General features: G+C 34.2%; 2 pseudogenes; both read left to right on the forward strand.

The window, feature by feature from the left end:
* The first annotated feature begins 21,962 nt into the window (after window positions 1–21,962).
* On the forward strand, window positions 21,963–37,358 carry LOC118017308 (annotated as a pseudogene).
* A 34,601-nt stretch (window positions 37,359–71,959) lies between these two features.
* LOC118017422 overlaps window positions 71,960–72,089 on the forward strand; it is a 656-nt pseudogene continuing 526 nt past the window's right edge.

Here is a 72,089-nt window from a genome sequence, read left to right on the forward strand (position 1 = left end):
AGAGAATAATAAGGAATATGAATTGATGTACAAGAAAGTATACTAGAAGATAAATATGATAGAAAACCATGTTTTCAGCATTCTACTATAATTATAAATTATTGCAAACATACACAATTAAAGAGGAGAGAATTGTTTCAATGTTAACCAAAGACTTTGTCATCCTCTTCCAACTTTATTGTTGGCAAGATTCATTTTCCATCAGTTAGATGAAGTTTGCCTCAAAAAAAAAAAAGAGCCTCTGACTTCTGTCTCTTACCCCAAAGGCTTCTTTTAGCAGCTCACCTGATTTGATCAGGCTCACACAAGATAGACTTCTTTGGTTAACCTCAACTCAACTATTATAGGTTTAATTTCATCTGCGAAGTTCCTTCATTTTTGCCATGGAACTGAATAGAAGCCCAGAGTAATATTCCTAAAATGTGCTATATTTTACTGGGTAGAAGCAAGTTTCAGGTCTGTCACAATCGAGTATTAAACGTGGGTATGGAGCATGGGGGGTTGTGTTGGTATTCTGCCTATCATAACACATAACAATATTCAATACCACTGCAAATATTTTTGCAGTCATTTCACTATTGTTTGTTGGAAGTTTATCTTCTAATAGTTTCTTCAAGGATCATGAGTAAGGCTTTCTTTTAGCCAGTGAATACTTGACAATATTGATTTGTTATTTTTGTCTTTAATAATTTGTATGCTCATAGAACTTTTGGTTTATATTTTCTTTTTTTGAAGGATTTGCAGGCATTGCTACAGTACTTTCAGAATTTACTGTTGATGTATCAGTTAAATTTATTAAAATATTTCTAATCTGATCACTGTTTTTTTTCTAAGATCTAGTATATCCTTTAATTTGGTATTTTTACTACATTTTCATTAATTTTCTTGAATTTCATTGTTTCACCTCCCTTAAAATGTTATTTTTTGTTTTGTAGATTTTTTTGACTTCTCTCATTCTTGTCCTGTCTTCCATCCTTTGTTCTACCTCAAAGTAATTTTTTTCCTCTAAGATAGTTCATTTTTCTCTTAAAATTCTTTTCAGAAAACCAGTACCTACTTTATTTCTATAGTTTGATATGTTATTCCTGAGATTTTTGTATACTCTAATAACACAAAAGTAAAATGACATACTGATTTATCATATATTTTTTAAAAATGCAATGACAACATTTTTAGCCAGTGTTTACATTTCTCTGTACAGTAATCCTCATGCACTCACCATAGTCCGGAAGTAGGTAATACTCCTGATGTATTGTCAGGTCAGTAGTAAGCTAATGCTACATCACAATGCCTACATCACTCACTCACTTTATCTCATCATGTAGGCATTTTATAATCTCACATCATTACAAGTAGACAGGTGAGTTAGTACAATGAGATATTTTGAAAAAGATGACATTTACATAACTTCTATTACAGGATAATTGTTCTATATTAGTTATTATTAACTTCTTACTGTGCCTAATTTATAAATTAAACTTTATCTTAGGTATGTATGTAAAGGGGAAAAATGTGTACATAGAGTTTGGTGCTATCTGTGGTTTCAGGCATCCACTGGGGGTCTTGGAACATATCTTCTGCAAATAAAGCACAGGGATGGAGGTTACTCTGGTAAAAAAAAAAAAAAAACAAACCAACAAAAAAAAACTGAGAAGTGTAACCATCTGGTTTCTCTTTTTTTTTTCTTTTCTCTTTACATTTTGTAGGTTCTATGCTTGATATTTTATACTTTACTTAGATTTGAATGTTGTAATTACTTCCTGAACTTGATTTTTATCAGGAACACCAGCACCATGTTATAGTATAGCAAAGCATTTCTTGTGTAACAAGAATATCTATCTGAGTACAGTCTCTTAGTCTATATTTCTGCCAAACAACAATGATCAGCTACTTATGGTCTACTCACAGTACAGCATGGTTCTCCTTTACCAGCCCATCTCCCTGAAAAACCTACTTTCTGCAAATAGCTTCTCGGCATAATTGCTCTTACATAGCTACCTTCCAGATTCTTCTTTGTGCCAAATGAGGCTGGAAAGAGGAAACTTCTGCCACTAGCCATAATATGCATCCCCTGTTCCAATTTTGTCTTTCAATCTTAAGCTGCATCACTTAATTTGGAGAATTTGCCTCAATTAGTAGTATACCATTTTCAACCATGGGCATATTCTCTTGACATCATTCCAAGCCATTACCTCCATTTGCCTCCATTAAACAGACTTACCTCACATAATGTAGTACAAGGATACATATAAATTTTCCATTATTATCGCAAATAGAGATTGCAATTCATCTTATTTATCCTTCTTGATTTTGAAAGATTTCTGAAAAGACAATGAGAAAAGCACATGCCCCTTGAAATTTTTAAGTTATAGTTCTACTCTTGAATTCCATATAAAATTTTTTAAATTGTTCAGTATTTCTGTCCTTCTTTATTCCAGCTAAAGAAGATCCTATATATTAGTTTTGTATTATGTTTAGTGATGGTTGTTAGGTAGCTACGTTGGTCATTGCGTAGCTCAAAATAAAGTCTTAATATTACCCTCTTTTGAATTACAGTGTAGATAATATTCTAGGTTGTTAATTATTTTCCTTAACATTTTTTCAGATATTCTTTATAGCTGGTTAAAAACAATCTGCTATTTTAATTTAGCTAAAAATTACTTTTGTCTCTTCTGCAAATGATGATATTTTACTCTTTTATAACTTAAAAAAAAATAACTTGATTCTTTTCTCTTCCAAAAGTTTTTCATATGCTGGACATAGGTACAGATATATTTTATTTACCCTTCTAGGCGTAAGTGTAATATAAAAACAACTTATTTTTTCTTTGATCAAAAAATCACATTGATTATATCTTCAAATATTACCATTCTGATGTTTCTTCCATTTTCTTCTTATGAAACTTAAATGTCTATTTCAGAGTCTCTACATAGCATACTACTGATCATTCTTAACATTATACCAATGCAAACATCTTAACATTTTGGTGCATTAGTGGCGAATTCCTCAGTAGTGTCTGATAAGTTGCTAAGCTTTTCTTCATTAATGTCTTATCTATTCTGTACTACCTATTGTTTCTTTTTTTTTTTTTTTAAGATTTTATTTATTTATTTGACAGAGAGAGACACAGTGAGAGAGGGAACACAAGCAGGGGGAGTGGGAGAGGGAGAAGCAGGCTTCCTACTGAGCAGGGAGCCCGAAGCAGGGCTCGATCCCAGGGTCCTGGGATCATGATCTGAGCCGAAGGCAGATGCTTAAGGACTGAGCAACCCAGGTGCCCCCTACCTATTGTGTTTCTATCTCAAGGACAATATAGATGTTTTTTAGTATTTCCAAAATTTTTAATTTTTTTCCATAGTCATATAAATTCTTATTTTATTCTTCTTTTATTTACTAATACTAATTTTCATTTTATTTTTTCATATAACTATTTGAGCATAACAAGCATGCTGAATTTGATCTCTTCATTAAACCACTTTATAAAATTATATTTAATCTAATTTATTTACTAATCTAATTTGTTTTTACTCATTACCATTATTTTTCTTTTATTGGAATTTGATATGTTGTATCATTTGGAAAAGGATTTTTCTTTTTAACATATTCATATTTTTTCTTTGTTTTGATTTTCTTTTGCTATCTCCTAAACAACAGTTTGCTAGTGTCTATTCCCTGACCCACTAGTCCTTTGGACTTAAGGTTTATGGTGAAATTTTGCAGCCTTATAAAATTAATAAAATATAGGGCTTTTGAGTGTATGGTCATATTGGGGAGACAATTTAAACATGAAGTTTCCAACATCTTTTTTCTGTTCTGAAGTTGTTCATGTTTCTTTAATCTGTAGCTTAGGAGTGCAGTTGCCAGATAAAATACATGCTACCCAGTTAAATTTGAATTTAAAGCAAACTGGGTAAGATTTTTATAGAAGTGTGCCCATTTTATTTGGTATTTCTATTTGTTAAATGTGGTGATCCTATTAGAAAGGTGGTCCTTTGGTGGTATGGCTAGCCTCATTTGCTGAAGATAGGCATCTTGACAAATAATGCTTACATTCAAGTAGGGAGCCTGACCCTTGTTCCCATATCACATGGTGCATGTATCCCTTTATCATGCCAGAGCCAAATCCTTGGGCATCACTGTATATTTACAGGTCAAAGACCCATGGCTTCAACACTATGCATTATGTCCATTTCTATTTTTTCTCCCTGGCTATCCCTTTTCAATCACCTATATTTATAATGGTTTATTTGTATTTAAAGTTAAGAAAGGACATTGTAATCTGAACATACTGTGTCATCTTGCCCAGAAATTCATCATTATTTTAAGAACAAAATTTTAAGAATTTTGGACTGAAAATTCTATTACAGTGTACAGTATGAAGAAGCAATTACTTTTCCTTAAAATAAATATCCTAATTTCTAATTTGTTCTGGTAAGAACAAAAAAAAGTAAAGCATTACAATATTTTTCAGAGTATTCAGTTATCTACATAAATATATCCTATCCCAGAATATAGATTCTGCACATATATTTAAAGAGAGATAGCCATAATTCCACAATTAAATCTAAAGTCAGTGCAATATATTATTGAAATTCAAGTGTGAATATTTTCTATGGAATCACAAACCCAGTAAATATTTGGGAGAACTTGACTTTCGTATTCTGCATTGTGTATAACACCGAACTTTTATGAAGTATTTTATTATTAGGGATTAACTATAACATTAACTTTTAATGGAATCATAAATCTTTAATTACAGTTCAATATGTTGCTGACTTAAATTGCTTTTGGACTGAAAATTCTATTACAGTGTACAGTATGAAGAAGCAATTACTTTTCCTTAAAATAAATATCCTAATTTCTAAACATAGAAGAGATGCATTTTGTAGTACATATCTTTTGGTGGTGGGGGGGGGCGGCGACAGTAAGACATCTTTCCTAAGTGAAGAGATGTGACATTATTTACATGTCTTTACTAAACAAGAGAAGAACAGAATGGGAGGAAGTACTTTAAAGATCAACTGAGGGTTCTAGAGGGGAGGGGGTGGGGGGATGGGTTAGCCTGGTGATGGGTATTAAGGAGGACACGTTCTGCATGGAGCACTGGGTGATATACGCAAAAAATGAATCATGGAACACTACATCAAAAACTAATGATGTAATGTATGGTGATTAACATAACATAATAAAAAAAAAAGATCATTAGTTTAAACCACAAATGGAATCAGGATTTAATTTTATTGCACTCATAGTAATAGTAACATAGCAACAACAATAACAAAGACCCTAGTAACACAGGAGCAAATGTTTGCTTGAACATGGTCTACTAAAATAGTATCTAAAAATTTTGTTTAAAATTATTCTTTGTGTGTATGTATTTAATTCAGTTTATATGAAATCTCATATATATGCACATGTATTTATGTGATTTAACATGTAAAATAAAAAAAAGACATACCAGTTAAGTGCAAATATGATACCAGACTAATTTAATCAATATTTTTAATTTAACACAGACTTGAAAATATTGTGTGATAAGATAAAACTGGGCTTTAAATATCATCCTCACATTAAATTTCTTGATTTAAAATTTTTCAAATAAACTTTCAGTTTTATTTTTATTCTATATAAATTTGAGAATACTAATATCAGGCTAATAATAATAATTTATTAAAATATGGATGTATCATGTTTAATAGCATAATGCCTGGGTCATAGTAAATGTACAAATAATAGCTCTTTTTCTTGTTCCATTTATATTCCAAATAATATGAAAATTTATAGTAAATACTCATTTAAAAGTATACTATGCTGGGGTTTATTCTCGGCATACAAGACTGGTTCAATATTCAAAAGTCAATTAACAGGTTAAAAAAATCATATGATCATATCAATACAGCAAAAGCAGTTGACAAAACCAACACCTATTCAAGATAAAACATTTCAGCAAAGAAGGGATAGAGGAGAACTTCTTTAATTTGATAAGGAATATTGACAGAAACAAACTATAACTAACATCATGCTTAATGGTGAAACACTCAAAGCATTCCCAAGGTCAGGAACCAGGCAATGATGTCTTCTCCCACCAGTCCTATTCAACATTGTACTGGAAATTCTAACTAACACCAAAAGATAAAGAGATAAATGGTGTACAGACTGGGAAAATAAAACTTTGTTCACAGATAACCTAATCATTTTGTAGAAAATATGAAAAATTCCTCAAAAACCTCCTGGAACCGATAATTAATTATGATAAGATTGCAGGATATAAGATTAATATGCTTAATTGCTTTTCTAGTCAGCAATGAGTAAGTGGAATTTAAAATTAAAAACACAATGCTATTTACATTAAAAACTCCCCAAAAGAAATACCGTAAGTATAAATCTAACAAAATATGTACAAAGATCTATATGAGGAAAACCACAAAATTCTGATGAACAAACTATAGAACTAAATTAATGGAGAGATATTCAATGTTCGTAGATAAGAAGGATCAATATTGTCAAATGCCAGTTCTTCCTAACTTTATAAATTCAGTGCAATCCCAATTAAAATTTCAGCAAGTTATGTTATGATAATCAATAAACCGATTCTAAAGTATATATGAAGAGGCAAAAGACTTAGACTAGCCAACAAAATGTTGAAGGAAAAAGAACAAAGTTGTAAGACTGACCGTACTTGACTTTCTCAAGACTTACCATAAAGATACAGTTACCAAACAGTGTGGTGTTGGTGAAAGAGTAGATGATTAGACCAGTGGAACAGAATAGAGAACCTGGAAATAGATTCCCAAATACATATTCAATTGATGTTTGACAAAGGAGCAAAGGCAATACAATGGAGCAAAAGTAGTCTTTTCAACAAATGGTGCTCAAACAACTGGACATCCATATGAAAAAAATACCTAGACACAGGCCTTACATCATTGATAAGAATGAACTCAAAATGGATCATAGACTTAAATCTGAAACACAAGACTAAGAAACTCATAGAAGATAACATAAGAGAAATTTAGATGACTTTGGGTATGGTGGTAACTATTTAGATTCAACACCAAAAGTATGATCCATGAAAGAAATCATTGATGAACTAGACTTCATTAAAATTAAAAATGTCCACTTTGCAAAAGATTGTATCATGAGAATTAGAAGATAAACCATAAACTTGGGGAAAAAATATTTGTAAAAGACATATCCAATAAAGAACTGTTATCCAAAACACACAAAGAACTCTTAAAAATCAGAAATAAGAAATAAGAAAACAGCCCTTAAAAGGGCCCCAAACCTTAACACTTTACCAATAAATACACTACTGGCAAATATGCTCATAAAAAGATGCTCCACATTATGTGTTATCAAGAAAATGCAAATTGAAACAGAAATGAGATATCACTATATAGCTATTAGAAAGGCCAAACTCTGGAACATTGACAACACCAAATGCTGAAAAAATGTGGAACAACAGGAACTTTCATTCACTGCTGGTGGCAACGCAAAATAGTACAGCTACTTTGGAAGACAGGTTGGCAGTTTCTTACAAAGCTAAACATTTTCTTATCATATATGATCACTGCACTCCTTGGTATTTACTCAAAGGAGTTGAAATTATATTCACACAAAAACCTGCGCATGAATGTTTATACCAACTTCATTTATAATTGCCAAAACTTGGAAACAATCAAGATGTCCTTCAGTAGGTGAATAGATAAATAAACTGGTATATCCAGAAAATGGGATCTTATTTATCAAACATGAGCTATGAAGCCACAAAAAAAAAAAAAAAGGAAGAACCTTAAATGTATATTACTAAATGAAAGAAAATCTGAAAAGGCTACATACTGGATGATTCCAATTATTTGTCATTCTAAGAAAGGCAAAACTATGGAGACAGTAAAAGATTAGTAGTTGCCAGGGGTCGGTAGGACTGGGCTGGAGGGAGTAGGATGAATAGGAAGAGTACAGGGGATTTTTAGGGCAATGAAAATACTCTGATACTGTAATGATGGATACAGGTCATTATACATTTGCCCAAACCCATAAGACATACAACACTAAGGATGAACCCTAATATAAATTACGGACTTTTTTTTTTTTTTTAAGATTTTATTTATTTGCAAGAGAGAATGAGAGACAGAGAGCACGAGAGGGAGGAGGGTCAGAGGGAGAAGCAGACTCCCCACTGAGCAGGGAGTCCAATGCGGGACTCGATCCCGGGACTCCAGGATCATGACCTGAGCCAAAGACAGTCGCTTAACCGACTGAGCCACCCAGGCGCCCTAAATTACAGACTTTTTGTGAGGATGATGTGTCAGTGTAGGTTTGTCAGTTGTAACAAAGGTTCAATCCTGGTAGATGGTTTGATAATGGGGGCAGGAGGCTATGCATGTGTGTAGGAATAGAGTATATAAAAAAATCTCTATACATTCCTCTTAATTTTGCTGTGACCCAAAACTGCTATAACAAATAAAAAGTATATTATGTTCTATGTTGCTATTACCTGCTGGTGTTTTGGTGTCAGGTGAATAGGTTAAACATATCCTGTTCCCTTTGAACTGTGTTCTTTCACATGAAAAATATGTTTGGTCCCCCCTTTTGTTTAATTTATTGATTACATCTTATTTTTTCATTTCCCACTATAATTTAACTACATCATATTTTTATTTGTAAAAAACAAACACAAACCCAACTTCATTTGATTCTAAGGAATATGGTATAAAGACTACATTTTATAAAATATCAAAAGAAAAATGTCATAAAATTAATTATTAAGATGACTCATTATTATATGTGGTTAAATCACATTGATGAAGTTATTTCACAAGAAATATATATATATATATTACATATATATATGAAAATTTTGATCATTTTAAATAATGATCAAACAAAACAGGGAGACTATTAAGCATTACATAAAACATGCAATATTTATAAAAAGTAGATGCCATTTTTTTAATTGAAGTATAGTTGACATACAATATTATATTAGTTTCAGGTGTATAACAGTTATGTACATTATGAAATGCTCATCATGAAAGTATAGTTACCATCCATCTGTCATGATATAAAGTTATTATACTATTGACTATATCCCCTATACCGTACTTTATATACCTCTTTCTTACTTTATAATTTGAAATTTATCTCTTAATCCCCTTCACCTATTTCATGTAGCTCTCCAATAGGAAACCCCCAATTTTTCTCTGTATTTACCGTCTATTTCTGTTTTGTTTGCTTGGGCTTTTTGTTTTATTGTTTTTCTTTTTGTTTTTGTTTAATATTCCACATATACATGAAATTATATGGTATTTGTCTTTCTCTGTCTCATTTATTTCACTTAACATAATATCCTCTGGCTCCATCCATGTTGTCACAAATGGCAAGATCTCATTCTTTTTTATGGCTATTAATCCATTTGTGTGTGTGTGTGTGTGTGTGTGTATATATCTGTATATATACATATATATCACATCTTTTTTATCCATTCATCTATGGATGGACACAGGTTGTTTCCATATCTTGGCTATTGTAAATAATGCTGCAGTAAACATAGGGATATAAATATCTTTTCAGATTAGTGGGTTTTCTTTTTGTTTTTGTTTTTGTTTGGATAGTGTTTTTGTTTTCTTTGGGTAAATATAAATACCCAGCAGAGGAATTACTGGATTGCATGGTATTCCTAATTTTATTTTTTTGAAGAAACTTCATATTATTTTCCATAGTGATTGCACCAAATTACTGTCCCACCAAAGGTGCACAAGAGTTCCCCTTTCTTCACATACTGACCAACACTTTTTTTCTTGACTTTTTATTTTGAGGGGATACCTCATTATGGTTTTGACTTGCATTTCTCTGAGGATTAGTAATGTTGAGCATCTTTTCATGTACCTGTTAGCCAGCTATACATCTTCTTGGAGGAAAAATGTCTATCAGGCCCTCTGCCCAATTTTTAATTGAATTATTATTATTATTATTTAGATATTGAGTTGTATGAGTTCTTTATATATTCTAGATATTAACCCCTTGTTGGATATATCATTTGCAAATATCTCCTCCCATTCAATAGGTTGCCTTTTCATTTTGTTAATGATTTCTTTCACTGTGCAGAGACATTTTAGTTTGATATATTCCCATTTGTTATTTATTTATTTTTCACTAGCCTGAGTAGACATATCCAAAAAAATATTGCTAAGACCAATTCCCAAAACATTACTGCCTAAGTTTTATTCTAGGTGTTTTATGGTGTCACATGTTATGTTAGGTTTTTAATCCATTTTTAGTTTATATAAAGGAGAAGAAATGGTCCAATATCATTCTTTTGAAAGTAGCTATCCAGTTTTCTCAACACTATTTATTGAAGAAATTGATTTTCCCCCATTTTATTTTATTTTTTGCTTCCTTTGTTAATTAACCATATAAGTGTGGTTATTTCTGGTCTCTCTATTCTGTTCCATTGGTCTGTGAGTCTGTTTTTGTGCTGGTACCATACTTTACTTTGGCTTTGTAGAATGGCTGGGTGATGGACATTGGGGAGGGTATGTGCTATGGTGAGCGCTGTGAATTGTTTAAGACTGATGAATCACAGACCTGTACCTTTGAAACAAATAATACATTATATGTTAAAAAAAAAAAAAAAAGAAGAAGAAGATAGTAGGAAGGGAAAAATGAAATGGGGCAGGAATCAGAGGGGGAGATGAACCATGAGAGACTATGGACTCTGAGAAACAAACTGAGGGTTTTAGAGGGGAGGGGTGGGGGGATGGGTTAGCCTAGTGATGAGTATTAAAGAGGGCACATATTGAATGGAGCACTGGGTGTTATATGCAAACAATGAGTCATGGAACACTACATCAAAAACTAATGATATAATGTATGGTGACTAATATAACATAAAATAAAACTAAAAAAAGAATAGTTTGAAATCTGGGATTGTGATATCTCCTTTTTTTGTTCTTTCTCAAGATTGCTTTGGGTATTTGAAGTCCTCTGTGGGTCTTTTGTGGTTCATACAAGTTTTAGAATTATTTTTTTCTAGTTCTGTGAAAAATGCCACCAATATTTTGATAGGAATTGTGTTGAATCTGCAAGTTGTTTTCGGTAGTATAGGTATTTTAATAAGGTTAATTCTTCCAATACATGCACATGGTGTGTCTTTCCATTTATTTGTGAGGTCTTTGATTTTTTTCATCAATGTCATAGAGTTTTAAGAGTATGTTTTCATCTTCTTGGTCAAATTTTTTCCTAGATATTTTATTCTTTTTGGTACAGTTGTAAATGAGATTGCTTTTCTTTATTTCATTTTGTGCTAGTTATTAGCATAGAGAAATGCAACAGATTTGTGTTTTAATTTTGCATTCCTCAACTTTACTGAATTCTTTTATTAATTCTAATAGAATTTTTGTGGAGTCTTTAAGGTCTTTTACATATGTAACATGTTGTCTGCAAATAGCAAGAGTTCACTTCTTCCTTACCAATTTAGATGCCTTTATTTCTTTTCCTTGTCTGGCTGCTGTGATTAGGATACCCAGTACTGTGTTGAATAAAAGTGGACATTGTGGATATTCTTATCTTCTTATTGACCTTAAAGGGAAAGCTTTCAGTTTTTCACCATTTAGTATGATGTTAACTGTAGGTTAACAAAGACAGAGGTATTACAATCCCAGATTTCAATAAATATATGGTCTTTATTATGTTGAGGTATATTTTCCCTAAACCCACTTTGTTGAGTCTTTATCATGAACGTAGGTTGAGTTTTGTCAGATGTTTTTCTTCATCTATTGAAATGATCATTTGATTTTTATTATTCATTTTGTTAATGTGATATATTGCATTGATTGATTTGTGGATATTGAACTATCTTTGCATCCATGAAATAAATCCCACTAGATCATGGTGAATGATCCTTCTGATGTATTGTTATATTTGCTAATATGCTAATAGTTTGCCAATATTTTGTTGGGCTTTCACATCTATGTTCATTAGGGAGAATATTGGTCTATATTTTTTTTCTTTTTTTTTTTGTAGTGTCTTTGTTTTGCTTTGATATCAGGGTAATACTGGTCTCATAGAATGATTTTGGAAGCATTCATTTCTATTTTTGGGGAATAGTTTGAGAAGGATAGATATTCTTCTTTAAATGTTTGGTAGAATTCATCTGTGAAGCCATCTGGTAATGGACATTTGCTTTTTGGGAGTTATTTGATTACTGACTCAGTATTGTTACTAGTGATTGGTCTGTTCAAATTTTCTATTTCTTTCCAATTCAGTCTTGGAAGATTGTGTTTCTAGAAATTTGTCCACTTTTCTAGGTTGTCTAATTTGTTGGCATATAATTTTTCGTAGTAGTCTCTTACAATTCTTTGTGTTTTTGTAGTATCAGTTGTTACTCTTTTTTTTTTTTTTAAGATTTTTTTTATTTATAAAACAGAGAGAGACACAGCGAGAGAGGGAACACAAGCAGGGGGAGTGGGAGAGGGAGAAGCAGGCTTCCCGCCGAGCAGGGAGCCCGATGTGGGACTCGATCCCAGGACCCTGGGATCATGACCTGAGCCGAAGGCAGACGCTTAACGACTGAGCCACCCAGGTGCCCTCAGTTGTTACTCTTAATTTGATTTTGAGTCCTTCTTTTTTCCTTTGTGAGTCTGCCTAAAGTTTTAAAATTTTGTTAATCTTTTCAAAGAACCAGCTCTTGGTCTGATTAATCTTTTCTATTTTTTTATGTCTATTTCATTTTTCACTCTGATCTTTATTTTCCTACTTCTATTAACTTTGGGATTTGCTTGTTTTGTTTTTTTTTTCCTAGTTCTTTTAGGTATAAGTTTATTGGGTTTATTTGATGTTCTTCCTGTTTATTGAAGTAGACCTGTATCACTATATACTTTCATCTTAGAACTATTTATGCTGCATCCCATAGGTTTTGGAGCATTATGTTTCCATTTTTGTTTATCTCAACGTACCTTTTTTTTTTAATTTCCTCTTTAATTTCTTCATTGAGCCATTGCTTGTTACTAGCATTTTGTTTAGCTTCCATGTGATTGTATTTTTCCAGTTTTCTTTTTGTAATTAATTTCTAGTTTCATAACATTGTGGTTGAAAAAGATGCTTGATATGATTTCAGTCTTCTTAAATTTATTGACTCATTTTGTGGCCTAAAATATGATCTGTCCTGGAGAATGTATTATATATACTTGAAAAGAATGTGTATCCTCTTGTTTTTGAATGGAGTGTTCTATATATAACTGCTAAGTCCGTTTGTGTCATTCAAAGCCACAGTTTCCATATTGATTTTCTTTAGGTTCACCTATCCATTGATGTTAAGTGGGGTGTTAAAGTCCCCTACTATGGGGTGCCTGGGTGGCTCAGTCGGTTAAGTGTCTGCCTTCAGCACAGGTCATGATCCTGGGGTCCTGGGATCAAGCTCTGCATTGGGCTTCCTGCTCTGCAGGGAGTCTGCTTCTTCCTCTCCCTCTGCCCCTGCTCATGTGCATGTTCTCTCTCTCTCAAATAAATAAATAAAATCTTAAAAAATTCCCCTACTATTATTATATCACTATTTCTCCCATTGTCTGTTAATATTTGCTTTATATATTTAGATGCTCTATTTTGGAAGCATAGTTATTTATAATAGTTACATCTTCTTACTGGATTGATCCCTTTATCATTATCTAATACCCTCTTTTGTCATATATATATACTTATATACTTTTACTTATATACATATACTTATATACATATATATATACCATCAACTAAATATAGACTTCCATATATATGTATATATATATATGTATATAAGTTGATGGTTGCTTAAGTTTGAATACATTCTAAAAGCACTACATTTTTAATTCCCCCTCCACATTTTGTGTATATGTTACATTTTTCATTTTTATTTTTGTATCCTTTAGCTAATTATTATAGGCATAATTGATTTTACTACTTTTTTAAAGCTTCATACTAGTTTTATAAGTGATTGATCTACTCCCTTTATTATATATTTGCTTTTATCAGTGAAATGTTTTCCTTTCATAATCTTCTTCTAGTTATGGCTTTTTTTTTTCTACTTGAAGAAGTCCCTTGTATGGCTGGTTTAGCAGTGATAAATATCTTTAACTTTTGTCTGGGAAACCCTTTATCTCTCATTCACTTCTGAATGATAACCTTGCCAGGTAGAGTATTTTTGGTTTAGTTTTGTTTTTGTTTTTTGTTTTTTTTCCTTTCAGTACTTAGAATGTATCATGTCACCCTCTACTGGCCTGCAAAATTTCTGATGAAAAATCAGCTGATAGCCTTTTGGAGTTTCCCTTATGTATAACACATTGCTTTTTCTCTTACTGCTTTTAAAATTCTTCTTTTTTTTTTTTTTTATCTTAAACTTTGACATTTTAACTATTGTGTATCTTGGTGTGGACTTCCTTGCATATATCTCATTTTGAGTTCACTGTGCTACTATTAAATACCTGTTTCCTTCCCCAAGTTAGGGAAGTTTTCAGCTATTCTTTTCTTCAAATAAGTTTTTTACCTTCTGGGATGCCTTAAATGTAGTATGCTGATGTTGTCCTAGAAGTCCCTTAATCTACCTTCATTTTTTAAATTCTGTTTTATTTTTGCTCTTCAATTTGATTGCTTTCCATTATCAAGTCTTCTAGAATTGCTAATCCATTTTTCTGAATCCTCTAATCTAGTGTTGAATCCCTCTAGTGTATTATTTTAGTTATTGTATTTTCCAACTCTGATTAGTCCTTTTTTTATATTTTTGTTCTCTTTGTTGAAGTTCACACTGAGTTTATCCACTCTTCTTTCAAGTTCAGTGAGCATTTTTATGACACTTACTTTGAATTCTTTATCAGGTAATTTGATTATCTCTATTTAGTTCTTTTCCTGAGATTTTTTTTCTGTTCCTTTGGTTGAAACATATTTCTCTGTCTCTGTATTTTGTCCCCCTGTGTTTGTTTCTATGTATTAGATAGGTCAGCTATTTTCTCCTGGTCTTGAAGATAGTGCCCTTATGTATAGGGCATCCTATGGGGTCCAGTGGTACAATCCTCCCTAGTTACCAGAATCAGGTGCTCCAGGAATGCCTTTTGTTAGGCTTGCATGCTTTCCTGTTGTGACTGGACTGTGACTGCTACATGTGTATGCTGGTGTGTGGGGCTGGGCCCAGCCTAGTTGGATGAGATGACTAGTTGTGACTACTGTATGCACACTGGTTGGCAGGGATGGCCTTTGGCACAGCTGGCTAAGAGGCCCAGCTGTAACTGCAGCAGGCATGCTGATGGGTGGGGTTGGCCCCCAGCATGGCCGGCTAGAGGCCCACCTGTAGCTGGTGCAGGCATGCTGGTAGGTAGGATTATCTCTTGGTATAGCTCACTGAGAGTTCTGGCTATAACTGTTGGTAGGTGTGCAGGTTGGCAGAATGTGCTTTGTAGTGGCACTGGTTCTGGCCATGGCTGTCCACTGGGTGTGGTGGGGTGGTAGTCACTGTGGGGGATGCTGGTCCTGACTACTGCTGTCCACTGGGTGTGGCAGGAGGGTATGCACTTTGCAAAGGTAGGTTTGTATGTGGGCTGGGTTTGCATGGCAACACTAGGGTGGGTGCAGCATCAGCAAATTAAATGGGAAGTGCCAGAATGGGCTTCCACCATCATCAGGCCAATTACGCTGAAAGGAAGGCAACATATGTGTTGCCGCTAGCTTATATTCCCTGATTTTCTTTTATGTTATCATATTTTTGGTAGGGATTTTACATACATGTATGTTGTATATAATATATAATACATATATAATATATGGCATATATATATAAAGTATATACTATATATTATATATAAAGTATATATTATGTATAATATATGGCATATATATAAAATACATATATATGAATATATATGCCATATATAAAATGTATTATATATATTATACATGTAATATATTATATGACGTGCCCAAGAGCACTTCCATTCCTGGAGAAAGTTCCTACAGTTCCCTGCCCATCCAGCACATCTTAAAATTAGTCAACAAATGGCCTACACTTATAACCCATGCTCTTTTGAAATTGCTGCCTCTGTGCTGGTTCTCAGATTAAGTGATATAGTGTGCTGGCCCATTAAGAGCAGAGTCTGAATTTCTTATAAATCTTTGGTTTCATGGAGTTAAGCCCCATTGATTTTCAAAGCCAGACATTATGGGACTCCCCATAATGAATCCCATACAGATTCCCCATAATATCACCCATACAGATTCCCCAGGGTGGGGTGTGCCTGATGTAGGGCTTGATTTTCTTGCTCCTCAGGGAGAATCTCCATGCTTGTGATCTCTCTCCTGCTTGTGGGTCACTGAACAGGGGGTTTGGTTCCCAATCATGTCTCTGACCCTCCTACCCTTCTCACTGTGGCTTTCTCTTTATATCTTTAGCTGTGGAAGTGCTGTTCTATTAGTGTTCAGGTCATTTTCATAGTGAGTTACATTATATGGAGTTGTAACCTCAGTATGTCTGTGGGAGGAAGTGAGCTCAGGGTCCTCTGACTCTGACATTTTCCTTGACTTCTAATGCTATCTTAGTTTCAGTATATTAGTGTCCTTTGATTTTTATCAATAATAACTAAACAGTAAATATCCTGTTTAAAAACAGTAATTGTTAAAAATAGCAACTATTAACTGTTTAAAAACAGACACAGTAGGATTAGCAAAATAGTATAAACAGAGATAATTCTGTTAGTTCCACAATAAAAACAAACAGGTGCGGTGACAAAAACAGGTACTCATGGATTATACTTGGAATAATAAAAGAAATAGAATGTATCTGATCCTCATCTGTACACATAAATCCAACGACTAGATCAGAGTGGTACTTCCTAATTCAATAAAAACTTCATCAACTAATATACACTTCACAAAGGAATGCAAAGATGAATGAGATATAACACATTTCTCATGTGAAGGAATATATAGTTTATTGGAGGAGAATGGAACATACTTAAAATAGATAATTAGTAGGAGTGGAAAAGTGTTTTCTAAATTGAAACGTGTATTATGCGGAAACCTTTTTACTTTGACATCATAAGTTCTGCCTCCATTAACCCTGTAAAAGAATATGCAAAGTACTCAAAAATATTCTTAAATGTTCTATGGCTACCTATAAATAGTAAGTTGTGTATTTCCTTTTAAGGGTGGAAAAAACATATTTCCATAGGAATTATTACTCCAAAATCTTAAAATTTTAAGTAAAAAAGTACATTCTGCTGAAACAAATATTAACACTATAAGTTAACTAACTGGAATTTAAATAAAAACCTGGAAAAATACATTCTGAAACTCTATATTTTATTAGCCTAATTTGGTTCAAAATTGAAATACCTACATGTTTATGTGTGCACATGTGCATACATGTGCAAACAAAACCTTGTTTGAGTGTATATTTCCAGAAAGTTAATTGTGGTTACTTTCCATATGTGTTACTGCTAGCTTATATTCCCTGATTTTCTTTTATAATATCATATTTTTTGGTAGGGGTTTTACATACATGTATGTTGTATATAATATATAATGCATATATAATATGTGGCATATATAAAATATATATGATATATGATATATGGCATATGTAAATATATATTATATATAAAATATATGTACCATATATGAAAATATATCATATATCATACATGCAACATTATATGAAATGTGTTATATATGACATGTATTATATATGTATTATATACATATAACACATTACATATATAAAAATGTATATATAATATATATTATTTTATAATTAGACATATTAAATAGTAGAAATAAAAGATCTTTTCCAGAATATAGAAGGATGAATATTTTAAGATATGTTAAGTTTAAATTCTCTTTTTAGTGGGATAGTCAGTCATTGAAACCGTGTAACACTTTTAACATCAAGGTGGCCACCAATGCATATAGGTCAAGTCCAAAGGAGAAAGTGAAGAGGGATTAAATATACATAGAATACAATTACAGAAAGCTAACTGTCAAATTTTCTGAGAAATCATATGTGCAAAATAACAAGAGAAAAATCTCAATGAAACCTGGTAAATATTTATTAACTATTTTAAAAAGCTTTTTTAGAGCCTTGTACTATACTTTGTGCATCACTGTATTTTAAAACATGACAGCAAAGCTGTTTTTTTTTTTTTTTTTTTAATGTTGAGAATCTTTGACACATTTATATGCTATGGAGACCTATGAAAAGTTTGAAATTTTAGTCAATCAACCAGATAGCTTATCTGCATGATGCCAATTGCTGTCACATGATTAATAACAGTCACATGATTAACTGTACTTTTAAAATTTTTATCCACGTGTTTGGCAAAATGTAGGAACAATCATTATTTTATATGGTATTTTAAAGCATTTAATGATACCACATATTTGACAGCATAGAAAATCTTATATTTCATGAAGATAACTCTATTAAGGACACAGCACAAAAGCACAAAATGTACTGTATGGTGTAAGTGTTCAAATCATTGTGAGTCTTGCACTTTTTATTATTTCTAGAAAATACTTTGTAGACTCATTCTTCCACCTATCTGCTATTCTGTTTCTTTGATTACAAAAGGCATGAGGAGAGCATTTATATTCAATTTTCTAAGTACCGAAGCTGCTTTGCAATGCTACCTCAGAAATTTGATTGGTAAAATAACTTAGAGATACGGTATTTTTTGTCTTTGTATAACTCATATAATAGACTTAATTTACACAAACATTAGAAAATTTAATAAATATTTTCTTTGTGTATCAACACATTTTAATAGCACTACAGCTATCATACAACAGCTATTTAACATTAGCTGTGTTAATACAGATCATAAGCACAACTTGCATACTTTATGCAAATAATAAATGAACAAATTACATTCTGATAATAAACTCATAAAATTTTGAGAGCAAATTGTATATAGGCCATTTAAATAGATGATACATAAAAACGGAATTCAGTAAGTGACAAAGTTAGTTTAAAAGGATCTCAATATTTTCATTATGAATTATATTTAAAAAATATAGGTTTTCTACATTTCTCTTTTACTGAACATCATAGTATTCAAAATGCTATGCATGATAATTACTGAAGTTGTTTTACTGCTTGGCATCTATTATGCATGCAGTTGTGAGTGCTGCATAAATGTTGCTGCCTGTCAACTTTTTCTTCCAAATTAAATATTTCAATTATCCAGAATGTGTTATCATTAAAACAAGGCACACCCAAGGTTTTCTTTTTCTCCCCCCATTAGTCTCATGAGCAAATTTGGCTTTAGTAAAGTTATAGAAATGGGACTTCCAAAAACCTTCCATGCAAAATTTAAAATATTGCAAAGAATCTCAAATATTAAGATGATTGGGGTCAGATAAAATAAGTGAACTAAAACTGCTTTAAAATTATGTTATTTAGGTACATTTTTTATATATTTGATCACAGTTCTTAAAAACTATAAATCTAAAATATTGGCTTTATTTACTCAATGTTTTGGAACTTTCTGAAGCTATATTCTGAAACCCAAATCTTTCCCTGACTCTTCTAATCTTGTTTATTCATCCGTTCCTTAATTTCCTCTTTAAAACAATTTTCTTCCCACATTATTTGTAATTCTCCCCCACACTGTCTAGCTAGTAGCTCAATAATGACTTTTACTGTATTGTGACAACTATGGACACTAAGTAACTCTACTCAGTTAATCAAAGTCTAACAATACTCTCTCCCTCTGTTCTAAGCCTCCCTACCACATGAAATTTTAAATCAAGGATGTTTGATAACTATGACATATGATGTTTTAGATTTAAAAAACAAATATTTCTGTTTATCAAAATAGACAATGTTTTTAGATATTTAGTGAGAGACACTATAGGTGCATACTGATTATTAATATTATTTTGCAAACATTTTTTCTTCAAAAGAATTTTTTCAAACATACCTCAAATATTCAGTCTGTTCAGGTGCTTAGAAGTAGTTCTACCGAAAGGAAAAATGAAGACACTGATACTACTCTAGAAAGTATGACCATAGAAAGAGAAAATAATATTGTGTGAATATTTCTCTCTGTGTGTGTGTGCGCACGTGCGTGTGCGCATGCGTGTGTACCTGTGCATATACAGGTTTATTACATATTTTGGGAAAATCATCTTCCTCCCTTTTTAAAAAAAAAGTTCAGTTTTATAAGAGATTTAGTGTCTAATCACTATCACAGTTTATAATTTTAATTTTTGCATGTAGGATCCTTTACCAATTTATAGAGTCTTTATGGTTTTATATTTTTTCAGATAAGCACATTCTTTCTACACATTAGTCCTTTATTTTATTTATTTATTTATTTATTTTTAAAAGATTTTATTTATTTATTTGACAGAGAAAGACACAGCGAGAGAGGGAACACAAACGGGGAGTGGGAGAGGGAGAAGCAGACTCCCTGACAAGCAGGGAGCCCGATGCGGGACTCGATCCAGGGACTCGATCCCGGGACTCCAGGATCACGACCTGAGCCGAAGGCAGTCGCTTAACCAACTGAGCCCCCCAGGCGCCCTAGTCCTTTATTTTTGTATAATTTTTGGTTCTATGCCATTTTTGAGACTAGTTGTTAAACTTTCTGAGTACTTTTGTGCCCCTGCAGTTGGATTTAGAATGGCACAAAATTTCTTCTAAACTACAAGTAGAAAAATATTTTTATCTTCTAGGAGAAAAAAAAAAAAACAATTGATAGAATTTTAATTTATTATGACATTTAGAAATAGATACTCAGTATATTTTGGCTTAATATATAAGAAAAACAAGAAGATGAGCTATATACGAGTATTACTATCCTCCTTAGCAAGAAGCAAGTCTATATTAACATTCAAGATTTATAGACTAAAAATGGTTTGTCTTAAATGGTACAATTAAATCTGTACTTTGTGACATAATCTGATTAAATGTGTGTTTTAATTTCTAATAGTTTTACATTTGTTCAATGAGATAAGAATATCATCCTTGAGATCAAAGACTTGGGAATAAGCAGGTGACTGAGAATATAACCTGAATCTGATAAAAAGGACTTGGAAGAAGTGAACAGGAACATACATTTTGCTTGTTCAGATATTTTGAGACTCCACACAAACCTGTTAGCTTTCCTAGTAAGAACAGAACAATCTTCTGTGTAGGCCCAACTGCAGCTATGTCTTTGGCCTAGTACATACATTAATCAATACCTCAGTGGTTTGAGTTACCTTTTTTCCTTCTTCCCCTGAGGAGTAATGCAAAAGTTTTGCTGAGGAAGAATCCCCAGGTTCTGAGAATCTTTAAACTTTGTATTTAGCTTGGAAGCTTAGAGTGTTGAACACTGACTGCATTTTTAAAAAAATTATTGTCCACATACCCAGCGTTCCTTGTCCCTTACTTATGTCATTGAACTATGCAGGGAGAATAGAACAATGCAGGTCTCTCTGAATATAAATTAGCTCTTAAAAGCCAACCTAAAAAGTAACAGACATTTTGACACTGACATTTTAAAACTAGAATCTTAATTATTAAATACATTGTCTTGTTCCTCACTTAGAAAAAAAAAACCCTCATATGCAAATAAATCAAAAGAAGTACTGAGTGAAATTAAAGGTAATTTTCTAAATTCTTAAGGACCAATAAGTAATTACTAAAGTGTTCAACTAATTTTAATAAAATTAATAAAATAATTATTTTTGTCTTTGCTTCCCCTGACACCTATTTCCTACATCCCCTTTCTCTACATTTCCTACATTTTCTCCTCATCCTCACCTATTGTCCCTCCCAACTTCATTCTCCTTCATTGCTACATTTTCCTTTCCTCCTTTCTCCCTCATTGGCTACTATCATTAATGTTATTATCAGCATCTTCATAATTATTTAACTCCAAAACATCACATACTTCAATATCACATTAGGCCATTCAAGGATCATTTCACAATATTAATATTTCTTATTTTTTGTGGTTATGGATTTTGATGCCATAACAGAAAACCTGATGGGCAACTGGTATATATTTCTAAACATAATTCCAGTAGTGGAGAAGGTAAATTTGTAGTTAGTATTATCTTTTTAAAACATTTTATTTACTTATTTGACAGGGAAAGAGGGAGAGAACACAAGCAGGGGGAGTGGCAGGCAGAGGGAGAGGGAGAAGCAGACACCCAGCTGAGCAGAGAGCCTGATGCAGGGCTCAATCCCAGGACCCTGGGATCATGACTTGAACCGAAGGCAGACGCTTAACTGACTGAGCCACCCAGGCACCCCTGTAGTTAGTATTACTTTAAAGAGGTAGCTGTACTGTTTGTAATTTCCTCTTCCTAAGCAGAGGTATTTTAACATTCTCCATTTTTCCCTTTTCAGTTGATTATCATCTTAATAGAAAATAATTATTTAGACAACTTGTGAAACATTTGATCATGAAAAATACGAATGCGATAGACAAAAATTTCAAAACAATACATTTTATATAATGCAGATGTTTCATGCTTTTTGACCCCCAAAATCCCTACAATATTCCATATGTATAGTTTGCCCCATAATCAGTTGAAGTAAACACACTAAAAAATACTATTTTAGTACAAAATGAAATCAAACAACCAAGTAAAACTCAACTTTGTTGCTTTATTGCTATTCCCTTCTCATTTTATGAAGATCAGTGCCTGCACATTGGTGAGAAAAACTTGGATTCTACAACCTAAGAATCATAAAAAATGCATTTGTTTTTTAAAGTAATAAACACTATGAATATTTTTGTGCTTAACAGATTTCTACCAGAGGATTTTCATCATCTTTTTTTTTTTCTTTAAGACCACTTTTTTACTATGATTCAACAAGAAATTAACAAATATTTAATAAATGCCTGCCATATACAATGTAGTGTGTTCCCTGTCCTTCAGTAAAGCCAGTAGCTCAAGTGTATCTCAATATGTATTTTTCTATAGAAACACATTAGAAAGAGAAATCAATATTTAAAACAAATAAACACAGAAACATTTACTTTACCTCCCTAAGATATAGCAGCTTAACAATAAAGCTCTTCACTGTCACTTTAGATCTTGCAGAGTTGGTTTCAGATATTCTCTGGTAGTGATGTATTTATTTCTCCTTGCTCATCTCCCCATAAATTGTGTAGAGGTAACTCTATGCAATAGAAGAAAATTTAGGTTGATACAAAGAAAAAGAAAGATTTATAAGAGATCATGAGAGTCTTGACAGTCCAGGCACTTCTGCCAACACAATTCTTTTTTATTTTAAACTTTATCTGAGTCTAATTGGATTTTCTTCTTTCAACTGGGAGACTTGTGAATAGTACCAAAGAATGTCTTCTTTTACTTAGGTTGGGTTAAATCAATGAAGATCCAAGTATAAACATTTATGTATAAATAATTAAGAGGTTTCTAGTAAAAATCAGAAGGAGAGTAAGGAAATTGCTCAACTGGAGCAAGGTTCAGTAAAGACAAAGTCCTTTGTAGGAAAATTTTAGTTTCATTGTGCAGAGATCTCTTGGAATAGTGTAAGTAGCAATTCAGAGTGGCTCTGACAAGACAGAGAGGAGCTGACACATTTGTCAATCTCTGGGTTACAAAAGGCTGAGGGGATGCTGGCTTACCCACCTGTTAAAACAGGTAGAATATGATCAGGCAGGCTTAAGGGCAGGTCTTTTGATAAGAAGATGCAATTGCTATTAGGAGTGGAAGCACATCAGTAGCCATTGTACATGAAAGTGATAAGGAAACAGAAAATATATATGCATGGACAAAGTGAGCTTCAGTTTTTACAAAAGAAGAGGTATAATCTCAGCTTCTGAGTTATATGAACTTTGTTTTAGTTGGAAAAAAGTCAGTATAAAAAATAAACTAGAATAAATTTCACCCTTTAAGTGTACCTTTGATGAATTTTGGCAATTATATATAGTCATTATCTCATCAATCATGATACAAAGCATTTCCAACCAACTAAAATATAACTTTGGGCTCCTTTGCAGTCATGCCTCCTCTGGCTTTCTTTCCTCACTGTTGGGAACCACTCATCACCTTTTTCTCCCTATAATTTCACCTTTTCTATAATTTTGTATAAATGATATGATAATGTTTATTTGTATTTGATTTTTTTTGATGTAACATGATTTTTGAAATTCATCCATGTTTTTCAATGTTTAAATATGTTTGTTTTTGCTACGGAGTAATATTCTGTAAAATTAGGATATCACAATGTGTTTATTTACAAGTTGATGATGGCTGTATCATTGAGCATTTCAATCAGAAATCTCTAAGAGTTCTTTTTGCTCCACACCCTTGTCAACACTAGGTATTGTCAAGCATTTTGATTCTAGCAAATTTAGTAATTTGGTAGTATTATCTCATTATGGTTTGAATTTGAATTTTTTTTTTTAAGATTTTATTTATTTATTTGACACAGAGAGAAAGAGAGTGAACGCAAGCAGAGGAAGAGGGAGAAGCAGACTCCCCGCTGAGCAGGGAGCCTGACATGGGGCTCGATCCCAGGACCCTGAAATCATGACCTGAGCCGAAGGCAGATGCTTAACCGACTGAGCCACCCAGGCGCCCCTGAATTTGAATTTCTGAGTGACTAATTTTGAGCACATTTTCATGTGCCTATTGGCCATTCATCAAACTTCTTTTGTGAATGGCCTATTCAAAATTGTTTTCCCTTCTTCTTTTTTTTTTTTTTTTTTTTGAGGAAGTGTTGTTTTTATTTTTTGTCCATAGAGGTATTCGGTTGTTGAAGTATCATTTATTGGAAAGACTATCTTTTTTTTTTTTTCCATTTAACCAACATGGCCTTCTATAGAATATAAATCCATCCTATAGATCTGTGATTATTTCTTCACTCTCTCTTTTTTATTGATCTATATATTGATCATTACCACTATGCACACTATCTATGGTGTATCTTTCAATGGCAAATGTATTCTGTTTTGGGAGTATATAAATGACAATTTGGTTAGAAAGTTGTTCAGGTATTCCATATTCTTACTGATTTTTTATGTTTTCCTTTCCTTTTTTTTATTTTATATATATTTTTTAATTTGACAGAGAGAGAGAGAGAGAGGGGGGGGGGGGCACCAGTAGGGGGAGGGGGAGAGGGAGAAGCAGGCTTCCCGCTGAGCAGAGAGCCCAATGTGGGGCTTGATTCCAGGATCCCAGGATCATGACCTGAGCCAAAGGCAGACGCTTAACAACTGAGCCACCCAGGCGCCCCTTTTTATGTTTTTCTAACAATTATTTATAGATGAGATGTTGAAATCTCCAATAATAACATTAGTTTGTCTATTTTCAGCTTAGAGTTGTCAGTTTTGACTGATCTATCTTAAAGCTCTATTATTAGGTTTTCAGAATTGTTGTGTCTCCTTGATGATTTTATCCTTTCCTTATTAAGAGACTCACCTCTCTATCTATGGCAACTTTTCTTGGTATTGCCCAGTTTCTCTTGTCTGATAATAATACAATCAACAATATATTCCTGGTAACTTTCTATTAGTACTTGCTGATTTTTGTTTTCCTGTCCTTTTTTCTTTTGTCACTATCTGTTTTTATATTTAAAATGCAAGTATTATAAATAGCATATAAGTTAGTCTTGCTTTTGGATCCAAATGAAACACTTCTACATTTTTTTTTTTAAGATTTTATTTATTTATTTGACAGAGAGAGACAAAGCGAGAGAAGGAACACAAGCAGGGGGAGAGGGAGAGGGAGAAGCAGGCTTCCCACCGAGCAGGGAGCCCGATGCGGGGCTTGATCCCAGGACCCCGGGATCATGACCGGAGCCGAAGGCAGACGCTTAACGACTGAGCCACCCAGCTGCCCCCAAACACTTCTACATTTTATTGAAGTATACAGTTCATTTAAATTTAAAATAATTATTGATATATTTAACTTTACCAACTTTGATTTATATTTGTCTTATCTTTTTCTATTTCTGCTTCCTTTAGGATTAAATTTATTTTAAATATTCTACTTAGTATCATACTGGTTTTATCACTTTATTAAGGTGTTGGCTGTAGGAATTACAGTTTTCAATCAAAAGTTATCACAGTCTACATAAAATTAATATTCCTTCACATATAATATAAAAACCTTTCAAGAGCATACATTCATTTGCCCCTTTCTTCCTTTGTAGATTTCATACATTTTATCTATACATATATTAAATCCCACAATATATTGCTATTATTTTTAAGAGGTCAACAAATAGTGTTCATATTTTTGTACATCCAAATCTCTATATGCTATTTTCCTTCTGCATTAAAAACTCTCTTAAAAGTATTTTCTCAGGGCGCCAGGGTGGCTCAGTCAGTTGAGTGTCCAACTCTTGATTTGGCCTCAGGACATCATCTCAGGGTCCTGGGATTGAGCCCCCTGCCTGGCTCCATGCTCAGTGGGGAGTCTGCTTTATAATTCTCTCTCTTCCTCCTCCTCTGCCCTTCCCCCTGCTCCCACTCTCTCTCTAAAATAAATAAATAAATCTTTCTTAAAAAATGAAGTGTTTTCTCTTCCAGATTTCCTAGTTATAAATTTTGTCGAGTTTTGTTTTTTTCTCTGTAAGATGTTTATACTCTTTTCACTTCTGATGCGTATTTATTACTGAATAAAGAGATTTATTTTGATAGTCCTCTCTTACTTCTTTGGCCCTTAAAACATTATCTTCTGGCTTGCATTGTTTCTTTTAAGAAGTTAGTGATATTCCTTATTTTTGTTCCTAGTATATAACATCTCATTTTTATTTGGACTGTGTTTAATCTATTCTATTATCATTTCTTAGTAATTTGATTATGATCTTCCAATGTGTTTTTGTTTTGTGTTTATCCTGATTGGAGTTTGTTGAGCTGCTCAAATCATTAGGGTTATAGATTTCACAAAATTTGAAAAAATGTCCACTATTTCTTTAAATGTCTTTCTTTTCTGCCCTAATATTTCTCTTTATTCATGTGGGAATATTAATATATATATGATAGAGTTCTTGCTATTGGCTAAATTCAATGATACCTTGTTTGATTTTTTTTGTCTTTTTTTTCCTATTTTATAGATAGTTTTTAAGTGGTTTCAAGTTCAGTTTGTATTTATTCTGAAATAGCTCATCTAAAGGTCATTTTTTCAAGAGAATTTATTGTTTAGCCCTATATGAATATGTTTGCAGCCCAGTAATTTATATTTGGTTTTCTTTCTTATATATTTGATTGACTATTGTATTGTATTGTATTGTATTGAAGTCCTTTATTTTCTCCTTTAATTCCCCTTGCCTTTAAATTCTTAAACATAATTGTAAAAAGTATTTTTAAATCTGTGTCAGCAAAATCCATCATGCTTATCATTTCTGAGTTTGTGTCTTTTGTCCTCTTTTTAAAATCAGTAATTTGCTATTTTGTACTGAACATTGCATTTGTTAGGCTATTAATGTTTGGATTTTGTTCTCTTAAAAGAAGGTTAAGTTTTATTCTGGCAGATAGTTGATTAATTTGCAGATTAGCTTGATTGTTTTGATCTTCTTTTTAGATTTTTCTGAGATAAGTCTGGGGTTACTTTCTCTAGGGCTATATGCCTTATTTTTAATGCATTGCCTTTCTGGGAGTTTACTGAATGCCTGGAGTATAAATTAGATCTCTCCACTCTAGCTCATGGGAATTTGAACATCTAGCAGCTGTGTTCAAACCCAAACAATTGTTCAGCTCACGTCTCTGCAGTAGCTCTTCTTTGGTAGATTTGTTTTGTTTTGTTTTGTTTTTCTTTCCTTTCCCCACCCCCCCTTTCTTTTTCTTTTTTTCCTTTTGTTGTGGAGTGGTTAGCCTTGCAGAATCTCCTCCTATGACTCTCAGCTTAATATTTAGCCAAACAGTCAAGATAACTCCTGTGCATATTCCTGGAGTCCCTTCATTGTATAATCTCTTCTTCAGTTTTTGCCCCATAAAGCCAATAGCCTCAATAACATAACATTGATCTCTTTGGTTCCAACTCAGTGTGATTTTCTGCTCTATTTGGACTTGCTGCACTCCAGAAAGGTCTCTAGGCATAAAACTGAGGTTACTGAGCCATCTGACAGTTTTTCCTTCTTTCAGTGATAACAGTGTTGCTTTGCTTATCATGCATTATTTGAAAATAGTTATCATAGTTATTAGGAGAGGCTAGTTGCTGACAGTTTTGCCATTTTAATCATATGTGGATATCACTATTTATTCTCTTTTTCTATGAGTTTTTATTTTTTAATTGAAGTAGAGCTGACACACAATGTTACATGTGTGTCAGGTATATAAAATATTGATCTGACAAATCTGTATAGTTATGCTCACCACAAGTGCAGCTACCATCTGTCACCATACAATGCTATTACAATACCATTGGCTGTATTCCCTATGTTGTACCATTTATCCCCGTGATTTATTCATTTCCTGACTGAAAGCCTGTATCTCCCACTCCCCATCATCCATTCTGCCCATTCCTCCCACCCTCCCCTCTGGCAACCACCAGATTTCTTTGTATTTATGGGCCTGTTTCTGCTTTTTGTTTGTTTTATTATTTTAAGATTCCACATATAAGTGAAATCATATAGTTTTTATCTTTGTCTCACTTAGCATAATATCCTCTGGGTATGTTGTTGCAAATGACAAGATCTCATTCTTTTTTATTGCTGAGTAATATTCCATTATATATATTTATATTTATAAATATATATGTATATACACACATACACACATAACCATCTTCTTTATCCATACATTTATCAATTGGATGTCCCTAAATTATTAAAGTGAGTTTTTCAACCAATTGTTTTGATTAACTGGACAGGTTTTCATATTTTTTGATATATAGACATCCTTGGAAAATCTCCTTCATAATTAATGACAATTTTCAATGGGGAAAAAAGAATAGTATACTTTTAACAACAGCAAAAAGAGAATGGTATATTTTTATGGTATTATCCTAATAATAATATTAGGGCTTATGGTATAAAGTCATTACTGAAAAAAAGAAAACTTTCAGAATAATGTCTATGTCATTTCTCATTAATGTAGTGTTCTAAAGATCACAACATTAAGTGTATTTGTGAAAATTAATACTGTGTCCTTGATTTGGTTAGTTATGTCTCAAGGTGAAATAATCATGAAGAGCTCAACTTTACAAAATAGGTTACTGAGTATACTACAGATAGGTAAGAAATAGTGAGTAGTGACCTAAATCTGAAAGCTGTCTACCCAATTACTTCTACTTGCAACATCTTTCAAAAACTAGTTAAAAAAATCAACTAACCAATGAACAGAAAAAGCAACCCAAGGAGAGAATGTGATGGTTAATTTTATTTGTCAAATTGGCCAAAGAACCCATATATTTGAATACCACCCAGATGTTGTTGTGATGGTATTTCCTAGTGGAGATCAACATTTAGTTCCCTTTACTTTGAGTAAAGTAAATTACTCTCCATAGTGTAGGTGGACCTTATCCAGTTATTTGAAGTTCTTAACAAAAAAAGGCTAACGTCACCTGAGAAAGAGGGAATTCTGCCTCCAATCTGTCTTCAGATTGAAACCGCAACGTCAACTTTTCTCTGGGTCTCTGGGCTGCAGATTTTGCACTTGTCAGCTTCCACAATTCTGTGAGCCAGTTCCCTTAACTTCTCCCCCCACCCTCTCTTCTCTCTTTCTATATATATATACACACAACCTGTTTTGTTTGAAGAACCTGACTAATTCAAAGGCTATCCTCCTTTTCCTTAGCTATATGCATATGTTCATGTTTCATCTCCTTTGCTACTAATTCTTATATGCTGTTATATTAATCTCCAATTATTTTATTTACATAGAGTTTCTATCACAAATTAAAGTATAAAATTCCCTACAACTGAGATAGTATATAATACCACTTTTATATCTGTGTTTATTCCATTTTTTAACTACACAAGTAGATGCCAATATATGTAAAAAATAATCCTTTTGCTTTTTATTTTGCTACTGACTCTTGTGAATAAATAAGAACGATCCCAATACATTAATAAACCTCAAAAAGTATGTGTCTGTGTATGTGTGTTAGGAAAGAAAAATGAAGTAATACCAAGAGTAGCTGTTTCTAATGACTCTCAAAAGAACCAAAAACTAAATGAAATCTTCGTCCTGTAGCTGTTCATGAGTGTGCTTAAAAGATGTATTACAGCTCTGTTTATCATGATTAGTCTCATGTCATAATATTTTAGATTGTTTTCAATTCAATTTAAAGAAAGAACAATGCCATATCTATTTTAAGTATACTGTTGTTTTGTACCGAAAGTCAATATAGGTAGGTTTACTTTTACTGCCAGTTTATTTTCAATGAGAATATTTCAATGACAACCACAGTAGGATATTCTGATTGTCTTCAAATTAGGGAAAGAAATTGTACTTCATAATTTACTTTGCCTCTCTACTTCAGAGAATATCCTTTGTTTCTTAGAACTATAGTTTCCTATAAATGATGATCTTCATCTTTCTTTAAATTTCTAAGAGGCAAAGACTAACTGGAAGTTTGTATTCACCTATTTTATTTTCATGGGAATTACTTGAGACAGAAGTTTCTTTTTCTTTTTCTTTTTTTATTGGCAAATTCACAAATTGAAGCAAATCAAATCAATTTCTAAAATATAGGCATAAAATATAGGAGGATAAAATATAGACATAAATCTGCTGAACACACATATAACTAATATACACACTCTGCCCGTATTCTGAATGATTTCAGCTAACACTACTCCTCTGTCCATAGGCACATGTAATGTCAATGCAGGCACTTGGAGACTTAGCTGTCTTCTTCTTTTTGTTCTTCTTTTTTTTCTCTAGGCTCTGCAACTTTTAAGTTTTTCATTGACTCCACTAAGCTTCTCTTGAGCTTTCTAGGTTTGACAAAGTTGTCCTCTGGCATGTTTTTGCCAGTTGTTATGGCTCATAGTGCAATTTAAGCCTCTGTTGCACACTATTGTAAATCCAGGTAATGAAAGCCACAAACTTCTCACAAGCGTTATAAAGCTGACATCTGTCAAGATAAATATTGTGCAGTCAGCAAGGAGGGGATGGCTTAGATGGCTTAAACAGTTAACCTTGATATTTCATTTGAGAAGGCTTTAGATGCTCCTTCAAAGTATGGTGGTCTGCATACGTTCTTATGTAAAGTCTGCAGATCACTTTCATGTTGTTAATAAGTAATAGTTTAAGTTTTTAAAAACATTTTTGTGTTTTGGAGAAAAAAGGATGAATTATTTCCTAAGCCCACTATTTAAAAACATGGTATGATTTTCTGGGTAAGTTTTTTTTTTTAATTTATTTACTGTTTTATTATAATATTAATACCTATTGCTTAAATAAAATATATTCATATGTTAAAGTATACACATGAGGAATATCACAAACCTTTCCTTGTTGTTTAGTAATACTTTATGTTCCTTTAATATTCTTTTATTTTTACATTGAATGCTATATGCAAATTTGCATCTTCTTATATTTCAGTAAAATTTATGTCATAAACATTTTCATGTTAATGATGTTTACATAACTAGCTAACTAAATTCTAGCATGAAGTTACCATATAGCTTTCTGGCTATTACTAACAGTGTTCATAGAGTGCTTTAATTACAACTAATAAAGCAACTGTACAAATAAACTCTAACACTGACCATTTCTTATGGGTCAGACTATTTCCTATATGATGTATATAATCCCATTTAATTCTAACAATCATCTAGTCATATTATTATGTATTATATAAATTAAGTAATATACAGATAATTATATAAATACAGTAACCATTATATTATTATGTTTTCTCTATGTTATAGACAACGAAGCCAAAGATTAGAGGAGTAAAATAAAATGGTTGAGACAACACAGCCAATAAGGGCAAAACCTGGCACTTGAATACATTCTTGTAAACATCTTTAGAATTAGTTCTTGTAATACCCCATCATATATACCACTATGTAACAGGAAAATGAAGACTGATTTTTAGTTATAGCACACAGGCTATGAGATTATTCTTTCACTCTATCCTACTCCTTTAGTATATCCAGAGAACACTGTAGAAACAGAACACTGATCACTATGAAAAGAAATTACAGCTGATTATGTAAGAATAAAGAGACAAACTTTGGTCATTCCCCTTGAGCACAGAAAAAAAACTAAAAGACTATGCTTTTTGCCAAGGTATAAGCAAAAAGAAATGAGAATGCTGTAAGAATTATAGTCTCTCTTATCAAGCAGTGAAACACCAAAGATCAAGAGTAGACCAGAAGAAATGTTATTGACATAGACATGCTTTTTATCACTATATTTTAAGGAGGGAAATACTGAAAACTGGTTTGGAACCCATAAAATCCTTTAGAATTTTTCCATATAAGTATGTGTATAATGATTGACCCATATTCTACATGTGTAAATCTTTTGGTATACCTGTGTGTGTGTGTGTGTGTGTGTGTGTGTGTGTTTAAACGGTAACTAACAAGACTTAATTATTCTGTTTATTTTTGTAGGGAGATTGGGAATAAAAGAAAGAACCTGTCATTAGAGTCTAAATTGTGGTACTCTCATCTATCACTTTATTATGAGAAAGAATAAGGAAGAACTTGATGAAGTCAGACTGAGTAACTCTGGGGGGTGGAGTTGGGAGGAAAAGCTAATATAGTATGCTCTTGCTCTTTACTATAAGGAGCTAAATAAGATTAACATACATATTTAATTTCTCAAGAGAAACAAGAATGAAATATGAACTATTTAATTTTATATAAAACTTAGAAAAAGGGGAATACAGAGAAGTAGTTACATTTATATGATTTTGACTTTGAACCATATTTCTTTTACATTTCCAAAAATGAAATTCACCCACAAAAATAGGAAAATACCTTAAAAAGTAGGAAAAATAGGGGTACCTGGGTGGCATAGTCGGTTGAGTGACCTACTCTTGGTTTCAGCTTGTGTCCTGATCTCAGGGTTGTGAGATCCAGCCCTGTGTCAGGCTCCCTGCTTAGTGGGGGAGTCTGGGATTCTCTCTTCCCCAGCAGTGCTCATGTGCTCTCTCTCTCTCTCTCTCTCTCTCTCTCTCAAATAAATAAATAAATCTTAGGAAAATAGGAAAAATAAATGCAAAATTAAACACAAACATTAGAAAGTAAGTCCAACTCTACATTAAATTGATAATACAGCTGTAAGGCATAAATAATATTTCAAGTAACTTTAACACAGTTCTCTATATGCACTTGAATATATATATATATATTTATATATGTAAACAAAATGAACTATAAATATACTTTTGGTACATTTTCAGTAAAAATGCACAATAGGTTTATTGTTAGTAATAATGTTGACAATGTAATTTTAAGCTACATTAAAGTACATTCTTTTAAACTACAGTAAATGTATTATAAATGAATTTAAAATTATTCCATAATGTATGTTATAAAAAAGTATGTAAATATACTGAGGTTATTTGGAACTAGTTTTAATAGTATAAAAGTATTAAATAAAATAGTTTTTATAGCATAAAAGTACTAAATAAAATAAATAAAAACCTTGTTAAATTTGAGTTAGAAATAAGAATGTAAGTTGTAATTTAAAGTGTATATATTCCCTGGTTTTTTGCTACTGAAATAATCTAGAAACAGTGACCTCCCAGGAGTAATATGTACATGTAGCACCCAGATCTTGATTCTAAACACCATTCTCCAATATAATGAAGAGGTGAGACTTGAAGAAATAGCTATTTCCAAGTCTGAGAACAGGGAAAATAGAGAAAATGAAAAATGCACACAAGGAACTGATCAAATATGAATGTATTCATATCAAAAGGACACAGGAATGGGGTTGTCAATTTGTGTGGAAAACTATATATATATTCATATACATATATATGTTTATATTTCTTATATATGTTTATAATATATATAAATGCTTTTGTTTTTTCAATGCTATACATCTTAAAAACTTGATTAGTTCTTCCAGCATGAATAATATGATACCAACTTTAATTTTGGCATATATACTTAGTTGATCTTTCCGTTCTGTTTATTTTTAAACTTTTTGTATCATTTTGTTTTAAAATCCTATTGTGCAAAAATATATAGCCTTAGAGAGGAGACAGTAAGATTCCAATAGGAAGGTAGTGTGTTTTAATCAGTAGGCTTAAACCATTCATATGCGTACTGATTTTTGATGAGTTTAAATATATTTCTTATTTTTGTTTTATGTTGTCTTATTTGTCATTTTATTTGCTTGTTTTATATGTGCCATTTCCTACATTTTGGTGATTTTAGTTTTCATTGCTTCATTCTGTTAAAATATTTAAACCTACATATTCTACTTCAAAATTTTCATATTAATTTTATGTACATATTTGACAGTTAACATTAAGCTTAAATTTTCTAATAAAAGCTGAAGTTTAATATGACCAGTTTTACTCTCTGCAGGGACATTAGTACCTATTTAATTTTATCTCCTTTTTTCATCCTCTTTTCCTATAGACACACAGATATACACACACATACATACACACATACACACACCATAACACAAAACCTTGTTATTGTTTTAATCTAGGTTGTAGTTTAATTTTTAACCAAAACACTTCTTTAAAACAATTACTATTTATTTAGATATATTGCAAGACATATTTGTGGTAGTAAATTCTTGAATAGTATTATTCAAATACCAGTAAGCTAATTAATTTATAGAAATAGAGCATATCAAGAATGGAATATTTTTTTAAAAATTTATTTATTTATTTTAGAGGGGGCAGAGGGAGAGAGAGAAAATCTCAAGCAGACTTCCTGCTGAGAGTGAAGCCTGATGTGAGGCTGGATCCACGACCCCGAGATCATGACCTGAGCCAAAATCAAGAGTCCCATGACTGACTGAACCACCCAAACATCCCAAGAATGGAATATTTTGTTGTAATTAATAGTGAAGCGATTTATCCACATCAGCATATATTTAAAATACTCAAAATATATTGTAAAGTGAAAAAATTAATTTATATGAAGATATGTATTTTAGGATACCATTTTATTCAACCTCTATCAATAGTTATGTCTGGAGAGATGCCTCAGTAGATAAACAGGTAGGTATATATACATAAACACACTTATCTTCTGAAAATAGGCACCATTATTTTATAAACACATTTGCCTTTATTGATGGGAATTGGTACAACATATTATATATACATTTGTAATGTTGAAATTTTGCCATGTTTATGTAATATGTAGAGAAAACATATTCAAAATGTCTACCATAAAGTGACAATTTTAAAAGAAGCTCTTACAGTCAATGGTTATATGCTACATGGGCATCTGGGCAAAAGCTTTTTAAAAAAATTAATTCAGGGCTCCTGGGTGGCTCAGTTGGTTAAGTGACTGCCTTCGGCTCAGGTCATGATACTGGAGTCCCGGGATCGAGTCCAGCATCAGGCTCCCTGCTCGGTGGGGAGCCTGCTTCTGCCTCTGACCCTCCCCCCCTCTCATGTGCTCTCTCTCTCTCATTCTCTCTGTCTCAAATAAATAAATTAAAAAAAAATCTTAAAAAAAGAATTAATTCATTGATAAAGAAAAATATATGTTCCTAAAATAAGAAGAGTTGAATCTTCACGATCAGTGAAATGTGATTTGCCTATAATTTTGTCATCTCTAATTTTTGCAAAACATTTAAAAATAATCTGATGGAGAATATGAGAAAAATGTTACTGAGGTGAAAATTGGTGCTTAATGGCAATACATATATCAACCTTCAGTTGGTATGAGACAGTGTAATTAATCATTGGTATAGAGTTTTAGCAAGTTTATGTGAGTTCCAAGTAAGAATATGTTTAACGATACTCTGCCCTTTATCATAAGAAATGTATTTCTTCTGTTTTTATTTTCCTTCAATTCAATATTAAAAGTTATGTTGACTTGAGGGACACCTGGGTGGCTCAGTCACTTAAGTGTCTGCCTTCAGCTCAGGTCATGATCACAGGGTCCTGGGATTGAGTCCCACATCGGGCTCCCTGCTTAGCGGGGAGCCTGCTTCTCCCTCTCCCACTCACCCCTGCTTGTGCTCTCTGTCTTTCTCTGTCAAATAAATAAATAAAATCTTTTTAAAAAATTATGTTGATTTGAGTTTCTGAGGATCACGTCTTTGGGTCATGATTTCGGATCCAGAGACAATGGCCCTAATGGGATGGAGCCTGAAGGGGTCATTGAGAGTAACTGAAATGAGATTGACAGCTTTGATGACATGAACTTCTCTGAGTCCCTTCTCTGTGGCATCTATGCCTATGGTTCTGAGAAGACTTCTGCCATCCGGCATTGAGCCATTCTTCTTTGTATCAAGGGTTATGATGTGATCACTCAAGCCCAATCTGGGACTGGGAAAACAGCCACTTTTGCCATGCCAATTCTGCAACAGATTGAATTGGATATAAAGACTACACAGGCCTTGGTCCTGGTGCCCAATAGAGAGTTGGCTCAGCAGATACAAAAAGGTAGTCATGGCCTTTGAGGATTACATGGGTGCCTCTTGCCATGCCTGCCTTGGGGGGACCAATGTACATGCTGAGGTCAGAAGCTGTAGATGGAAGCTCCCCATATCATCATGCATACCCCAGATCATGTGCTTGATATGCTTAACTGGAGATATCTGTTTCCCAAATATATCAAGTTATTTGTACTGGATGAAGCTGATAAAATGTTAAGCCATGGATTCAAGGACCAGATCTATGACATATTCCAAAAGCTGAACAGCAACACCCAGGTGGTTTTGCTGTCAGCTACAATGCCTTCTGATGTGCTTGAGGTAACTAAAAAGTTCATGAGGGACCCCATTCAGATTCTGATCAAAAAAGAGGAGCTGACCCTGGGGAGGGTATCTGCCAGTTCTATATCAATGTGGAATGAGAAGAATAGAAGCTGGAGACTGTGACTTGTATGAAACTCTGACCATCACTTAGGCATATTTCTCAACACTTGAGGGAAAGTTGATTGGCTCACCAAGACGATGCACACCTGAGACTTCACCATGTCCACCATGCACAGAAATATGGACCAAGTGGAATAAGATGTTATCATGAGGGAGTTCTGCTCTGGCTCTAGCAGAGTATTGATTACCACAGACTGGCTGGCCAGAGTCATTGATGGACAGCAGGTTTCTTTAGTCATCAACTATGACCTTCCCACCAACAGGAAAACTATATCCACAGACTCAGTCAAGGTAGACAGATATGGCTATAAGGGTGTGGCTATTAACATGGTGACAGAAGAAGAAAAGAGGATTCTTCAAGATGTTGAAACCTTCTACAACACCTTCATTGAGGAGATGCCTCTGAATTTTACTGACCTCATTTGGGGCTGTCTTGGTACCTAGCCCTACCTAGGGTTCAGTCTGTGGAAGGCTGAAGAGGAACAGGAAAGGGGAGGGAAGAGAGCCAAGGGATGGACTCTTCTCATTTTTTTTTTCTTTTTCTTTGAATTAGTGTCACTTTTTGAGGCAAAAAAAAAAAAAGAATTATGTTTATTTCATTACATAGGCTATACTTATCAATATAAACAGCAAACTTTTTAATACATTTTATAAATTAAAAGAAAACAACATGTTTGGCATCAAAAAACAGTATTGGTTGAAGTTTATCTCTTGCATACATTATAAATAATCTTAGAATAACCTCACGGATTTTGTTCCTTTTTTTTCTTTTCATTTTCATGAGTGTGTGTTTGCAAAATCTATTTTATTTTTTTAAAGATTTATTTATTTATTTGAGAGAGGGAGAAACTGAGAACAAGTGAGCATGACCAGGAAGGGCAGAGGGAGAGGGAGAGAGAATCCTATGCAGACTTTGCACTGAGCATGGAGCCCCACATGGGGCTTCATCTCACAACACTGAGATCATGACCTGAGCCAAAACGAAGAGTCAGACTTTTGACCAACTGTACCACCCAGGTGCCCCTACAAAATCTATTTTATAAAGAAAACCATATTAGTTTTCACTTGCCCAGAATGAGGGATGGAGATTATCATTTACAGTCACTTTCTATATTTTACTGAAGTAGAATGACATATAATATCCTATTAGTTTATATCAATAGTACATCATCGTAAGTCAATATTTTTATCCATGATGAAATGATCTCCATAAGTCTAGTTACCACCTGTCACCATACAGTTATTACACTATCATTGACTATATTCCCTATGCTACGTATTATATCCCCATGATTTATTTATTTTAAAACTGGAAGTTTGTACATCTTAATCCTCTTTACCTATTTTGCCCATCCCCCAACTCCTGGTAACCAACAGCTTTCTGTATCTATGAGTCTGTTTCTGTCTTGTTTTGTTTGTTTATTTTTAAATTCCACATACAACTGAAATCATACAGTATTTGTCTTTATCTGACTTATTTCACTTAGCATAAATGCCATCTAGGTCTATCCATGTTGTCTCAAATGGCAGAATCTCTACCTTTTTTTTATAGCTAACTAATATTCTATTCTACACACATACACACACACACACACACCCCACATCTTCCCTATTCATTGGTCTATTGATGCACATTTAGGTTGCTTCCATGTCTTAGCTATTGTAAATAATACTGCCATAAACACAAGGGTGCATACAGATTTTTGGATTGGTGTTTTTATTTCCTTTGTATAAATCCTCAGAAGTAGAATTGCTGGATTGATTTTTAATTTTTTGAGGAACTTCCTTACTGTTTTCCATAGTAGATGAATCAATTTACATTGCTACAAATAGCATATGAGGTTTTTCTTTTCTCCACATTCTTGCCAGCACTTGTTACTTTTTGTCTTTTTGATAATAGTCAATCCAAGAGGGAAGAGGTGGTATCTCACTCTAATTTTGATTTGCATTTCCTTAATTATTAGGGCTGTTAAGAATTTTTTCATGTGCCTGTTGGCCATCTGTATGGTTTCTTTGAAAAAGTATCTATTCAAGTCCTTCCCCCATTTCTTAATCAAGTTGTTTGTTTTTTGGTATTAAGTTGTGCAACTTCTTTATGTATTTTGGATATTAACCCTTTATTGGATGTATGATTTGCAAATATCTTCTCCCATTCAGTATTTTGCCTTTTAATTTTATCATTTCCTTCTCTGTGCAAAAGCTTTTTAGTTTGATGTAATACGGTTTTTTAAATTTTATTTTAACTTTTGCTGCCCTTGCCTGAGTAGGTCCAAAAAGTAGTGCTCACACAGATGTTAAAAAGTTTCCTGCCTATGTTTTCTTCTAGGAGTTTTATGGTTTCAGATCTTACATTCAAGTCTTTAATCCATTTTGAATTTATTTTTTAAAGTTATAAAACAGTGGTCCAGTTTGATTCTTTTGCACATAGCTATCCAGTTTTCCCAGTACCATTTATAGAAGAGACTATCTTTACCCTACTCAATATTCTTGCATCCTTTGTCATAGATTAATTGGTCATGTATGTGTGGGTTTATTTCCAGGCTCTTTATTCTATTCCATGGGTCTATGTGTCTGTTTTTGTGCCAGTCCCCCACTGCTTTGATTACTGTAGCTTTGAAATACAGCTTCAAATCAGACAGCACTATATATATAGCTTTGTTTTCTTCTCAAAATTGCTTTAGCAATCTGGGATCTTTTCTGGTTCCATACACATTTTAGGATTCTTTTTCTTTGTTCTGTGAAAAATACCATTGATATTTTGATGAGAACTGTATTGAATCTGTAGATTGCTTTTGGTAGTATACACATTTTAATAATATTATTTCTTCCAATGCATGAGCACAGTGTATCTTTTCATTTATTTGTGTAATCAGTATCTCCCATCAAGATCATCTAGTTTTCAGCATACAGGCTTACCTCATATTATTGCACTTTCCTTTATTGCACTTCAGAGATGCTGTATTTAGTACAATTGAAGGTTTGTGGCAATCCTGCATTGAGCAGGTCTATTGGTGCCATTTTTCCGGCAGTATTTGCTCACTTTGTGTCTCTGTCACATTTTGGTAATTCTCACAATTTATCAAAATTTTTAAATATTATTATATTTATTATGGTGATCTGTGATCAGTAATTACCACTCCCTGGAAGGTCAAATGATGTTTAGCATTTTTGAGCAATAAAGTATGTTTAATTAAGGTATATACATTGTTTTTTAGACATAATGTTATTGCACACTTCATAGAACACAGCATAGTGTAAACATAACTTTTTCATGCAGTGGAAAACCAAACAATTAATTTGATTCACTTTATTGCAATATTCACTTTATCAACAGTAGTCTGGAATCAAACCCTCAGTATCTCTGGGGTATATTTGTACAGGTGTTCCACCTCCTTGGTTAAATTTATTCCAAGGTATTGAATTCTTTTTGATACAATTATAAATGGGATTTTTTTCATAATTTTTCTTGCTGATAGTTCATTATTAGTATATAGAAATGCAACCAATTTTTGCATGTTAATTTTGTATGCTGCAACTTTAATGAATTCAATTATTAGTTCTAATAGTTTTTTGATAGAATCTTTAGGGTTTTATATATATAATACAATGTTCTCTCCACATAGTGACAGTTTTATTTCCTCCTTTCTAATTTGGATGTCTTTTACATTTTTCTTGTCTGTTTGCTGTGGCTAAGACTTCCCATCTTATGTTGAATACAAGTGGCAAGACTGGGCATCCTTGTCCTCTTCATGATCTTAGGGGAAAAGCTTTTAGCTTTTTACCATTAAATATGATGATCTCTGGGTTTCTCATTTATGGCCTTTATTATATTGAGGTATGTTCCTTCTCTACCCCCTTTGTTGATGGTTTTTATCATAAATATTTGCATGTTGAATCTTGTCAAATGTTTTTTCTGCACCTAATGAGATGATCATATTTTTATCATCCAATCTGCTGTTGAGAGGTCTCCAGAGTACGTTGTGCCAAGGTCACATTGGCAAGATGGCTCTACCTAGTGTGGACTAGAAGCCCAGGGCTTGCTGGGGGAGCCCTAAAAGCCTGGCTAGAGTACCTGGACCCTGCTCCTGTTTACACTATTAAAGTGGAAGGGAAGCATACAAAATGATGCTTGCTGGAGCCTCTGACCCTGAAGAGAGTTCCAGCTGTTCCCTACCTGTTTGTGTGACCTCTAGGATTAGTAAAATGATTTCCTTTATTTATGGTCCAGGTGCCCTTTAAACCACTTTTTTTTTTTTTTTGCTCATCCCGAGTGTGGGCAAGTCTGTGCACAGGCCTCCCAGTGATATCCCTCCCTATTGCAGGTCATAACATGGGGGGTAGGGGTGCCAACACTACCATGTCTTCATCTCTCCTATCCTTTTCTATGTGTACCCTCTGTTGTTGGTTATGCAAAAGCTGTTCGGTCAGCCTCAGCTCTTCAGAAGAAATTCCTCTATATGTGTGTGTATATTTGGTGTGTCTGTGGAGGGCGTGAGTTCAGGGTTTTCTTATGCTACCATCTTGGACGGCCTCCTACCCACAGTCACTTTCTATTGACATTTTCAATGAGCATTAAGCAACTAAACCTCACTCTAAACTTACCAATTAGGGAGCTTCATTTATGCTTTGATACTAGTTATGCTAAGTATAAGTATGTCTCTGTCCTCCCCTATAAATTTAGATTAAGAAATAATACATCTATGTAAACATATATGTTCTCCACTTATTATAAGACATTTACACATGTTGTGAATCATTATGCTGCCAGTCATTATATGTTATGGAAAAATAAAAAAATTTATTATCACCAATAGATATGGAAGGTATTTAACATAATATTTTAAATGCATATTTTTTGACAATTTAAAAATTTTATTTAGTTATTTGACATATTGTTCTATTAAGGAGTCAGGCAAATTTCAGTTACAAACATTAATAACTATAATAATTACTTTAAAGTAAACTTAACCAGCACACTGTTATCATATTACTTCTTTGCTACAGTCATTTAGCAAAATGTAAAAATGACAAAAATGACCCTTGGATTTCTTTGTTTATTCAAAATTCTCCAGATATTTGCTGGAAAGACCATTAGTTATGGTCCTGAATTTTAGTCCAAGTCCTATCACCCACAAATTTGATATATGTGTGCATATTATTAATATATAATTGTTATTCTCCATTTGCTTTCAAAGAAAAGAAAATATTAATATATTAATATTATAATTATATATTAATTATATTTTTAACTGTGAGAAGACCAGCTGAGAATTAAGAAGATAATATATATGTTATGAAATACCATGTGAATGTCAATTATTATTTGATAATGTAACAGTTTGTTTTCCTTTCATTCTGTCTCTGATATTCTCTTATTGTCCTAAATTTTATCTACCTAAACAGTTAACTTATATTTGTATGAATGCTGGGATATTTGTTTCTTTCTTTTAGACATTGTAAAGAAAGCCTGATGTTGGTTATTAAAAGGAAACAAATAATTTTTCCCCTATTGTTCTGAAGAAAAGATTCTCGGAAGCCATAGTCTCGGTTTCAAAGGGGAAAAAACACTTTATTGATATTATAAAGAATCTAATAGAAACAGAAAGAAGAAAAGGGATATCTACACAGAGATGAGGGCAAAAGTAAGCAGTAAAGGAGAATAAGACAGAGTTACATCAAATCGGGTACTTAAAACATCCAACCTCATTAGCTGGGGAAGCCAGGGGGAGACTGCCAGGCTGGAGTCCTGATTGAGACGTCTGGGTGAAACGCCTCCTCTCAGGGAGACTTCCAACTGACTGTCCCCATAAGGGCCATATTTATAGGGCAAATTGAAGGGGTCTGAAGTTAAACATTTGTTTGCCTTTGTGCAGTTTGGAGGAAGCTGCCTTTCTATGTTATCATGTCTTTACATCTTCAAGGAGCCTGGGCTAGGCGTGCTTGCCTCCCCTCCTGGATTCCAATGTGGGAGGAGCGGCGGGCCAGGCCAGCCTGGAGCAGGGGGGGATGCAAAGCAAGATTTACAGCTCTTGGTGTCCAAACCATAAGGGCCAGTTCTGACCTGAAGGCCAGCTAACATCAACTAACCAGGCTCCCGAAATCACTTATGCAGCACAAGTCTCACAAACAACATTCTTTAACTTGCCTGTGTATGTGCTGGTCTGGTGGTCAGTTATGAAGGACAAATCATAGAAACCTCCATCCATGCAATACACCTATGGGCATGTAAACCAAAACCAAAAAGTCTACGACAAAGATTTGCTGAATTCACTTATTCTTGGTGGTGGTGGTGGTAGTGGTGTGTGTGTGTGTGTGTGTGTGTGTTTTACCCCTAGCAATAGACACAGTGTTTAATAAATGGTAACTGCCTCATAAATACTGTATTGATTGGAAACAAATAGACCCATATGAGCCTTGTTTATAGCCCAGATTTCTGTGCATGGCTGTGTGAATTACCATTTATAAGCATAAGTTACTGTTAACATTTATTGAGCACTTATTATATGTCATAAGTTTTTCTAAGCATTTGATTCTGGTAGTCAGTAGTAGCATCAAAATTTAAATCCGAGCATTTTGGTTCAGAACCAATTCTTAACCACCACACAACGCCGTCCTCTAACATTAATTAACTGAGTGAATATAGATTTTGTGAGACTGCTATTCTGTTAAGAAATACTTTCAAATGGATGAGTTTTGATCTACATTTTAAAGAAAATAAGAACAAGAAAGGTGAATCTGGTTTGTGAGTCATCTCTGGAGTTTGTGAGGATAATTTTTACAAAGGCACAGGGAAAGCATATACATTTATTTGAAGACAAGATGAGCATTCATGAGGGGGACAGACGATGCAGAATCTAGGAAGAAAATAAGCTCAAACATGATTTTTTTTAAATTTAATTTTATTATGTTATGTTAGTCACCATACAATACATCGTTAGTTTTTGATATAGTTTTTCATCAGTCATTGGTTTCTTATAACACCCAGTGCTCCATGCAATACATGCCCTCCTTAATACCCATCCTCAGGCAAACCCATCCCCTGAGCCTCCTCCCCTCTAAAACCCTCATTTTGTTTCCAAGAGTCCATAGTCTCTCATGGTTTGCTTCTCCCTCCAATTTCCCCCCCTTCATTTTTCCCTTCCTTCTCCTGTCCTCCATGCTATTCCTTATGTTCCGCTAATAAATGAAACCATATGATAATTTACTTTCTCTGCTTGACTTATTTCACTTAGCATAATCTCCTCCAGTCCCATCCGTGTTGATATAAAAGTTGGATATTCATCCTTTCTGATGGCTGAGTAATATTCCATTGTATATATGGATCACATCTTCTTTATCCATTCCTCTGTTGAAGGGCATCTCGACTCTTTCCACAGTTTGGCTATTGCAGACATTGCTTCTATGAACATTGGGGTGCATACAGCCCTTCTTTTTACTACATCTGTGTCTTTGGGGTAAATACCCAGGAGTGCAATTGCTGGGTCACAAGGTAGCTCTATTTTTAAATTTTTGAGGAACCTCCACACTGTTTTCCAAAGTGGCTGTACCAACTTGCATTCCCCCCCCAGTGTAAGAGGGTTCCCCTTTCTCCACAACCTCTCCAACATTTGTTGTTTCTTGCCTTGTCAATTTTTGCCATTCTAACTGGGGTAAGGTGGCATCTCAATGTGGTTTTGATTTGAATTTCCCTAATGGCTAATGAAGATGAACATTTTTTCATGTGTCTGTCAGCCATTTGTATGTCTCTTTTTGAGAAGTGTCTGTTCATGTCTTCTTCTGCCCATTTTTTGACTTGATTATTTGTTTTTTGGGTGTTGAGTTTGAGAAATTCTTTATAGATCTTGGATATCAGCCGTTTGTCTGTAGTGTCATTGGCAAATATCTTTTCCCATTCTGAGAGTTGCCTCTTTGTTTTGTTGACTGTTTCCTTTGCTGTGCAGAAGCTTTTTATCTTGATGAAGTCCCAAAAGTTTATTTTCGCTTTTGTTTCCCTTGCCTGTGGTGACATATCTTGAAAGAAGTTGCTGTGGCCGATGTCAAAGAGGTTACTGCCTATGTTCTCCTCTAGGATTTTGATGGATTTCCGTCTCACATTGAGGTCTTTCATCCATTTTGAGTTTATCTTTGTGTATGGTGTTAGAGAATGGTCGAGTTTCATTCTTCTGTATTTAACTGTCCAATTTTTCCAGCACCATTTATTGAAGAGACTATCTTTTTTCCTGCTTTGTCAAAGATTATTTGACCATAGAGTTGAGGATCCATATCTGGGCTCGCTGTTCTGTTCCATTGGTCTATATGTCTATTTTTGTGCCAGTACCATGCTATCTTGGTGATCACGGCTTTGAAATCAGGCAACATGATGCCCCCAGCTTTGTTTTCATTTTCAACATTTCCTTGATGATTCGGGGTCTTTTCTGATTCCATACAAATTTTAGGATTGTTTGTTCCAGCACTTTGAAAAATGTCATTGGAATTTTGATTGGAATAGCATTGAAGGTATAGATTGCTCTGGGCAGCATAGACATTTTAACAATGTTTATTCTTCCGATCCATGAGCATGGAATGTTTTTCCATCTTTTTGTGTCCTCTTCAATTTCTTTCATGAGTGTTCTGTAGTTCCTAGAGTATAGATCCTTTACTTCTTTGGTTAGGTTTATTCCAAGGTATCTTATGGTTTTTGGTGCTTTATAAATGGAATTGATTCTCTAATTTCTCTTTCTGCAGTTGCATTGTTAGTGTATAAGAAAGCAACTGATTTCTGTGCATTGATTTTGTATCCTGCCACATTATTGAATTGTATGAGTTCTAGTAATTTGGGGGTGGAGTCTTTTGGATTTTCCACATAAAGTAACATGTCATTTGCGAAGAGAGAGAGTTTGACTTCTTCTTTGCCAATTTGAATACCTTTTATTTCTTTTTGTTGTCTGATTGCTGAGGCTAGGACTTCTAATACTATGGTGGACAATAATGGCGAGAGTGGGCGTCCTTGACGTGTTCCTGATCTTAAGGGAAAGGCTCTCATTTTTTCCCCACTGAGGATGATATTCATAGATGGAATTTAATGAACTTGAGGAATGTTCCCTCTATCCCTTTACTCTGAAGAGTTTTGATCAGGAAAAGGATGCTATATTTTGTCAAATGCTTTTTCTGCAACAACTGAGAGGACCATATGGTTCTGCTCTCTCCTGTTATTAATGTGTTTTATCACATTGATTGACTTGTGAATGTTGAACCACCCTCGCATCCTGGGGATAAATCCCACTTGGTCATGGTGGATGATTCTTTTAATGTATGGTTGGATCCTATTAGCTAGGATTTTGTTGAGAATTTTGGAATCCATATTCATCAGGGATATCAGTCTGAAATTCTCCTTTTTGATGGGGTCTTTGCCTGGCTTGGGGGTTAAGGTAATGCTGGCCTCATAGAATGAATCTGGAAGCTTTCCTTCTGTTTCTACTTTTTGAAACAGCTTCAGGAAAATAGGTATTATTTCTTCTTTGAATGTTTGGTTGAATTCCCCAGGGAATCCATCAGGCCCTGGACTCTTGTTTTTTGGGAGGTTTTTGATCACTGCTTCAATCTCATTACTGGTTATTGGACTATTCACGTGGGCAATTTCATCCTGTTTCAGTCTTGGTAGTTTATAGGTTTCCAGGAAGGCATCCATTTCTTCCAGGTTACTTAATTTACTGGCATATTGTTGTTTATAATAATTTCTAATAATTGTTTCTATATCCTTGGTGTTAGTCGTGATCTCTCCCCTTTCATTCATAATTTTATTAATTTGGGTCCTTTCTCTTTTATTTTGGATAAGTCTGGCCAGTGGTTTATCAATTGTATTAATTCTTTCAAAGAACCAGCTTCTAGTTTCATTGATCTGATCTACTGTGTTTTTGGTTTCTAATTCATTGATCTCTGCTCTAATCTTAATTATTTCTCTTCTAATGCATGGCTTAGGCATTGTTTATTGCTCTTTCTCCAGTTCTTTAAGGTATAAAGTTAGTTGGTAAATTCGGGATTTTTCTTTTCTTTTTTTTTTTTTTTGAATGAGGCTTGGATGGCTATATATTTCCCCCTTAGGACAGCCTTTGCAGTATCCCATAGGTTTTGGACTGATGTGTTTTCATTCTCATTGGTTTCCATGAATTGTTTAAGTTCTTCTTTCATACCCTGGTCGACCCAAACATTCTTGAGCAGAGTGGTAATCAGCTTCCAAGTGTTTGAATTTCTTCCAATTTTTTTCTTGTGATTGAGTTCCAGTTTTAGAGCATTATGGTGTGAGAAAATGCAAGGAATAATCTTAATCTTTTGGTATCAGTTGAGACCTGATTTGAGATCCAGTATGTGGTCTATTCTGGAGAAAGTTCCATGTGTGCTTGAGAAGAATGAGTATTCTGCTGTTTTAGGGTGGAATGTTCTGTATATATGTATGAGGTCCATCTGGTCCAGTGTGTCATTCAAAGCTCATTTTTTTGTTGATTTTCTGCTTAGATGGTCTGTCTATTGCTGAGAGTGGAGTATTGAGGTCTTCTACAATTAATGTATTATTATCACTATGTCTTTTTATTTTGGTTAACAGTTGGCTTATGTAGTTGGCTGCTCCCATGTTGGGAGCATAGATATTTAAAATTGTTAGATCTTCTTGTTGGATAGACCCTTTGAGAATAACATAGTGTCCTTCTGTGTCTCTAACTATAGTTTTTAGCTTAAAATCTAATTTGTCTGATGTAAGAATTGCTACCCCAACTTTCTCTTGAAGTCCGTTGGCATGGAAGATGGATCTCCATCCCTTCAATTTCAGTCTGTATGTGTCTTTAGGTTCAAAATGAGTCTCTTGTCGACAGCATATGGATAGGTCCTGTCTTTTTATCCAATCTGCAACCCTGTGCCATTTTACGGGAGCATTTAGTCTGTTCACATTGAGAGTGATTATTGAAAGATATGAATTTATTGTCATCATGTTGCCTGTGAAGTCCTTGTTTCTATAGATTGTCTCTGTAAATTTCTGTTCTATATCACTCTTGGGGTCTTTCTCCTTTTATAGAACCCCCTTAATATTTCTTGCAGGGCCGGCTTAGTGGTCACATATTCTTTCAGTTTCTGCCAATCTTGGAAGCTCTACATCTCTCCATCCATTCTAAATGACAGCCTTGCTGGATGAAGTATTCTTGGTTATGTGTTCTTCTCATTTAGTACCCTGAATATGTCTTGCCAGGCCTTTCTGGCTTGCCAGGTCTCTGTGGGCTAGGTCTGACATTATTCTGATGTTCCTCCCTCTGTACATAAGGAATCTCTTCCCCCTAACTGCCCTTAACATGGTTTCCCTGGTTCTAAGATTTGTGAGTTTTACTATTCCATGCTGGGGCATTGGTCTGTTTTCCTTGATCTTGGGAATGGTCCTTTCTTTTTTTTTTTTTTTTTTTAAGATTTTATTTATTTATTTATTAGAGAGCGAGCGAGAGAGAAACAGCATGAGAGAGGAGAGGGTCAGAGGGAGAAGCAGGTTCCCCGCTGAGCCGGGAGCCCGATGTGGGACTCGATCCCAGGACCCTGGGATCATGACCTGAGCCGAAGGCAGTTGCTTAACCAACTGAGCCACCCAGGCGCCCGGGAATGGTCCTTTCTGCCTCTAGGACACGAATGTTAGTTTCATTCCCCAAATTAGGGAAGTTCCTTGCTATGATTTGCTCAAATATATCTTCTAGTCCTCTCTCTGTCTCTCTCTCCACCCCCTCAGAGTTCCCAATAATTCTGACATTAGAGCGTTTCATGGCGTCACTTATTTCTCTAATTCTGTTATCATGGATTTTAAGCTGTTTCACCCAGGCCTCCTCTTTTTCCTTCTTTTCTATCAACTTGTCTTCTAGATCACTAATTTGTTCTTCTGCCTTGTTTACCCTAGCTGTTAGATTATCTAGATTAGATTGGATCTCATTGATAGCATTTTTAAGTTCTGCCAGTTCAGCTTTCATTTCTGCCCTTAGAGACTCTATGTTGCCATTAATCAATTTCTCCATTCTAGCTATTGTCTTCATAACTGTTACCCTGAAGTCCATTTCTGACATCTTGGTTATATATGTATCCATTTGTAAATCTGTGGCAGAAGTCACAGTCTCTGAGTCTTTCCTATTTTGGGGATTCGTCCTCCTAGTCATTCTGTTCGGGGGTGGTTGAGGGAATGTACGGAGTCCAAATTATTGACCACAACCCAAGCAAGATGCACCTGTTTTATAGGGACCTTAGGAGTGTCAGCCTCTTATTCTCCCAGCCTGTCTTCTAGGAGAGGGGCCTGCTGTACTGTTACTCAGGCAACCCTGTCTGGGCAGAGTTGCCCTGCCCCCTGTAGTGGTAGATGGGCTCAGTAAAAACCGGTTTTGGGGGGCTTTTGTTCTCTGGCGGCTTTCCCTGGTGGCTTTCCATGTCTCTTCTGAGAGTCAGAGCAGAAGAGACCGTTCCATTCCTCTGCCTCAGAATGGAGAAATTGCAGTCTGTTCTTCAGGCAGCTCTCCAGGCCACATTATCTCCGTTTCTGTCTATGCTGCTATAAACTGCAGCGTCTTGGGTTATGTGCCCCTCAGCAGCACTCCCAGTTCTCGCCTCCAGGTCGAGGCACATTGCTGCCCTTTGTGCTTCTAAAACTGCCAGCCACCCCCAGTTTACACGTGCAGCCTGTCACTGCAGGTTTCTGTCTGGGGGCTGCCCAAAAGTCCTTTCCCCACCATGTGCCGTGTCCCTAGCATGGGAGGCTTTCGTGCACTGGCAGTACAGGATCCTGAAGTCTCCCTCTCCCTTCTGTTTATCTTTGGATATCTGCCCATGGAATCACAGCTCCCCACTTCATACCTCGAAACCAACCTCCTGATATATTCTTTGTTTTTTATTTAAATTAATTTTATTATGTTATGTTAATCACCATACATTATATCATTAGTTTTTGATGTAGTGTTCCATGATTCATTGTTTGTGTATAACACCCAGTGCTCCATTCAATATGTGCCCTCTTTAATACCCATCACCAGGCTAACACAACCCCCCACCCCCTCCCCTCTAGAAGTCTCAGTTTGTATCTCAGAGTCCATAGTCTCTCATGGTTTGTTTCCCCTCTGATTCCCCCCTTCATTTTTCCCTTCCTGCTATCTTCTTTTTTTCTTTAACATATAATGTATTATTTGTTTCAGAGGTACAGGTCTGTGATTCAACAGTCTCACACAATTCACAGCGCTCATCATAGCACATACCTTCCCCAATGTCTATCACCCAGCCACCCCATCTCTCCCACCCCCCACCACTCCAGCAACTCTCAGTTTATTTCCTCAGATTAAGAATTCCTCATCTCAGTGAGATCATATGATACATGTCTTTCTCTGATTGACTTATTTTGCTCAGCATAATACCCTCTAGTTCCATCCCTGTCATTGCAAATGGCAAGATTTCATTCCTTTTGATGGCTGCATAATATTCCATTGTATACAAATACCACATCTTCTTTATCCATTCATCTATCGATGGACATCTTGGCTCTTTCCATAGTTTGGCTATTGTGGACATTGCTGCTATAAACATCGGGGTGCACATACCCCTTCAGATCCTTACATTTGTATCTTTGGGGTAAATACCCAGTAATGCAATTGCTGGGTTGTATGGTAGCTCTATTTTCAACTTTTTGAGGAACCTCCATACTGTTTTCCAGAGTGGCTGCACGAGTTGCATTCCCACCAACAGTATAGGAGGGTTCCCCTTTCTCCTCATCCCCGCCAACATCTGTCGTTTCCTGACTTGTTAATTTTAGCCATTCTCACTGGAGTGAGGTGGTATCTCATTGAGGTTTTGATTTGGATTTCCCTGATGCTGAGCAATGTTGAGCATATTTTCATGTGCCTGTTAGAAGAAAGTGCCTCCCAATATTTTAAAGAAATAAAAACTTATATGTGTACAAAAATAAGGGTAAATACGATGAAGGGATGCAATATGAGTGTAAAGATGAAAATTATAGAAGATTTTATAAAATGAATTGATAAGATGAGAAGTTGGTTGAAAAAAGAAAGAAGAGGAATTAAAAAAAAATAATAAAAGGGGGAGAGAATGTGATCAGGCGGGAGACTAGAACAAAGCCATACACTAGAGATTTAGGGTATATTTTGGTCTGTTAGAAGAAACTGTATCCCAAAATTTTAAAGAGAGAACTACTTATATATACCAAAAATAAGGTTAACTACCATGAAGGGATAGAATATGACTCTAAAAATGAAAAATAAAAAAGATTTTTAAAAAGTATTGATAAGATGTTGGTTGACAAAGGGAAAAAGAAAAATTCAAAAAAAAAAAAAAGGAAAAAGAAAAAAAAGAAAATAAAAAAATAACTTCGAAAGACTAAAGAATCAGGGGGAAAAAGTCATGAATTCTATGTGCTGTATTCCCCTAGTGCTGGAGTTCTGCCATTCTCATTGGTCAGTATACTTGGTCTTGGCTGGCTGTTCTTGCTGATCTTCCCAGGAAGGGGCCTGTTGCAGTGATTCTCAAATGTCTTTGCCCGAGGTGGAATTGCCCCACCCTTGCCAGGGGGCTGGGCTCAGTAATCTGCTCGGGTTTGCTCTCCAGAGCTTTTGTTCCCTGCAAGCTTTCAGTACAACTTTGGAGGATGAGAGTGAAAATGGCAGCCTCCCAATCTCTGCCTGGAGGAACCAAGACCTCAGGGCCCCACTCCTCAGTGAGCCCCCAGAGAAAAGCCATCAGTCACTCCTGTCTCCCAGGTCTCTGGCTGCACACCATGCTCACCTGACCTGTGACCGAGTGTTTCTATCTCTGGCACATGACCCCCCTTTGGAGTCTCCAAACCCAGCAGATCCCTGCGGTGCACTCCTGCACTGCTCCTCCCGGGGGGAAGAAGGGGAATCTCCCTGGATCTGCCACTTGTTGGGTCCCTGCTGGAAGAACAGTGTCCTGACTGTGCCTCAGATCACAGTTTATGGCAACCCCAAGCTGAGAGCCCATGCCTCGGCTCCGTCTCTGCAGCTGGCCTCCCTTCTCCAATACCTGGGAGCTCTGACACACTCAGGCACCCCCAGTCTTTCTGTGACCCTGAGGGTCCTGAGACCACACTGTCCCAGCAAGGCTTCCACCCCCTGCTTAGCCACTGGAGTGACATCCCTCAGCGGAGCAGACTTCTAAAAGTTCCAATTTTGTGCTCCACTGCTCTATCACTTTCCAGTAGTGGCTGATGGAGGCTCCCTCCCCTCTGCTGTCTATCTTCCTGAATATTGCCTGGATTCACTTCTCTGCACATCCTACCTTCTAGAAAGTGGTTGCTTTTCTGTTCAGAGAGTTGCTGCTATTCTTTTCTTTGATCTCCTGTTGAGTTCATAGGTGGTCAGAATGGTTAGATCCCTATCTAGCTGAATTCCTGGGATCAGATGAAATTTAGGTCTCCTACTCCTCTGCCATCTTGCTCCTCCACCCTCATGCAATATTCTGTTTGTAAAGATCTAGATATATCTTCTTACATCTCAGGATGATTTCATGGGTGTTCAGAGTGGTCTGGTAGATATCCAGTTCAATTCAGGGGACGGGTTGGAATAGGGTCTCCTACTCCTCTGCTATCTTTTCCTCCTCCTAACTTTGTCTAGAAGCAAAGGCCCTTATATGCAGAAATAATAAGAACATCTGCCTTGTTCATCAGTATATCCTTAGCACCCAGGAGTGCTTCACCCAACGGCATCAAACTTGATTTTTAAAGATTGCAGTTATCTTAAAGAAAAATTTCTAAAAACTTTCTAGGAGAAATGTTGTGGTTTGAGGACTTTTGAAATTGAATTTTATGTAAAGTTCTTCTGACCTGTATAATATCAGACACATTTCTTAATACCATAGACTCTCAGTTACCTCATTTATCAAATAAGACTAATAATACATGCTTGATTTATGATTATCTGAGGATTAACTAAGAAAAGGAATGTAAAAATATATAATTAAATGGTAAACACTAAATGTAAATACGATAATCTTGATTAAAAAAAAAATCTTATGTTGGTGTCCCAGGATGGTAGCAGAGTAAGACATCCTAAATGAATGAATGAATGAACAAATGAATTTATTGGTTCATTAATTCATTTATCCATTCATTCCAAAATAATATACTTTCAAGAAGACTAATTTATTGCTTGTTATGTAACAATTCCAAGGTGAGCTGCTTAGGCCAATGAGAAAGCTCTGTGTGTATTAGATACCTTATTCAAGGATCTAAGTTCCTTCTATGATATGGCTCCAGCATTCCATAGATTCTTCTTACTATCTGTGAGCCAACTTCCAGGAAGGAGAAAGAAAGTGCATGAAAAATACACACTTGTTCTATTAAGGGCCCTGCACTGAAAGCAGTTCAGAGCATTTCAATTCACCTTCAACTGAATAGAATTAATCCCATATCTCACTATGTGCTGAAGTGTACATCCATGATTCTATTATTATAAAAAAAAAAAAAAAGATGGTATAGTGATTTTTGTTAAAATCTGGCGGTCTGGGAAAAAGCTGAGTAATAAATTGAAATCAATTTAAACAAATTCCGGACCTGTATAGAGCACATTTGATTCATTTCCTACCTTTCCTACTTCACCGAGTCTTTACACCTGAAGTTATTATTTTAGTGACAGTATTTAAAATTGTAACTTAGCAAATGCAAGAGACAAATTAACCTACTTTTTAGTAAAGTTTGGTTGAATGAGGGAAATAACATTAAGGCAAATAATTTAAATAGTCTAACACTAAAATTCTATTTTAACTATCATTACTGATCTCATTTAAACCAACCAAGCACCAAAGTTATTTCACAATGCAAAGAGCCAATGAAATGTCTTTTCTACTTGCTTCATTTTCCTTCGTAGTTGTCATAGCATAGTATCCTGAACCCAAAAGCAGAACTCAGAAAGAAGTGGTCAAAATAATGACCATTATATAAAATGTATTTAATCAAGGATACCAAAGCCTTTGGGCTATCTCTTATTTTAGCAACAGTAAATGTGCATTTCTAGACCTACTCAGATGCACCTCGTGCTGCATATCTGCTGACTCAATCTTGTGCCATATCTTGTTCTGATTTTTGCCACACAACATAACCTGGAAGCACAGGAAAGTCAATGGGAGCAAGGACAACACTGCATATACTGGCAACAGAAGCTGGTGGACAAATGCTCCAGCTTCAGTCCTTAAAATGGAAGATTTCTGTGTTTAAGGGACCCCACAACAACAACTCTAATACATCCTTATGTTGGTTTCTCTTCTTAACTTGTCTCACTCTCCCTCATCCACGTGTGCTTCTTAGAATCACTTCCTAGATAAACTTTCTGCACACAATTCTTTTCCTAAGGCTCTGCTTTTGGAAAAACCTAAATCACAATATTCATCATTTATTTATTGATAGTCAATTGTATTTTTAAAACCATCTCCTTCCTTTGGAAAAAGTATTTATATTTAATAAAAGAAAATGAAAGATACATTATCTACATCTATCCATCTACCCATATCACTTATTTATATATATATTCACACACATTTATCATTATCTTCTCTACTGTGCCCATAATGAATTATTAGGCACTTGATTTGTAAGAGCTTATGGGAATTTCCATTTTTATCCCATACCAACAGGTGACTATGGGAGTTTTTCTAATGAATTACTTTGCTTTTGACCTTTTTTTTTTTTTTTTTGGAGTGAAAGAAGTGGTTTAAAAAAAAGGATAAAAAGATATCTGTCCATTTTAATCATCTTACATTTCTAGAGTCATTTTTATCTGTATACCAGAATCCACAGCAATAACAAATGTAATAAGAGAAAAACATCATGCTAAAAATAGGAGTAAAGGTGAGAGATTAAAGAACAAGATCAATATATCAAATGTTGAAAGCTGATATTCCTGGTAGACACTAAACCCCTATAAAGATGAACAGTGTGTGGTGACAAATCTAATTAACACATATGGAAACACATTCCATTCATTTCAGTGCTGTTGTCACACCAAGGTGAGGATTTTGTCAAAAGGGAATTATTTTCAAGTTCATCTTTCTCTATTAGATTTTTGCAAAACACAACATGAATTTTCACCAAAAAATAGATCAGCTTCCTTTTCAGTTCACTATTCCTGGAGTGTCTTAGCAGGAATGGTGTCTATTTTCATAGCAAGACCAATTTCTGCTTTATGAATCATTTGTCTACATTGTAAACCCTGCTAAACTGTGGAAGAAGAATTACTTATGGACAGAAAATATTGAGCTGTAAATTATTTGGCTCTGCTTTTACCTAAATTCAGTGTTCCAAATCCTTATGTTTCACATCTTATTGCATTATTCCTGTCTCTATTTTGACAAATCATGCAAACTATAACTTTGTTACAATGACACCAAATTAGCAGCTCTATACACATACAAACGTGTGCACACACACACAAACACATCATATACTCATATATTTGTAAATCAGTAAATCACTGGCTTTGCTTTATCTTAGAAGCTTTAGGTAGAATAACACAAGGCCATGAAAACCACTTATACTCTTGAAAAAAATCTAAAATATTTTTAGAAGCAGGCAAATTAGGTGGGGCACACACCAAATTCTTAAATACTTATGCTTTTGCACCAGTATTGCATTTGGTTGTCTTTATGGTCTAAATCAAAAATTATCTGACAGTAAAATACTTTCTACAAAATCCTGTAACCCATCAACAATCCTAAAACTGCATATTATATTAACAATTACTATTCAATACTTAAATGTTCATTTCAGTATTATGCTTTCAAGCAAGCATATGAGTGAGAGGAATAACAGCTTTGCATTCATGGTGAATGTAAATGAGTTTGTTAAATGGACTTTCTGAGGCAGGTGTTCCTGAACAAGGAATATCTTTCAGACACTTTCAGCTGCTCTTAGCATTGGGGATACATTACAATGTAAGCAATAGCTCTTTTCTTTTTCATTCCCTCTAAATATGGAAACAACTTCCTTATTCTTGAGCTTCCATTGCTTCAATAGATGAAACAGAAAAAGACAATTGCCTTCAAGCAATTTCACTTCTGTGTCTGTTCTCTGCAAATCCTACCTAGCACTTGCTACTATCAGTTTGATTTTTACTTGTTAAATATTTTTTTTTTCATTTTAGCCAATCTAATAGGTGTGGCATTGTGATTTTAATTTGCATCTTTCTAGTGACTCATTTTGAACATCCTGCCATGTGTTTACTTGCCAAATGTGTACATTTTTGATGAAGTGCTTATTCAAAATTTTGGCTCATTTTTGTGTTGGGTTGTATGGGTTTTTTATGGCTTAGTTCTGAAATTTCTTTATATATTTTGAATATAAGTAATTTTTTTTTTTAAGATTTTATTTATTTATTTGAGAGAGAGAGAAAGCATGAGGTGGGGAGGGTCAGAGGGAGAAGCAGACTCCTCGCTGAGCAAGGAGCCCGATGCAGGACTCGATCCCGGGACTCCAGGATCATGACCTGAGCCAAAGGCAGTCACTTCACCAACTGAGCCACCCAGGCGCCCATAAGTAATTTTTAAAATAAATAATTTCAAATATATTCTCCTGATGTGCAGCTTGATTTTATTCTCTTACTAATGTTATCAAAGAGCAAAAGGTTTAACTTTATATGAAGTTCAATTTTTATATTTTTCCTCACACAGATTGTGCTTTTTTTTGTAAACCTGTTGCCTAACCTAAGTTTATAATTTTATTCCCCTAAGCTTTCAATAAAAGTTTTGTAGTTTTATATTTCATGTTATTTTATTTAATGGATCTTGTTTTGCATATGATTAGGTAAAAAATATGTCATTATTTCAGCACCATTTCATTATAAGACAAGTCTTTCTCTTTTCAAGCTGAAGTACATTTGAAGTTCATCAAAATAAATTGCCACACAGATTTAAAGAAAAAAAATACCCCAACAAAAGCCTACTCTCTCTAGCCAAAAGACTATGAAAAGAGGAGCCTGATAAGACCAAACATTTTTTAAAAATTACCAGCTTACTCTAGCCAAACACCATAGGAAAAGAGTGGTCCATACACACCAGAAAAAGCTAAAATGGGAAGCCTAGACACTCATCCTCCTGAGGCTGCAATGAGGGCCAAAGAGGAAACCAAGACTTATCACCAGCTGAAGATAACAAGATCTTTCCTTCCCCCATGCTGCAGTGTCATTGGAGACTACATAAGTAGGCTAGATATCTACCTCAAAGGTGCAGTAGAAAAGTTTCCCTACCTTTCTATGCTGGGTGATGTCAGAGGAGGCCTCGTGGATACCTGATAACAAACAGCAACAAGCCACTCTAAATACAGTGTCAGTAGAGACCATGTAAGGAATTGAGACTTCTACCCCAACCAATCAATTATGAGGGGCTTCCACCTAGTTATCATCTAAGGACACCTGACAGAAATGAAGCAGTCCCCGTTCCCTTGCCAGAGTAAAGTCAGAGAAAGATCGTTAAAATGAAGATTTAAAGAATCTCCTAGCATAACATGAAAACATCCAACTTTCCACAGAAAAATCACTCATCATACAAAGAGCCAAGGAAATCTCAAACTAAATGACAAAATTAAACAAGACAATCAATTGATGCCAACACAAAGATGGCAGAGATGCCAAAATTATCCAACAAATATTTAAAACCAGTCTTGTTGAAAACGTTTCAGTGTACAATTGTGAACATGCTTGAAACAAAATGAAAAAAATAGAATCTTAGCAAAGAAAAAGAATGTCTCATTATAGAAATAGAAATAAAAGACAATCAAATGGAAACTTTAAAACTGAAATATACAGTATCTGAAATAAAAAGCTTTGTGGTCAGGCACAATAGCAGATAGAAGGGACAACAACAAAAAAATCAGTGAAAGAAAAAGACAACAAGGGGCGCCTGGGTGGCTCAGTTGGTTAAGCGACTGCCTTTGGCCCAGGTCATGATCCTGGAGTCCCCGGATCGAGTCCTGCGTTGGACTCCCTGCTCGGCGGGGAGTCTGCTTTGTCCTCTGACCCTATCCCCTCTCATGTGTTCTCTCTCTCATTCTCTCTCTGTCAAATAAATAAATAAAATCTTTAAAAAAAAATGACAACAAAATTACACAATATGAACAAGGGTGATAAATGGAGAGATAATAAAAGATTTAATATTTATGTTCTTAGAGTTCCAGAAGTAGAGGAGAAAGAGGTTGAGACTGCAAAAGTATTTGGATATAATGGCTAAGAACTTCAAAATTTTGGGGCGCCTGGGTGGCTCAGATGGTTAAGCGTCTGCCTTCGGCTCAGGTCATGATCCCAGGGTCCTGGGATCGAGTCCCGCATCGGGCTCCCTGCTCCTTGGGAGCCTGCTTCTCCCTCTGCCTCTCTCTCTCTCTCTCATGAATAAATAAATAAAATCTTAAAAAAAAAAAAAAAAGAACTTCAAAATTTTGTCAAGAAATATAAAACTACAGATTCAAGAAGTTGAAAGAACCACAAACAGGTTAAACACAAAGTAATCTATAACAAAATACATCATAATTAACTGGAGACAAAAAAACTTCATTACAACAGCCAGAGAAAAATGATACAGTACCTATAGCAGAAATACTATTTGACAGATTTTTCACCAGAAACTATGGAGGTCAGAGGCAGCAGCCCAATACTTTTCAGACACTAAAAGAACTACAATCCAGAATCTTATATCCAGTAAAAATATCTTTTGGGAAATGAAGGGAAGTCAATAAATTGTCAGATGAAGGAAAACAGAATTTATGATCAGCAGATTTGCCTCCCAAGCAGTCCTTTAGGATAAAAAATGACTTAAGAAAATTCTGAGGTAGAAAGAAATGATAAGAGAAATAATGTTGGGACATAAAAGAACAAAAACACAGTAAGCAAAAATTAGGGAAAATATATTGTTTTCCTTTTCCTCTGGAACTTTATATGTTATAGTTGATGTTTAAAGCAAAAATACTGGTAATGTTCCTAAATATTTGTAGAGAAAATATTTGACTATTATAACCTGGAGAAGGCAAAGAAATATAAAGAGAGGGAAGGTGTGTGTGTGTGTGTGTGTGTGTGTGTGTGTGAATTATAGTTGACAGTGTTCTGTTAGTTTCACGTGTATGACATAGTGATCCAACAAGTCTATCTGTTGTTATGTTATGCTCACCATAAGTGTAGCTACCATCTCTCATCATGCAATGCTGTAACAACCCCAGTTGACTATATTTTCTAAGCTCTACCTTTTATCCTCATGACTCATTCATTCCATAACTGAAAGCTTGTATCTCTCACTCTCCTTTACCCATTTTGTATCCTCCCACTCCCTCCTCTCTGGCAACCATCCATTTTTTTCTCTGTATTTATGGGTCTGATTCTGCTTTTTATTGTTTTGTTTTTTCAGATTTCACATATAAGTGAAATCCTATGGTATTTGTCTTTATCTTATTTCACTTAAAGTAATACCCTCTGGTTCCATCCATGTTGTTGCAAAAGGCAAGATCTTACCCTTTTTTACAGATGAATAATATTCCATTGTGGATATATACTACATCTTTATCCATTCATCTGGACACTTGGGCTGCTTCCATATCTTGGCTTATGTAAATAATGCTGCGATAAAAAAGGGGTGCACAGATATTTTTGAATTAATGTTTTTATTTTGGGGGGTAAATACCCAGTAGTGGAATTACTGGATATATGTTATTTCTATTTTTTATTTTTTAAAGAAACCACCAAAATGTTTTCTACAGTGGCTACATCAATTTACATTCCTAGCAACAGTGTGTACATGGGTTTCTTTTTCTCCACATCCTCTCCAACATTTGTTCGTTCTTTTTTCTTTCTTTCTCTTTCTTTCTTTCTTTCATTCTTTCTTTTCTTTTTTTTTTTTTTTTTTTTTTTTATTCTGGCCATTCTGACAGGTGTGAGGTGACATCTCGCTGTACTTTTGATTTGCTTTTCCCTGATGCTTAGAGATGTTGGGCATCTTTTCATGTGTCTGTCAGCCATCTGCATGTCTTCTTTGGAAAATGTCTATTCAGCTCCTCTGCCCACTTTTTAACTGGCTTATTATTATTTTTTTTTTACATTAAGTTGTATAAGTTCTTTATATATTTTGGATATGCACCCCTTATCAGATATATCATTTGCAAATAGTAGGTTGCTTTTTGTTTTGTTGATATTTTTTCTGTGCAAAAGGTTTTTATTTTCGTGTAGCTTCAATTTTTTTTTTTTCCCTTACCAAAGGAAACATATCTAGAAAAATGTTGCTGAAGCCAATGTCATAGAAATTACTGCCTGTGTTTTCTTCCACGGGTTTTGTGATTTCAGTTCTCACATTTAGGTTCTTTAATTCATTTGATTTTATTTTTGTGTTTACTGTTAAAAGATGGTCCAGTTTTATTCTTTGTCTTGTAGCTGTCCAGTTTTGCCAGCTACATTTATTGAAGAGACTGTCTTTTTCCCATTGTATATTCTTGTCTCCTTTGTCATAGATTAATTGATCCTATATGTGTGAGTTTATTTCTTGGCTCTCTATTCTGGTCTATTGATCTATGTGTCAATTCTTGTGAAGGTACCATATTGTTTTAATTACTATAGCTTTGTAGTATATCTTGAAATCTGGGATTGTGATAACTCCAGCTTTGTTCTTTCTTATTGGCTATTTGGGATCTTTTGTGAGTCCATAAAAAATTTAGAATTTTTTGTTTTAACTCTAGGAAAAATGATGTTAGTATTTTGATAGGGATTGCATTGAATTTGCAGATTGTTTTGGGTAGTATAGACATTTTAACAATATTAATTATTCCAATCCACGAGCATAAGCCATATTTCCATTTGTGTCATCTTTAATTTCTTTCATCAGTGTTTTACAGTTTTTAGATTACAGATCTTTCACCTGCTTAGTTAAGTTTATTCCTAGGTATTTTATTCTTTTTGGTACCATTGTAAATGCAATTGTTTTCTTAGTTTCTCTTTCTGCTACTTTGTTATCAGTATATATAAATGCAACCAATTTTTGTGTATTAATTTTGTATCCTATGGGGAGGTAAGGCTTATATTCCACTTGAACTCCATTATCTAAATATCATGAACTTCAGAAAATACATATAAGCTGTGAGATATGTAATTTTAGACTATTACATAAGGGATTTAAACTAATTTGCAATTTAAACTAATTTGCAAATACCAAATTAAAAAAAAAAAAAAGATAAAAGGAAACATAAAATAAGTTATCCTGCACACTTTGTGATGGTTAATTTTTGTGTCAACTTGCCTGGGCCATGATACCTATATATTTGGACAAACATTATTGTAGATATTTCTGTGAAAGTATTTTTTTTTTAATTTGTTAACATTTAAATCACTGGACTTTGAGTAAAACAGATTACTTCCCATTATTTGGGTGAGCCTTATCCAGTCAGTCTCAAGCCTTAATAGAACAAAGATTGACCTCCTCCAACCCAGAAGGAATTCTGCTAGTAGACTGTTTTTGTACTGGAATTATAATGCTTTCCTGAGACTCCATCTTGTTGGCCTACCCTAACAGATTTCATAACTTGCCAAGCCTCCATAATTGCTGAGACAATTTATTGAAGTAAATCTCTATCTAAACATATACAAATACATCTATGTGTGTATATATATATATATATACACACATACATACACACATTTATATCTATATCTACATCTATCTACACACACATTCACACACACATCCTATTGTTTCTGTTTCTCTGGCAAATCTGACTAATACACTCTTCAACTTTTATGCTTAGTTAACTATTGACAGAGAAGTGCTGAAGTATTCAACTTAAAATTTGGATTTGTATACTACTTTCAGTTATATCAGTTTTTTTTTTCCCCCCAGTTATGTTAGTTTTGCTTTGAATATGTTTCAGCTTTGTTGTTTGGTGCATACACATTTAGAAATGCTGTCTACTTGGTAGAATGACCCTCTTATCCTCATAAAGTGTGTGAATGCTTCTTAATCATGTTGCTACTGACTTAATAATTTATCTCAGAGTAATAAAGTGAATATCACAATAAGGAGAATCAAATTAATTTTGGAGAGAAATCTGCCTTCAAGTCAGTTCATGATCTCAGGGTCCTGGGATAGAGCCCCATGTGGGACTCCCTGCTAAGTGGGGAGCTTGCTTCTCTCTCTCTCCCCACTGCTCCTACCCCAGTTCATGCTTGCAGAAGCTCTCTCTCTCTCTCTAATAAGAAATAAATAAAATCTAAGGGCACATAGGTGGCTCAGTCAGTTAAGCATCTGTCTTTGGCTCAGGTCATAATCCCAGCATCCTGGGATGAAGCCCCACATCAGGCTCCCTGCTCAATGGGGAGTCTGCTTTCCCTCTGCCCCTCCCCCACCTCATGCTCTCGTGCTCTCTCTCTCAAACAAATAAATAAAATCTTTTAAAAATAAAAAATAAAATCTAAAAAAATAATTTTTTGGTTTCCTAGTGATACAAAAGTTATATTTACACCATACTGTTATCTATTACATGTGTAATAGCATTGTCTGAAGAAAAATGTACATACCTTAATTTAAAAATGCTTTATTGCTAAAAAATGCTAACCATTATCTGACCTTTAAGAGTCACAATCTTTCTGCTGGTAGAGTGTCTTGCTTCAATGTTGATGACTGCTGACTGACCAGGGTGGTAATGGGTAAAGGTTGTGGTGGCTGTAGAAATTTCTTTAAACAAGACAACAATGAAACTTTGCTGCATCAATTTACTCTTCTTTTTATTAATGATTTCTCTGTGGTATGTAATGATAGCATTTTATCCACAGTGGCATTGATAGTATTTTATTCACAGTAAAACCTCTTCCAAAATTGGAGTCAGTCCTCTCCAACCCTGCTGCTATTTTATCAGCTAAGTTCATGTAATATTCTACATGTTTGTTGTTATTTCAAAAATCTACACAGCATCTTCACCAGTAGTATATTCCATCTCAAGGAGCCATTCCTTTGCTCACTCATAAAAAGCAACCCCTCATCAGTTCAAGTTTTGTGATGAGATTGCAGCAATTCAGTCACATCTTCAGGCTCCACTTCTAGTTCTCTTGCTATTTCCACCACATCCGCAGCTACTTCCTCCATGGAAGTCTTGAACTCCTCAAAGTCATCCAAGAGGATTGGAATCAACTTCTTCCAAACTCCTCTTGATGAAATTTTTACTTTTTCCCATGAATCACAAATGGCTTTTATGACATCTAGGATGGTAAATCCTTTCCATAAGTTCTTAAATTTTCTTTGCCCACATCCATCAGAGACATCACTATGGCAGCTATAATCTTACAAAATGTATTTCTTAAATTAAAAAAAAAAAAACCCACAAAACTTGAAAGTCAAAATTACTCCTTGCTTGATCCATGGGATACCAAGTGGATATTATGTTAGTAGGCATAAAAACAACATTTGTTTCATTGTACATCTCCATCAGAGCTCTTGGGTGACCAGCTACATTGTCAATGAGTAGTGATACTTGGAAGGAATATTTTCTGAGCATCAGGTCTCAACAATGAGCTTAAACCATATTGTAAACATATGCTCTGTCATCCAGACTTTGTTGTTCCATTTACAGAACATAAGCAGAGTAGGTTTAGCATAATTCTTAAGGGCCCTGGGATTTTTGGAATTGTAAATGAGCATTGGCTTCAACCTAAAGTCACCAGCTGCATAACCCCTAATAGGAGAGTTAGTCTGTCCTTTGAAACTTTGATGCCAGGTACTGACTTCTCCTCTCTAGCTATGAAAAGATATCTAAAGGTACTTAAAAGGTATCTTCTTCCAATAGAAGTCTGTTTTGTGTACACTGAAAATCCATCATTTAGTGTAGCCACCTTCATTATCTTACCTAGATCTTCCAGATAACTGCAGCTTCTACATCAGCACTTGTGCTTTTGTGTTGTGGATACAGCTTCTTTCCTTAAACTTTATGAACTAACCTCTGCTAGCTTCAAACTTTTCTTCTGAAGCTTCCTCACCTCTTTCAGCCTTCCTAGAATTGAAGAGAATTAGGATTTTGTTCTGGACTGGGCTTTGGCTTAAGGAAATGCTGTACCTGGTTTGATCTTCTATTGAAACCAGTAATACTTTCTCTATTTCAGCAATAAGGCTGTTTCATTTTCTTATCATTCATGTGTTCACTGAAAAGCAATTTTAATTTCCTTCAAGGACTTTTCCTTGGCATTCACTACTTGGCTAAAGTGTTTAGCATAAGAAGCCTATCTCAGCTTTCAATATACCTTTCTCACTAACCTTAATCACTTCTAGCTTTTGACTTAAGGTGAGAGACATGTGATTCTTCCTTTTGCTTAAACACTTAGAAGCCATTGTAGGGTTATTAATTGGCCTAATCTCAATATTGTTGTGTCTTAGGGAATAGGAAGGGCTGAGGAAGGAAAGAGGAGAGAGGTATGTGATTCCTCTCATCTTTGTCATAGCACAGAGAACATCCATTCCTAGTTTCCATAATAAGAAGATAGAGGGTTTGTTTTTGTTTTGTTTTCTTGGAGATGCTTCTGTCTGTATCAGTTATGCAGTTATGCAGTTCTGGGATTCAGGCTGTCTGGCATGAAATATGGGATGAAAAAAACAAGAGAAACGAAACAAAACAAAAAACTAAAACAGGGAATTTACCATTGTATTGGTTGTCCTTTGAATTTTTATTTTTTTTCAAAGTTTGCCTGCAGTTATTTACTTTTCAGGGTCTGCAGATAGTTGCTTATATATTCTTGTCAGGATTTTGCTGTTGTTGCAGTCGTTGGGAAAGATTGGGCGGAATGTGCTTACTCTATCTTAGGTGGCTCTGGATGTCTGTCCTATAACTTTAAGATGAACAAATTCTATTATTTCAATACAAACACATAGTGGTAGCAATAGCTATATTTCCTCATGTCACATTTGCGTGGAGCTACCCACAGTTAAAAAGAAACCTATATTTAAAATGAAAAGGAAAGAAAAAAATAACAGTAGGAACTATTTCCTTTCCATAATTATATTTCTTAAAAGCTCTTTTAGTACTATTAATATTTTAGTCAATAATAATATTAGCATGCTGGATTCATATTTCATTTATTAACTTGTATGGTAGTTAACATGAAAAATTGAATATTATTAATCTCCTTTCTTTTTTGTGTCTATTGATGCTTGGCAGCCGGCTTTTACTTTTATTTCTTATTCTTTAGTAAGCACTATATTGAGAATAATTAATTTTCTTGAGTCAGGCGATAATTTTTTTCTCTGAGACTTTCAAACCTTGTTTACTTTGTTAAAATAGTAAAAATGCAGTTTTAGTCTATGAATAAGCAATCAGTCACAAAAATGCCTTTCTAATTAAATTCAGTATTTCTACTGACTCTCAAGTTATTGCACATCAAGTTAAATCAGTAGAAGAATACAACACCTAATGAATCCATATATAGATATGTGCCCATTTGGCTGCTTGTTTGGTCACTAATGTAACCTACTTCTCAACACATTTTAGTATTGTCAGAACTATTAAATCTCACTTAAAGTTATTGATACTGAAAATAAATGGATTTTGAAATAAATTCTTACTGTAAATATTTTATGTACTCTTGAAACTTAGGGACAAATTATTTAATATATTGAATTTGCATATGGACATTATTAATCAAAAAGGAAAGAAATATTTCACTGCTAACTTTATTATTCATAATCTGCAAAGTATTTATTTACTTGTTCAATTTTACAATCCACATGAAATAATTTCAAGATTGTTAACCCACAACCCTGTTGGAAGCATATATATAAACTATATAACAGGGTTGGTGATCAACTCTTTTTGTCTTTAGCCTTACAGTATGAGATCAAAATAGTCTTTTTCAAAATTACTGAGGTTTAGTTATCTCCTGCACCTCCATCATATTGTTATGTGATTCATTTGTAATAATGTTAAATTGTCATAGCATTTACTATTTTTTTCCTCACACATACCCTGGTTGATTTTTTAAATTGGCATACATTAAAATTCACACTTTATAGTGTAGAGTTCTGCGGGTTTTAAGAAAGACATGGAGCCATATATCCACTACCACAATCATTATAAGATCCATCCCATTACCCTGAAATGTTCATGTTGTCTCTAGGTAGCACACCCCTTCAACCGACACCACTCTCTAGAAAATACTGAGATATATTTCACCTCCGTAGTTTTATCTTTTCCATTGACATATAAGTGAAATCATACAATATATAAGCTTTTGGATCTGACTACTTTGGCTTAGTAAAATGCAGTTTAGATGCACCATATGTTGTTTTGTGAAACAGTAGCATGTTTCATTGTATTGCTGAGAAGTATTCCATTGTATATACCAAGGTTTATCATTTTACCAGTTGATGGATAACGGAGTCATTTCCAGTTTGGGGTGATCATCAATAAGTGCTGCTCTAAACATTTATATAAAGGTTTTCATGTGAATATGTTTTGATTTATCTTGGGTAAATTTGTGTTAGGGAGATTACTTTTTGAAGTATCTGTCCCAATTTTTTGCACCATTTTATAAAATGTTTTCTTTTTAAAAAAAAAAAAAAAACTGTTTTAGATTTACTGAAAAATCAAAGATAGTAAAGGAGATTTTATACATTCTGTGCCTAGTTGCCCCTATTATCAGTACTTTACATTAATGTTACTTCTGTTATAATTAATGACGCGATATTGATAGATGATTATTACCTAGATTCCACATCCTATTCAAATTTCCTTAGTTTTTAATCTATTGTGCTTTTTCTGTTCTAGGATCCCATCCAGGATGCTGCATTATGTTTAGTCCTTATATCTCCTTAAGCTCCTCCTGTTTGCAAAAGTTTCTCAGACTTTATTTCTGATGACCTTGATTGTTATGAGAAATATATCTCAGGTATCTTATGGAATGTCCCCAAATTGGGAATTGTATGATGTTTTTCTCATATTGAAATTGAGGTTGTGGATTTTTTGAGGAAGATCACAGATGTGAAAGTGTCATTTTATTGCATCATATCAAGTGTACGTACTATTAATATGGCTTACCATTGTTGAAGTTGACCTTAGTCTCCTGACTGAGTTTGTATGGTTAAATATTTCCACTGTAAACTATTCTTGCCCTCTCTTTTATGCTGTACACATAGTTCCAACCTTGGCCATTAATAGCTGCTCACAGTTGGTTACTGGGTCACTTTGATATATCTCTATCATTGCATTTGTGTATTTTTTTTTTTTTTTTAGCACTTTCTTACATTCTGGAACTGCACAATTCTCCAGACTCATCTTGCATATTTATGCCCCATTGCTAGAAGAAGCAATTTTTCACAGGAGTCCTGGTTCTTTTTACTCTTCCCTTAAGAAACCAGAAGCTGATCACTAGGTGTCCTTATTACTATCATAGTGTCATTTCATCTAGATGCTTTCAGTTGAGAGAGAAAGGAACTATATACGTGTATGCATCTACCAATCTTTCTATGTGTAACCATCTGTATCTAAAGTTAAATGAGTTAATGAGTTCATTTCTTATGTTTTTTTCCTAATCCAAATCCATTACCTCATGGATCATTCAAGACTTCCCCCACCTCGTTTGCCTGTAAACTACCACTCCAACAATAAGAAAACTAGCTCCCACTAGTCCCTTTAGGTTTACTTAATTGTTCAATTCCAGTGTTTATGTGTATAGCAGTTTCAGAATTTTTAACCTATACCCCATGGGAAAAAAAATTTATCAATCAGAGTACAATGCTTATGTGCAATTCCCTTTGTCTTCAGTCTTACAGACCCTGTTTATTTCCAAAGTTTCTTAGGTTAAAATGTTTTCTTCCAGCCTCTTCAGAGGTTGCTTCATACATTTGTACTGTAGGTAGCTTCCCTCAAACGTGTACATTTTTTCCTGGGATCCTCTGGCCTCCTAAGTGACGCTTTTTTGTTGTTGTATTTGTATACATTATGGTTCATTCTTTGTGCTGCAAAACTGTATGAGGCATAGTGTGATGTATCTATCATTACAATATGATATGGTATAGTTTCATGACCTGGAAAAAAAAAGAACAAAACAAAACAAAACAAAACCTGTGCTTTGCCTAATCATCCTTCCTCCCAATCCACTGGCACTCACTAATGTTCTCATTGTCTCTATGGTTTTGCTTTTCTGGACTGTATATAATTGAAATTACAAGATACCTAGCCTTGTTAGACTGCTTTCTTTCCACTTAGTAGTATACATTTAAGATTTCATCCATATCATTTTATGGCTTAATATATCATATCTTTCTATCATTGAATAATCCATTGTACATATATCATTTTTTTTTTCATTCATTCAAGGTTATCTTAGTTAATTCCCGTTTGGGCAATTATGAATCAAGCTGCTCTAAATATTGATGTGCATATTTTGGGGCATATGTTTTTAAATCAGTTGGGTAAATATACTTTGGATTATGATACCTTCTAGGATTGTATGATAAGGCTATTTTTAGTTTTGTAAGAAACTTCCAGTCATCAAAAGTGACTGTTTTGAATTTGAATTTACCAGCAATGAATAAGAATTCTTCTAGATATGCATCCTTACCAGTAATTGGTATTACTAGCTTTTTAGGGTTTTAGGCATTCTAATTAGGTGTGCCATTGTATGTTATTGTGGTTTCCATTTTTTTAAATGTGTTTCTAGTGTTATATTTTGCAAATTCTCTATATATACTGGATATGTGTTTCAGAAATATGATTTACATTTTTTTTCTCCAAGTCTACACCACTTTTTTAAAGTTCTTACCTCTATCTTTACCAGAGAAAATTTTGTTTCCCATTTATCATATAGTTTTTTTTTCCTCTTAATGGTTATTTTTTGGTGTTATATATAAAACCAAATTTTTTGCCTAATTCAAAATTAGGCAGATTTTATACTATGTTTTCTTCCAGAAGCAGTATAGTTTTAGATTTTATAACAGATTGATTACGCATTTTAAGTCCTTTTCATGACGTGATATAAAGATCAAGATTCATTTTCTGTAGAAAACAGTGAATACTTGTTCCAGTATCATTTGTTGAACATATTATCTTTTATCCATTGAGTTGCCTGGTACATTTATCAAAAATCAGTTGACAATTTGTGTTGATCTATTCTGTATTTTCTATTATCTTCAGTGGATCTATATATAATTTCACTAATACCACACCCTCTAGATTAGTGTAACAATAATACAAGTCTCAAAAGTTGGTAGTATGAGCCCACAAACTTTGTTCTTTTTCCAAACAGTTTTAGGTAGTCTTATTCCTCTCATTAAGTTTGCTTCCCAAAGTTAACTTCATATATGATGACCCATTCTGACTACACAAATGCTTGGACTAAACTAGGTGACCAAGATCATTATGGATTCTATAAAGAAAAACAAAAGACAACAAATAACTTTAAAATGTGATGCATTTTAAATGCAGTATCTTAATTTAATTTAAAATTATAGATTTTGAGGTCACCTGGTGGTTCAGTTGGTTAAGCATCTGACTTGATTTTGGCTCAGGTCATGATCTCAGGGTCATGAGATATGGAGCCCCACATTGGCTCCATACTTAGCATAGATTCTGCTTGAGGTTCTCTCTCTCCGTCTGCTTCTGCCCCTCCCCACACTTGTGCTCTCAGTCACTAAATAAATAAATAAAATATTTAAAATAAAATTTATAGATTCTTATTTTGAATACAGTTAAACATATACACATATAAAATACATAACATATGACATGTCAAATTTGCATATTAAGGTAATTTTTGCCACAAGTTAATCACTAAATGTGTAGAGTTTATTTTGGCTCAAAATTAAAAGGTTTTTCTTTAGTCTGGCATACCTGTGTACTACAACTGCCAGGTAATAAGTACACTGAATGAATGTTCTAATAACTCTGTAAATTATTTTAAGGTTCATGAGAGCATGAAATTTAGTCATGACCTGTCCTCTTTTCTCTCACATTACAAGAATGAAATCTCAACAAGATGTGTGGCTCTCTTTTATAGATTTGAAATCTATTTGTGTTTCAGAAAGATTGCTGACTATTTTCAGATGGGGAGAGTGATTGTCTGAAATCTACTTAAATGTATTTGTTATGCCAAGAACAGATATTAAATCACACATAACATATAGGCCAAATTGTGTAATAACATATGTGCATATGTGTGTGTACACACACATACATAGGATCCACTGCTTCTTTTTAAACCTACTCTCTCTATATAAGCATTGTTTTCTACTTTGCTTTAGATATTTACAGACTACCTTTAAAACTGTTTTTGAAAAAGAAATGTTAACATTTCTCTTGCATCCAAATTGATTTCACAATGTTGTGAATAACTTTTATTTGTGAAATATTTGCTGATAAAGAAATAATTTAATAGCATGAGACAGTTTAATAGAATGGCCTTTATGGTCAAGATACGTCTAAACAGGTATTCTGTCATCACACTTCACAATGGTCTTTTTTTTTTTTTTTATGTTATATTAATCACCATACGCTACATCATTAGTTTTTGATGTCGTGTTCCATGATTCATTGTTTGTGTATAACACCCAGTACTCCATTCAGTACGTGCCCTCATTAATACCCATCACCAGGCTAACCCATCCCTCCACCACCTTCCCCTCTAGAACCCTCAGTTTGTTTCTCAGAATCCATAGTCTCTCATGGTTCATCTCCCCCTCCAATTTCCCCCCCTTCATTCTTCCCTTCCTGCTATCTTCTTCTTCTTCTTCTTTTTTTTTTTTTTAAACATATAATGTATTATTTGTTTCAGAGGTACAGGTCTATGATTCAACAGTCTTACACAATTCACAGCACTCACCATAGCACATGCCCTCCCCAATGTCTATCACAACACTGTCTTAGATTTAGGAAGTTAGTTATCTCTTATCAGTAAAATATGTGGATGACACTACCTCTGTTTCAGAGTTAACATGAGAATTAAATGAATTTCTATTATTTCCAGAACCTTTATTATTCTGATCACCATCTTCTAAAAACACCATGCTTACAACTGAGTATAATACTTGAGTCATGGGTGATTAATAAAAATCATTAATACATACTTGTTTTTGCCTAAAGATCTTGTATTAATGGATCTTTGAATATGCTAGACATTTTAACAGCTGCCTAACATCGTTGGCTTGTTCACCTTAGAGTAAATTAAACTTCAAGTCTGAGTGAAATGCATGTTTCAGATGTTGTAGGCATAGATATTCTTTACTTCCCAACAACAGGTTATTTGTTAGAATTACAGTTATACAAATTGCTATGGGGAACAATTTTGTTCTGAAAATTTAATCAGGTAAAGCTGTAAACATATCAAAGTGTAGAAACTGCTGTCACTTTAATGTGATTTGTTTACTACAATTTTTCACGTACATGTAAACATAATTGGGAAAAGTATCTATATTCCCTATGAATAGCAATCTGTTACCAAAATAAAAGGATATATAGAGATTGTTTTTAATTCAGTAGATAGTACATAAAGTCTCCTACAATCTATGGAGGTGGCGCTTATGTAGAAAAAGTTTGCTAAAGTTTTTCAAACATAATTGAGAATTTCTTATTATAAAACCAGGGAAGAAAAAAAAAGAAAGAAAACATGGCAGAAGGGATAGTCAAAGGAAAAAAAAATAGAGTTGCAGTTCTGATATTTTAAATTTTCCACATCATTAAAAAGAAACAAAAACAAAATACTACGGTAAAATGATCAGGAAAAGAATATTCATTTTATTACAGACAGAATTCCACTAGAACAACCTACGCATTTGGCTTATTCACCATTGTATAAATAATGTGTAATAGATTTGCATATAATAGATGCTTAAGAAATATTTAAAGAGAAAATAAATACAAAGTGAATGATGAATGGATGAATGAATAATGAATGGAAAGTTCCACTTATTTTGTGAAAAGTTATCTTTTAATAAGTTATTATATATCAATGAAAAATGTTTATCCTAAATTAAAGAGAGCAGTTATTTAGTGAGTACCTGATAAATGTAACATGTATCAGGTCTTAAAAGAAGGGGAAAAAAAGACACAATATCTATGTTTAACTGTTTTATCATTTTAAAAAGATCACATGATTACTACATGAAAACAATACAAAGACAAAGATAGATGCAGTAACAGAAATATTGGGAAAATTGGAATCAGCTTCATTTTAAAATAAACTT

Source organism: Mirounga leonina, unplaced genomic scaffold, assembly GCF_011800145.1.
Source record: "Mirounga leonina isolate KUSES-001 unplaced genomic scaffold, KU_Mleo_1.0 Mir_169, whole genome shotgun sequence".
Lineage (NCBI taxonomy): Eukaryota > Metazoa > Chordata > Mammalia > Carnivora > Phocidae > Mirounga > Mirounga leonina.